Source organism: Chaetodon auriga, chromosome 19 (assembly GCF_051107435.1).
Source record: "Chaetodon auriga isolate fChaAug3 chromosome 19, fChaAug3.hap1, whole genome shotgun sequence".
Taxonomy (NCBI): Eukaryota; Metazoa; Chordata; class Actinopteri; order Chaetodontiformes; family Chaetodontidae; genus Chaetodon; species Chaetodon auriga.
In genome coordinates this window covers 1,781,312-1,848,564 of record NC_135092.1, presented here as the reverse complement: position 1 = coordinate 1,848,564, position 67,253 = coordinate 1,781,312, and the positions used below count along the sequence as shown (strand labels likewise).

General features: G+C 44.5%; 1 protein-coding gene across 1 annotated transcript; it reads right to left on the bottom strand.

Annotated features, from left to right (window-relative positions):
• Positions 1 to 6,712: 6,712 nt before the first annotated feature.
• Positions 6,713 to 20,075, bottom strand: LOC143337726 (lysozyme C-like). Its single transcript, XM_076757477.1, has 4 exons — positions 19,949 to 20,075; positions 7,465 to 7,623; positions 6,896 to 6,974; positions 6,713 to 6,779 (listed from the first exon to the last, which is right to left on the bottom strand). Exons 1-4 carry the CDS (start codon positions 20,073 to 20,075, stop codon positions 6,713 to 6,715), a joined length of 432 nt encoding a protein of 143 aa, XP_076613592.1.
• Between the last annotated feature and the right edge of the window lie 47,178 nt (positions 20,076 to 67,253).

Genomic DNA, 67,253 nt, shown 5'->3' with positions numbered 1-67,253 from the left:
CAAACACACTCATATGCCGATGGCACAGCATCAGGGGCAGTTTTAGGGTTCAGTATCTTGCCCAAGGATACTTCGGCATGTGGACTGCCGAGGCTAGGGATTGAACCATCTTCTGATAGGTGAACGACAGCTCTACCTCCTGAGCCACAACCGCCCCTGTATTTTGGCAAGTACTCTAATTTGCTCTCTTTCTGAGAATTAGATGAGAAGATCAATATTAGTCTCATGTCTGTGTTTTAGGTATGGGTTGGGGGAAATGACTAGCCTTGCTCTGTCCAAAATTCAAAAATACACCTGTCCACATCTCTGAAGTTCACTATCCTAAGTTGTAACTCATATTTACACATTATATTTTAATTTGTTCACAGACAGAAATGTAAAAACAACAGTTTGATAGTTTGTGGTTTTATATCGAGTTACATGCTGAAACTATTTTTTGACAAATAACAACTGGGTGCAGTGAGTGTGCAGAGCTACCTGACCTTTTATTTTGCCACTGAAGCACAAAGTGTTGATAAGTGAATTTTAGAAGTCTGGACAGGCAGGTTTGAAATGAGTTATTACAGTTAAAGAGAGACGTAGCATAACTCAACATGCTCTGCTGAAAAGCTGTTGAGTGTGAAGAGCTGCAGAGCTCAACCTGTCCCAGAATCACCACACCCTGCACTCTTCAAGCAGGAGGATGTAAGGCTAAGGTGCTGCAAACCAGGCAAGTTCCCAGGACCTGGCGAGGGTGCTGAAGGCCTGCACCTTAGACTTTAGACTTTAGATTGCTTCTTTATTGATCCTAATTTGGAAAATTATTTTGTTGCAGTAGCACAATGGAGCTCTCACCTGTTCTCCACTCACTCTTTTGTGAATCCTACATATCTCAACCATGCCACCCTCTGGAAAACATCCAATATCATACAGGTGCTAAAGAAATCCCAGCCTCAGAACTCAACTGAACTTACCTCAATCATAATCATAAATTTCCTTCTTTTTTTCCTTTGCACTGTATTCTTCTCATTGCTTTTATATGTTGTCTTCTCTGTCTTTTCTTCTTCTGAGAAAGAACTTCATAACTTCTGTTTTGAAAAGTGCTTGCTTGCTGATAGCCAATGGTATTGAAATGACAAGTTCGACTAACATTTGGCTGGACTGGTCACCTGTTGTTATGCTTTTGGCCATGTCAGCATCTCCTGTCCAGATTGGAAATTTTTATTTTTTTTTATCTTATTCCTGTTCCCCAGGGGATGAACCCTTTAGATTTTGATGAATCCATGATTGCTCCTTCAGTGCCATGCTCAGACCAAACTTTCTATTTTTAGCTCCACAACTGGTAAGACTGTAAGAATAGCAAAATTTTCAGTATGTTGTTTGCTGAACCAGATACTTGGCACAAACAGCTCTTAGTCCAGATGTTGGATTCTGTATGTATGACTGTATGTGTTTGTGTGCGCTGTGTGTGGTGTTTGTGTGTATGTGTGTGTTAAAGACAGTGAGACAAACCAGCCTGCCAGCTCTGCCCTCATTTGCATCAGCTAATGGCTCTATGATGCCAGTTTCTGATCACTGCAACTACACATTTAAATTCCTGCCCCACTGCCAGATGCTTCTCACTCTCTCTCCTTCTCTCTCATCCATTCCTGTTTCCATCAAATAACAGCAGCTCTGTTTGTGCTCTGCATAAGAAAACACCAGCTGAGGTTAAACTAGAGACATGAAGCTGCTGCTGGTGATGACGCTCTAGAGGAGAGCTCATAGATTTACACTCAAACATTACAGCCATGGACATGTCATTCCAAAACCATGGGCATTGTTTAGCTACAGTAAGAGCCTCCAATCTTCTAGATTCAGGCTTTTTACCAGTTTTTGGAACTGGCTATAAGTATTTGCTCCCACTCAGTCCACAGTCAGAGAAATTTACATCAAGGAATTGATAGTCATACAGTTATAGTAAAAAGTAAAAAGGCTGCACTCTTTCAGGGAACTCTTAGAGTCAGAGCAGCAATGACGATCCTACAAATATCAAGAACATAATGCCATACTTAAAGAAGAGGTCAAAGGAGCTGCTGGGCTGTTATGAGCAAAATAGCAAAGTTCCCAGTAAGTGTCAGGTTATAATCAATTGCTAGTGGGCCTTCCTCAAACACTATACAGTAAATAATGTACTGTACTCTGGTTGTAAGCCCAGATATCAGGACAGCCAAAAAGCCTTGGTCAGAATGCCTCAGTGATCCCACGGTGGACAGGGAACACAGTAAATCAGATATATAGTGGGACCAGCCTGTGAAGTGCTTTATAGGTGATTTAAAAGAATTTAAAAATCTATTCTGCATTTTATGGGTAACCAATGTAGATTGGCCAACGTTGATGTAATGTGTGACCTATGTTGTGTATTAGTTAAAAGTCTGCTGGCTGCATTTTGGACGAACTGGAGCCGAGACAATGAAGAGCAATTAAAGGCGGTAAATAGTGATTTACAATAACAATCAACACGGGAGACAAAAACATGGATGATCTTTTCCAGATCTCGACAGGATATTACAGTTTCAATTATGGCAAGGTTTCTTAGTTGGATGAAACAGGATTTGACATTTGACATTTGCAGACATTTGCTGAGCTTGAAACTCTTGAAAAACTTAAAATCCAGATAGCTCATGATGAAAGCAGTTAAATTAAACAGTTAAACGACAGTTAACTACACTGTTAAAAAAAAAAAAGTAATATAACAGAATTTTACTGTTTATTTTACAGATTTTTTCTGTATTTTTAAAATACCATTTAATTTACAAAAGTAGACTGTGATTTTACATGTCAAATGTAAAATAACATGAAATCACTGTGACTGTGAAAACACAATATTTCTGTTCTTTTACAAAAAAAAATCCATTAGAAATACATATATTTATTTATTTAACCATACAGTCTATGATTACAATGTCTTGAATTATTTCACAGCATGTCTGAACAAACACGCGTAATCAGGAGACATTCTACTGCTGCAACGTCTCCCTGCACAAACACACACATACACACACAAAAAAAAAAGTCTCTCGGCACAGATTCAGACGTGAACTGGAACAACGTGATGGCAACAACGCCACATGCCATTGGAGTACGTGCTGTGAAAAGCGCGGTTCCCGTTTGAGTTGGTCGACAGAAACTGTTCGAAAAGAAGAAGATGACATGCCATTGGCTGTTTTGACGTGACGCTTAACAAGTTCAACAATCACCGCGGGGCGGTTCCAGTTTGGTCGACAGAGACTTGGAGCAGACAGCAGCTAATGTCGAGGCTGGAGGAATGACAAAGGTAGAAGGCAAGTATCAAACTGAAGCTGAGTAGCATTAGCTTTATTTACCACCATGCCTCTGAGTTTACTCAGTCGGCAAAAGGCACCGAATCCGCTGGCATGTTGTCAATTGAAATGTTAGCTAACTATGATGACAAAAGCATGGCCGGCGGCGTTGGCGTCTGTTAGCTGCATTTAGCATTCAGCCAGACCAGCCACTAACGTTAGCTTACCACTTAACAGTGAGTCATTACGTTTTGCTTTTGCATTTGAACTAACTGACACAGGCAGAGAGAAAGACGAACAACATTCGTTTAGAGCTGCAACAATGAACAATAATCGAGTATTAACCCTCTTCTACATTTTCACTAGTTTTTTGTCCATAACTTCTGTATGACTTGAAATGGCATGATTTTTGGCTAGAATAGGAAGCTTAATTTTATGTAACTTGTCAAAATTTGGTTTTGAAATTTTTCTAACGACAAAAATACACTGCGGGAAAAAAAAATGCATAAACTGGAAAATTATGAGAAAAAAACTGTATTTTTCTGAGAAAGTAATTTCCTGTTATTTCATGGTATTTTTTTTGGCGCCCCAGCTGCCGGATAAATTACCGTTTCTTTAAGATTTTTTTTTTTTTTTTTACAGTGTAGACGAAAGTGATTGAGGAACTGAAGAATGGGGGACAGGATAGAAACAGTGCAGGAGACCTCAAGTGGATGGCCTGAGAGCTGAGCTGGTGGGGGAATGGCACAGGAGATCTATCCGGAGGCCGGCAACGAAGGAAAAACCACTTCGGAGGTCTAGCAGGTGGCTGTCCATGAAGGCAAAGTCCCTTTGGAGGTCTAGCAGGCAGCCGACAAAGGCGGAACCTCTCTGGAGATTGCCTGGGAGGTCGACGACAAAGGTGAAACCCCTCCAGGGGTCTAGTAGGTGGCCAAAAGTGAAGGTGAAACCACTCTGGAGGTGACAAGTGGCTGTAGATGAAGGCAAAGTCCCTCTGGAGATCTAGCAGGTAGCCAGTGACAATGTAACATCTGAAGAGGACAGAGAGGAGGCTGGCGAAACCCTTGTGGAGGCTGGAGGCGAAGGCAAAACCCCTCTAGACTGGAGGCAAGCGACAGGACAGCAGGGCTGGAGGCTCTGGCTCAGGAGATGGCTGCAGCTCTGACTCAGTGGATGGCTGCAGCTCTGACTCAGGAAATTGCTGCAGCTATGGCTCAGGAAATCGCTGCAGCTATGACTCAAGTCCTGGTTCAGGAAGTGACTGCAGCACCGGAGTTGGAGACAATTGCTGCAATTCTGGCTCTGTCATGAGTGTTGGCAGACCACTGACGGGGAACCAAGAGTTGATGTCCATTGTGCCGCCGAAGAGGAACCAGGAGCAGGTGCAGGCCGGCCTGTCAACCGGAGACCAGGAGCAGGTGTCGGTCGGGCAGCCAACCGGGAACCAGGTCGTTGGCTGGGACAGGGGTGAGGACGAGGAGCTGGGCAGTGGTGTTGCATGACGTTGTCTGCAACCCCGCTTCCTTCCTGTGGGGGCCATCTTGAAAGCCAGCCGTATCCCCCAGAATGGAGACCCCTGGGAGTAGAGCCGGAAACTTGCCAACTTTGGAACAGAACATGGCTGGGGGCGAGAATGCTGTTGGCTAGCTAACTCACTGACTGGAGTAAGCAAGAAGCTAGCAGGCCTGTGGCTAACCAACTCAGGGACTGGAACTGGCAGGAAGCCAGCAGGCTGGTGGCTAGCCCACTCCGGGGCTGGAGCTGGCAGGGGGCTAGCAGGCCAGTGGCTAGCTGACTCAGGGACTGGTTGGCCTAAATCCCCTCTTCTACCTTCTGGGTTACCGCTGGAAAGTCCACTGACTTGTACCGGGAAATGAACAGAATCTGTTTTTCAACAGATTTGATTCTACGCCTGTTCCTGCCCCAACCCACCTGAGCACAGACCTTACGCTAAGGAAGGAGCTCAGGAGGATCAAGGTGAGGAAGGCTACAGGTCGGATGGCATCAGCTCCAGACTGCTCAAGGACTGCGCCTCAGTGTGGAGAGAGTTCTGACTCTTTGAAAAACTTCCTGTGTGATTCCAGTCCCAAAGACCGTGCATCCCAGGGAACCCAACCACTTCAGACCAGTAGCCTTAACCTCCCACCTGATGAAGACCTTGGAGAGGATTATACTGGGCCTTCATCACCTGGTGGGAAGCGAGCTGGAAGTCCTACAGTTTGCATATTGTCCAAGCATCAGCGTGGAGGACACAGTCATCTACCTGCTCCATTGATCTCTTTCCCATCTGGAGCATACTGGAAGCACGATGAGGGTCATGTTCTTCTACTTCTCCAGTGCCTTCAACACAATCCAACTATCACTGCTCAAGGGTAAGCTGGAAGGAGCTGGAGTAGACTGCCACCTGGCTGCGTCGACCATTGCCTACCTCACCAACAGACCACAGTATGTGAGGCTTTGCAACTGCTTGTCCGATGTGGTAGTTTGCAGCACGTCACGCTTTAGCTGAATTTGGGCTTCTGGAAACACTGAAAAGTGTTTCAGTGTTTCCAGCATAAATTCACCTGTACTGTAAGGACAGATATCTGTGCAATGAGGCAACAAATAGAGTAACTTATTGTGCAGTTAACTGTACTTACATTATTACAACCATGTCCCTTTATTATTTACTTAAGTATTTAGTTTGATTGCATTCAGAGTCATATCTTGAACTTCCATGTGCACAGAAATATTTCTATAACTACTGTGAGTGATCGCAGTTAAGCAGCAAGAATGAAAAGACTGGAGCTTGTAGTGATGGGAATTCCGACTCTTCTAAGAGAGCTGGTTCGGCTCTCTTAAAAGAGCCGGCTGTTTTGGCTCCCAAGTGGCTCCTCAGATTTTTTGTTGCTTAAATTAATTTATGACCAAAAATAATGTTAAATTACGTGTAAAATTAATTAATAATGTACAAAACATGCATTACATCATGTTTATTATTTATATGGTTTATTATACTCAACATGTACTCAACATGAAAACATGATATTTCTTTTCACTGACTAGATCTGACAAATCAAGTTAAGTATGAGCTAACTCTATTGAAAGTAAAGATTTGAATTCACTTAATTTGAATGAAAGGATCCGCACACTCAAATCTTTTCAAAAATCTTTTTAATTGCCAAGCTTTTTGGTTCCTTAAAGGAACTAAGGCTTGCTTATTAAAAAATTAAAAAAAAAAAAAAAAAAAGATTTGAGTGTGCAGATGCTGTTTTCATTCAGTTTGATAGCTTATCAATCCAGCACCTCAGATAGGTCTAATACTAGGTGAGTGATGCATTTGTTTTTCTGTATTTTTGTTTTCCTTGGAAACAATAGAAATGTTTTAATCCATCGCAGCTGAAGATGGGAGAATTTCATAATGATGACGCTGTCCTGCTTCCATGTGTTCATTAAACACCACATCCTGACACGTAGGAGCTCAGGTCACGGTTCTGGCAGTGATGGCGCCAGGCCACCCTGAAATCAGATAGTAGGACCTCTGAGTGCTTTAAAAATAAAATCTTTACCAACAGATAGCATGATGTCACTAATTTCTTCACATGTGAAGGTTTGTGTAGTCAGTACAATCTTACCATGCTCCAATGCCGTTGGGATCCCTAACGACGCGTTTGGCACAATTGATTGCCACTGTGACATCGTCTGTCAGAAGCTCTGTGAAAAAGAAAGAAAATCTGGATTTGAATGGTAATTTACATTAATTGACATTATTGGAATGGCATGTACAACATTATAAGTAAAAAAAAAACAAAAAAAACAAAACAAAAAATAACCCTCTCAAAAGCTCAGTTATGATCATTTCACCTGGTAACTATCTGGCTTTTTAGCTGCTAAACACTCCACCGTGTTCCGAGCTAATCACTAACTTTGTCTGCCTGCTGTTTGGTGCTGAGTAGGGTTTTTTTTTGTTGAAAACAACATTGAGAATGGGGAGATTTAAGCATACTATCAGAGACACATTTACATAATACAGAGTCGTTTGATTCACTGTTAATACTAGAAGCACTGTATTGATTTATCGGTGGTGGAGCAGGACATAATGGGATGTGTGAATAGAACTTGCACAACAACATAGAAAGTAAGGAAATAGGAGGAAAATGCTACTGTGTAGTTAAAGTCTTGTGTGTGGTGGTTCATCACTGACCGCTGCACTTGATGTTGCATGCATTAGATGAAGGAGTGATGCCATCGTCACACCACCAGCGGCTGTTGATCTGGAAGATGCCGTAGTCAGTGGATCCATCATTGTTGTGGTTGATGGCTCTGGTGTTGTAGCTCGACTCCCACTTGGACAGACAAACCCCTGCAGAGGAAACAGAACAGACTAATACATAGACCACCTGAAAGATCAGCTTTGGTTATTAAACCCACATGGTAACAGTAAACCATCTCCATGACAGCCTCATCTATTAATCAAGACTGGCAGATGTGATTGAATGCTCTAGAAAAGGATAGTAGTCTAGGACCTTGAAATGATTAATTATTTAAATGACCTTTTAAGATCAATTAACACACTATTTTTAAAATTAAAAACTATCTTGACTCATTTAATGTATCAGTCTCAGTTTTCTCTTTGTCTTTTGGGTGTAACTCTGCATGCACTATTTCGCCATCAACGTCTACTGTATCATAGTAATGAAATGCAGACATGGAGCCCTATTTTTGTTTCCGCCACCAGTGCGGCAGAAGTGCGGCGCAAAGTCAGGTGCGCTTCACCAATGGGGCGTGGCAGCGCAGACTTTGGTATTTTTGTGCACTGCGCTGCGGGCGCAACTACTCCCCCTTCTCATCTCAGTCCCACCCAGCGGCGCAACTCGGAAGGTGGGAAGGGAGGGGGCGTGGAGTGGGTTTGACACAGCCGAGTCCAATGTTCACCAATCACACCAGCTCCTCGCCTCACCTTTAAAAACACCGCTGGCGAGGTGCATGGTAAGTTTCGAGGATGACTGAGCCCGCAGCCGGGAGAGCGCAGCCGGGGTGCGCATCGGAGGCCACGATGCAAGCTACCACATCGACGACCTCCCTTGGCAGATGTAATTTGTTCCTGTGACGTGCAAAAGAGTAGACGATTAAAGAAAATTGCATAGCCTACAATGTTGAAGGCGTTATTCTCGTGGCCCACCAGCACTCCTGCTCACTCATGTCTAAATATGAGCTCCTTAGATGGTAAATCCTCGGCCTCCTCCTCTTCCTCAAAGCAGTGATGTACTCCATCTTTGTAGATAACGTTAAGCATTACAATGATAACATTTGATAACATGTTTCTACATCAACAGCGGTTGGTGCAACGACGTGAGAGTGGTCCAGCAGCACTGTTCTCCTGACCTGGAATCTTTCACCATTAACTGTAAGCTTTTTTATTCACCCTGTAAGTTTGCTTCATTCATTCTGGTCGGCATTTACATCCCGCCACAGGCCAACGTGCAGGATGCACAGCGTATGCTCGCTGACCAGATACTGCGTGTGGAGCGGACCAACCCGGACTCCTTAGTTATTGTCCTTGGCCACTTTAACAAAGGTAACCTCACGCACGAACTCCCTAAATACAGACAGTTTATCAAATGCACGACCAGAGAGGAGAACATTCTGGATCACTGTTACACCACAGTCAGGGATGCTTATCACGCCGTCCCCCGTGCTGCACTGGGCCACTCTGACCACGTCATGGTACACCTGATTCCTGCATACAGGCAGAAACTAAAGCTCTGCAAACCTGTAGTGAGGACATCAAGGAAGTGGACCAGCGAGGCTGTGGAGGATCTCCAGGCGTGTTTGGACTCTACTGACTGGGATGTGTTCAGGACTGCTACCAACAGTCTGGATGAGTACACGGAGGCTGTGACGTCCTACATCAGCTTCTGTGAGGACTGCTGTGTTCCATCACGCACCAGAGTGAGTTACAACAATGACAAACCCTGGTTCACAGCCCAACTCAGGCAGCTAAGGTTGGCAAAGGAAGAGGCCTTCAGGAGTGGGGACAAAGACAGATACAAAGAGTCGAAGTACAAGTTTGGCAAGACGGTGAAAGAGGCTAAATGACTGTACTCGGAGAAGCTCCAACACCAATTCTCAGCTAACGACTCTGCGTCTGTCTGGAAAGGGCTCGGGCAGATCACTAACTACAAGCCTAAAGCCCCCCACTCCATCTACAATCGACGTCTAGCCAACGACCTGAACCAGTTCTACTGCCGCTTTGAAAGACAAAGGGACAGTCCAGCAACCATCCCCCACGACACCTCCGAACAGCTCCAGCTCCAGTCACCTCCACCAATGCCCACCGCCGATCAGCTGTCTCCAGTGTTCACAGACATTTTTAACACCTCATTGGAGACATGTCACGTGCCAGCCTGCTTCAAGTCTTCAACCATCATCCCTGTTCCCAAGAAGCCAAGGACCACAGGACTTAATGACTTCAGACCAGTCGCCCTGACCTCTGTGGTCATGAAGTCCTTTGAACGCCTTGTCCTCTCACACCTCAGAGACATCACTGACCCTCTCCCGGACCCCCTGCAGTTTGCCTACAGAGCCAACAGGTCTGTAGACGGTGCAGCCAACTTGGCCCGCTACTTCATCCTCCAGCACCTGGACTCCATAGGAACCTACGCTAGGATCCTGTTTGTGGATTTCAGCTCTGCCTTCAACACCATCATCCCAACTCTGCTTCAGGAGAAGCTCTCCCAGCTGAGTGTGCCTGACTCCACTCGCAGGTGGATTGCAGACTTCCTGTCTGACAGGAAACAGTGCGTGAAGCTGGGGAAACATGTCTCTGACGCTAAGACCATCAGCACCGGATCCCCCCAGGGCTGTGTTCTTTCTCCTCTGCTCTTCTCCCTGTACACAAACAGCTGCACCTCCAGTCACCAGTCTGTCAAGCTCCTGAAGTTTGCGGATGACACCACCCTCATCGGACTCATCTCTGATGGCAATGAGTCCGCCTACAGGTGGGAGGTTGACCATCTGGTGACCTGGTGCAACCAGAACAACCTGGAGCTCAATGCTCTAAAGACAGTGGAGATGGTTGTGGACAACAGGAAGAACTCAGCCTTACCTGCCCCCATCACCCTCTGTGACTCCACTATTGACACTGTGGAGTCTTTCCGCTTCCTGGGAACTATCATCTCCCAGGAACTCAAGTGGGAGCCGAACATCAGCTCCCTCATCAGGAAAGCACAGCAGAGGATGTACTTCCTATGGCAGCTGAAGAAATTCAGCCTGCCAAAGACAATGATGGTGCACTTCTACACTGCCATCATTGAGTCCATCCTCACCTCCTCCATCACTGTCTGCTCCTGCCACCGCCAAGGACAAGGGCAGACTGCAGCGTGTCATTCGGTCTGCAGAGAAGGTGATTGGCTGCAATCTCCCATCTCTTCAGGACCTGTATGCCTCCAGGACCCTGAGGCATGCAGAAAAGATTGTGGCTGATCCCTCTCACCCCGGACACAAACTCTTTGAGTCACTCCCCTCTGGCAGGAGGCTGCGGTCCATCAGGACCAAAACCACATGCCACAAGAACAGTTTTTTCCTGTCTGCTGTCAGCCTTATCAACAAGGCCTGGAACCCCCCCCGACACTCTTCACATTCCACCTCGGACTCATTTTGTCACATTGATATAAATACAACTCTATGCGTTACATTAACGCTCAACTTGGACTTCTTTCTGAAAAACAGACTGTGTGTCCGGAAAATAACAAACAACAAAAAACGGACTTGTGTATATATATTTAAATTGTTATATTTTGTGCTTTTATTTTAGTAGATGTGTCATACACCAATTTCACCACAACAAATTCCTCGTATGTGTAAAATCGTACTTGGCAATAAAGCTTTTTCTGATTCTGATTCTGATTCTGATTTGTATTTGGAATGAAATGACGTCTGTCTGTCTGTCTCTGTCTCTCGAGTGCTCTGAGATAGATGCAGTATATATGCTCTGCAGGATGCCACGGCTGTTTCTGGTTGGCACAGCGACGTTAATTGATTAGTTTGCATCCCTTTTTCACCTGTGTACATTCGGTCAGGTTGAGTGACCATTACACATGCCAAACGCGCTTGCGATGTGGTCAGATGAGATACTGATCAAAATATATAAATTAAGGTCTGACTGTATGTGCTGACTCAGTTAGTTAGTTAGTTGCATTGAATCGTGGCTGTTGCTAATTATTGATTGCAGTGAAACACCAGACACTGTGGAAACCTGCCTGTGAGGTATTGGTGACGTGGGCGCACGATTTCACTGGCTTACGAAAATCCACTTGTCCAGCGGCGTGCTGCTGGCGCACAGAGTTAAACCAGGTCTAGGGTGGCGAGGTTTCAGTGCCACCAGCGTGGACCGAAATGGACTGAAAAGCTAAATCCGCTGCGCCGCAACGTCCATCCTGGCGTACCTCTGTGCGCCTCGGTTTACCAAAATAGCAAGTGCGCTCCGCGCCCGACTGCGCTGCGTGAAAATACCACTGCAGTGTGACTTGTAGGGTTGATAAAACATTTTTGACGATAGTGATGTGTTGGTCGCAAACGAAACGGCTCTCAGAGCCGGCTCTTTGAAGTGAACATCGGAGCCGGCTCCTGCCTGGGAACCGGAGTGGGAGCGGCTTTCGGGGTTTTTTTGTTTTTGTTCTCGACTTTTTTTTACGTTCAAGCCGCATGTGATTTGTCAACTACATGATGTGTGGTGGCTGTGTGTACGCACTGAGCGGGGGGGGTGGGGGGTTACAGACAGACATGCGCACACACACACACACACACACACACACACACACACACAGCCGCAGACCAAACGCTGGAAAGGTGAGAAAATGAGTGAATGCAGTAAAATTTGCTAAAAAGTATGTTTTGTACATTAGTAATTAATTTTACACATAATTTCACATTATTTTGGTAATAAATTAATTTAAGCAGCAAAAAATCTGAGGAACCACTGGGGAGCCGAAACAGCCGGCTCTTTTATGAGAGCCGAGTCATGAGAACCAGCTCTCTTAGAAGAGTCGGAATCCCCAACACTATTTGACGAGTACGAGCATGATACGAGTAAAACTCCTCAATATCCGTGCTCGTGCTGAAGGAAAATCCTCATTGGGTAACTGACTGTCTTCACGCTCTGTGATTGGCCAGTCACACACAGTGCCCGCCCCTCCCTACACGTCTCTGCAGCCAGAGCTGTGCCCCACTCTGGCACACACACAGACAGTGGGCTGTGCCCATGTTGCTCTCTTCAGTACTCCTTATGTTTTCTTCAGCTCGCCTCTATTTCGGTTTGTATGATATTTAAAGTTACTTGAAGTGAACTTGTTTCGTAACGTATGCGGTGCATTTGACAAGACAGAGCTGAAAACGGCTTGTGTCGCGTCGGTCACTGCCTCCACTCCACTCCGGTGCTTGCTCTTAGTTTGGCTGGTGATATAAAGTCAGTTGGAAAACTTTGCTCGTACTGAACGCGGTGCTTTTGAGAAGAATACAGTGAACAAGGCTGACATATTATTTCCCTGTTTGCCATCACTGGGTGTTTGCATGAATCACCAATTTCACACAGATCATTAAAAAAATAAACAGTCTTACAGACCACTTCCACACATACACACATATAGCTGAACACACAAAGTAACCTATATTAATATTTTTATTGTATATCAATTTCAGACTTAAAATAATGTATCGATTTAAGCCCCACCCATTTCAGTTAGGCCCCACTCACTCCGAGTACAAATACAGATACAGATAATTTAGATGGTTGAACAGATACAGATAGTGGTGCACTCGCTCATCCCTAAGTGACTTGTGTGAAGTCATAGTTTGTTTTGAAAAGATAAACTCTTGTCTGCTCTTGTCACTCTTGTCACTTTTCTACTATGACTGGTTTGGCAAGGGATTCACTGACTAGTACCAAAGGAAAAACTTGAGTTTTGTATTTTTCATGTCCAACTGATCATTTAAAGACAAACTGTTCAAAGTGAACACACTCTTTGACAGAAGTCTTTGGAGGTGCAGGTGCAACACTATGTGCACAAATTTTGTCATTGTGTATGACGTTTCTGAGCTGGGCCTCCAGGGGCAGTGCAATAAAAAAGTTACCCACTCTGTATTTCTTCACTGTAAACCTGGACTGTATTGCATGTATTTGCTGATGTATGTACAATGTGAAGAGAATGTTCATGAGGCCAAAAGGTCAACAAACTAAAGGAATAAATGAATCATTAAGAGTGTAAGATTGTTATCGACATCTGAATCACCTGTGTGGTGGTAGGTGTGGCCATCACACACCTTGTTTACCTGATTGTTACCAAACTGCTTACGGTTTCCATCCATGCTTTGTGTGTTTAGGGGCGATACATTCATCACTGAGATACTTCTCATGGTTGTTTGCTAGGTTAATTACTTGCAAAGGTCTGGTGAAACACCACTAAAGATGTGGATCATCACCATGTTGTGGTGTGGGGCAAGAAACCCATGAGTGGCTGGCTGGTCTACACTGCCGAAATAATTAAGTTTTTTTTTTTTTTTTTTTTAATGTCTTTAATTCAGCAATAGCTGAAAGCAATTTCTTGTAAAGTATTAATGTAATAAAATGTCAGCTCTAATATTAACAGATACTCTTACCTTACCTTACTTTTACCTTATTGTTGGTTAAGCTAAGCTAACTGTAAATTTATCAGGTGTATTATTACTCCTATGTTCAATATCAATACTCCAGTCAGGAGTACTATCATCCAATTGCAATATCAGTTCCTATTGTTCATATTTTTCAATATTCCTTGTTTATATTGTTTGTATTGCTTGTTTGATATTTAATGTCCTTTTAATTGGTGCCCTCTTTTTTTTGCTATCCACTTTGCTGCTATAATACCTGAAATTTCCCCACTGTGGGACTAATAAAGGTATATCTTATCTTATCTTATCTTATCTTACACTTACTAGTTCCGGTTCAGTCCCAGCCAATGAAACTGAGTCGGAGGAGTCCATCCTCATTTATGGAGAGGGGTGGCACTGGACTGTGCCAGGTGTGGTTGAGAGGAGGGGGGTCCAAATTGATTAGTGTGTATATGTATTCTTTTATGCATGTAACGGTTTGTAGGGCCATTGCAATTTATTATGTTCTGTTACATATTTTGATAAGGTTAGTATGGCTATATTGAATGGGACCTATGATGTATTAAGGTGTTAACTGAAAATTAATTATGTTTTGTCTCTGTAGGAGGGGCTAAGAGAATGTAGGTGGCCAGCACCCATGGGTGAGAGGCTCACTCTGCCGAACTCCAGCCAGTTGCTAGGAGCAGGACTGCTGGCCTAGTACATAGGGCTCCTATGCTTTGGTTTATAGCTTAGTTCTGTTTTTTCATTGTTTATGTAGTTTTCTTGAGCCATTATTTAATCCTTTATTTTTCTTTTTTTTTTTTTTTTTTTTTTGAAGACTTTTTTTTTTTTCCTATTCATATATTTTTCTTTGCCTGTAAATAGTCCTGGTTTCTGCCCTATAAACTACCACGTGGGGGTACTACAGCCTGCATCAGCCTGTGCCTTCCCACTCGCCATCTTAATAGTCCCAATATGACTGTGGTTAATTGAAAAGCAGTATGGATTTCAGCATCCATATTACCTCAAGCCCTTTGTACCCACAGGCTAATGGACAGGCTGACAAAGGGGTCCAAATTGTTAAGAGACTATTAAAAACGGCAAAGGACAGTCAAACAGACCCATACCTGGTTTTGCTGAGCTACAGGGCTGCACCTCTGGAGTGTGGAGCATCCCCTGCTGAGCTACTAATACATCGCAAGCTGTGCACCACACTTCCACACATTCCACAAGAAAATAATGACAAAAACAGCAGCGATGAACTGACTAATAAACGGATGAGACTCAAGAACAGACAGAAAATGATCTATGATAGAGCGACAAGACGTCTGAAACCTCTTCAAGAAAAGGGTACTGTAAGGATTGAGGGCCAAAGTTAAATAGTTAACTAATTTGATCAAAGAAAAAGACAATATATGGAATACTTTCCCAATTCCCTGCTGGATTGGAACAATTAGATGGTGTTGCTCTAGACATGCCCTACACAGAGCTTCCTACGTCTGCAATGGCTGAGACACTCAGAAGGTCTACCAGACCTAGAAAACCACCAGAGAGACTCATAGAGCAAATGTGAACTGGGAACTGCTGAAGTTTAAAAAAAAGAAAAAAAGAAAAAAAAAAGAAGTTTTGTAATGTAACATGATGTTGAATATTGAGACTTATTTGGTTTGGCCAGGGATATTCAAGGTATTTTGGAATATAGACAAATAAAAGCTAAAATACATTTCTTTATACCGTGTTAAAACATTTTGGTGGTGATGTAATGATAGGTCCTAACAAAGATGTAACCAGTAGGTGGCAATTTAAAAACATACACAGACCTCTGCATGTATAAAGGAAGTAAAAACTAGCTGAAGCTAGCACAAAGTATTCATGATAGAATAAGAACATTACAACTTGTGTTTTCGCTATGTTAGAATAGCTTTTTATAGAGCCAGCAGGTCCTCTTCCACAGAGTTCACCACGTTGTACCACCATGTTTGTACAACAAACCCTTTTTTGGGGACCTTTTTAGCAGCCACTGTGGGGGAGGATGAGGTAAGGATTAGTCAGCTGGTTGCAATCCAGAACCTCAGACAACCACAAGATGTCACTAAATCCTAAGGACTGGTCCTTTAAGATATGACCTTGTCATGTTTTAGGTATGTTTTTATTTCTTTTACAAATCTTACTCACACCCTTGATGCTAAGTATCTTGACTTTTAGGAATGACAGACATGTAAGAGTCACTTTGTAGAATTCACCACCATGTTGAAGAGATTAAACAAATAGTGCCTGGGAAATACCCAGTACCATTCAAAGAAAACCCAAACAACACAAGTGTAAGTTTCTGAGACATCAAATACTTATTATGCAACTTTAATTCTTTGTCCTGTGTATTTATGGCCAAAAAGATTTCCTCGTTTTTCATCATTTAAAGCAGGGGTGTCAAACTCCAATACACAGTGGGCCAAAATGAAATAAATTGCAGAGGGTCGGACTGGTTCAATATTTATTGAAAACTATTGCACACATTGACCTGGAACTAACACAGCCTATAACGTATTGCCTATAAAACAACATTAATCATCAAATAAATGAAAAATCAGTTGCAATCATTTCATTTCTTCTTATTATCTGCAGCTTTTTCCCGCAGGCCAACAACAGCCAAAAAATAATTTCTTTTAAAGAAAAACCAAACATGCCCAGTGGTAGCAAGAAAAGAGTGCAAAAAGTCAACATATATTGAACCTGCGTTTTCTGTTTTCTGATGCACACTAGTCTCAGCCAGATACTTGAACCTGAAACTAAAACAGCTTATAAAACATTTTTATCTATAACCAACAACATTAAACATTAAATACAAGAAAAATCAGTTGCATTCATTTCTTCTGGCTCTTTATACAGCTTTTCCAGATTTACCTGTCACGGTTTCTCCGTTTCATTGTGTCCTCTTAGGTTATATTCTTTCATTACAGCCACACTGTCTCTGCACAGAAGACAAACAGCTCTGCCCTTCATATCCGCGAACATATACTTTGCCTCCCATCTGCCTTGAAAACCCCTGTTTTGCCTTGAGTCTGACATATGTGATTTAGAGCATTCTCATACCTTCGCCTTCCCAGCTTGCTAAAAGTAAGTCTAACCCTGATGTGTGTTCTCTAACAGTGCAGATAACAAGAACGACAACAAGCCAATTTTTTTACAAAATGTCTCCAGGTCTTGAATAGTAACAGTGAGATTGGTCCCCTCAAGGTATCTAAAATATGCCATGAATAAAAGTCAGAAATAGATTTTCTTATGTACTGTTCACCATGGTTACCTTCTAGATTAAACAACATCAACAACAACAACAAAAACAACTAGAAACACTCTGACCCAAACAGCCGAAATTTCACAGGAATGGGGCTTAGGCAAGACACATTTATGATTCCCTTTGACCCTTAAGTTAAACCAGTGGACTCCATAAATGAGCAGGCAGGCTTGTCTTTGCAGGTCTCCTTCAGTTATGCTTTATATCAATTCCAGCACTATATTCACAATGTAAACAAACCATATACAGTATATATGGATGCTGTGATCAGGAGAGGTTCTGTTCAGGAGTCTCACAAACATTCTGAGACTCCTGTCAGAAAACTTGATGATTTCTAACAAATAATCTAGAACTGTACATGTTTTTGCATATTTTTGATTGTCTATTTGTTCTGTTTTCTACCTCTTCTTTTTATGCTGCTGCTGTAACAAGTGAATTTCCCCAGTGTGGGATAAAGTCTTATCTTATCTTATCATGAAAACATATGAGATAGCATTAAGAAGGTAACAAAATATGATATGAACTCGATGTTCATTCAGATCAATTAGACAATTTTAGCATGAATTGCTAATTGATTTCAATGAAACCAAATTTCCATTTTTTTAATTTAAAAATGAAAACATTACAGTACATGCTTTAGTATGCATGGCTTGGCTTTGTATGCTTGGTGTTTTGCATTGCTATATTTGTTTTGTCAGTGCTATGCCCAGTATATTTGTAGCTTCCTCTTGGATGTGTGCTGTTTATGGTCTGACGTCCCAACTTCGCATGTTTGCTGTTATTGGTTGGGGGCTACACACGCACTGTCCCAAAGGTCGCGGTCCAGAAACAAATCATAGCAAAATATGAAGAAAAGAAGGAAATACAGGCACAGTGTAGGGTCTCTGCTGGTGGGTCACTGCATTGCTATTGTTACATTGGCAAGGCAAGGCAAGGCAAGGCAAATTTATTTGTATAGCACAATTCATACACCGGGTAATTCAAAGTGCTTTATAGAAGCATAAAAATACATTAAAATCATACATTTCAAAGAAAAAAGAAAGAAAGAAAGAAAGAAAGAGATTAGAAGAGAATAGAAAAATAAAAATAAAATTCAATTAAAGGAAAATTAAAAACAGAAGCCAATAAAAGACAATAATTTAGCATTAAGAATGATTAAATTCATTGAGCAAATATATTTACTTTAAGTAAAAGCTGTAGCTATTAATAATGTTTTCAACCCTGATTTAAATGCGCTGACAGTTGGTGCAGACCTCAGGTGTGCAGGGAGAATGTTCCACAGGTGAGGAGCAATAACTGAAAGCTGCTTCACTTTGTTTGGTTCTCATTCTGGGAACACACAATAGACCAGTCCCTGATGACCTAAGAGGTCTGGATACTTCATATGGAGTTAATAAATCTAGAATATATTTCGGTCCTAGACCATTTAATGCTTTGTAGACCAACAGTAAGATTTTAAAGTCTATTCTTTGACTCACAGGAAGCCAGTGTAGTGATCTGAGGACTGGTGTGATATGGTCCATTTTTCTGGTGTTTGTAAGGACTGGTGCAGCAGCATTTTGAATCAGCTGTAGTTGCCTAATTGATTTTTTGGTTAGGCCAGAAAAGACTCCATTGCAGTAGTCCAACCTACTGAAAATAAATGCATAAACTAGTTTTTCCATGTCTTCTTTGGACAGACATCCCTTAATTCTGGTTATATTTTTCAGGTGGTAGTAGGCTGATTTGGTAATGAGCTTTAAATGATTGTTAAAATTCAGGTCAAAATCAATAATTACACCAAGATTTCTGGCTTTATCTGTTGTTGTCAGTGACATGAAATTAAGGTGAGCATTCTTTGACCTTTCATTTTTGGGGCCAAATACAATCACTTCTGTCTTATCTGCATTAAGCTGAAGAAAATTCTGGCACATCCACTCATTGATTTGATGAATACACTCACTCAGTGAAAGTAAGGGACTGTAGTCATGCGATGACACTGAAATATAAAGTTGTGTATCATCTGCGTAACTATGATAAGAAATATTATGATGCTCCATAATCTGAGCTAGGGGCAACATGTAGATATTGAAAAGAAGTGGTCCGAGAATGGACCCTTGTGGCACCCCACACATCATCTTTTTTCGTTCAGACACATGCTCACCAATTGACACAAAGGAGTCTCTATCTTGTAAATAAGATTTGAACCAGTGTAGCACAGTGCCAGTAAGTCCCACCCACTTTTCCAGTCTGTCAAGAAGTATGTCATGATCAACTGTATCAAAGGCAGCACTGAGATCTAATAATACTAAGACTGAGGTTTTGGAAGCATCATTATTCAGATGTATGTCATTTAAAACTTTGATAAGTACAGTCTCGGTGCTGTGGGTGGACGAAATCCAGACTGAAATGCATTAAAAAGATTGTTCTGCATCATGAAAGCATGCGTTTGTTGAAAAACAACCTTTTCAATAATTTTTCTTAGAAAGGGAAGATTTGATATTGGCCTGTAGTTACTTATTACTGAAGTATCCAGTCTTTTTTAGGAGAGGTTTTATTACTGCAGTTTTCAAGGCCTGGGGAAAGTGACCAGACTCAAGAGAATTATTTATTATCTGCAACACATCTGTAGCTATGTAATTAAAGATATTTTTAAAAGAGTTTGTTGGCAGAGTATCAAGGCAGCATGTTGTGGATTGCATTGCTGTCAAGGAATACAAATGCATGTAAATTAGTAATATTTTCTGCTCCCCATACAGTATCTACAGACTGACAGTCTGATACTCACAGTTGGCCAGGCTGTAGCCATGGTAGCCATCCATCCCATTATTCTTCAGTGTTCGGGCCCATTCACAGCGCTGGAAGACTTTAGCACTGGCCAAAGCCACCAAGAGAAGAAAAACTAGACACCTCATGATAAACTCTCTGCTGGACAGAATGTTTCCACAGCTGCAGCTAAATGTCCTTTTATCGTCAAGAAGCTAATCTGAAACTGCTGCTTTGATCACAGTAACGCCTTGTTTTCTTTGAATTTGTCCCAGTTTCAACAGAGCTGTTGAAAGAGGTGGAGATTTAACTTTTCACTCAGTTTGAGTCAGGGTTTTTGCGTTTGAACTTTGATTTGTTTGTTTTCGGGTGGAATGGGTTATCGTGTGATGGACAGACTGATTTGAAAGACAAGGACAAGGTTATGTACAGGTGGAGCTCTGCTACAGATTAATCTGCATTGGAAAAATGGATATAAAAAGAAATAAAGGCAGAGGAAAATAAAATGACAACAAAGGCCATGACAATTTATTATTGGTCCAAGTGTCCGACCTGACTTTAAAGCGCTAATGCAGACTCAAACATGTTTTATGAGCTGTTTACTAGTTATTTAGAACAGTATAGAATTGTACTGTGATGAAACACATCAGTGCTAGTGTTGATACAAACATTTCTTACCAGATTTTTAAAATCCAATTATATGGGTTGAAAATGGCTGAACATGCCATCCACTCTTAAAATTTCCTGAACTTTGCAAGGCCAGTGATGGCATAGAGTCAACCATTTGGGACTTATTTATGGAAGCCAAGAGGGGACTTTCAACATAGTAATGTTAGAATGAAAATGCAAACTTAACAATGAAACTGTAATTCCATAAAAGCATTATAATTTTCCATTTCCATTCCATTCCATTCACTAACATGTACATTCACCACTCACTGTCACTGTCAACATAAATATCTTCAGCTTGCAAATTTATTTGTATATATTATTTATTGCTTCATTTATTTTATATTTTTGCACTTCTTAACTTATTGTTCAGTCTTATATTTTATGTGTGTCTTTTGTCCTTGTAGAGCTGGATGTCCTTTTTTTCCTATGCAAGTACCTTGAATGTAATGTTGAAAGTGGAGTGAAATTCCTTGTATGTGCCCACATATCAATTCTGATTTTGATTGAAGTGAGCAGCTTTTTGATTTGTTACTGTATTTGTTACAGAAATCATAGAAGAATATATATATTCTATATATCTAATCTCCCATTTCTCTCAAAAATTCTTGAGAAAGCAGTTGCTAATCAGCTGTGTGACTTTCTAACAACAATAGTTTATTTGAGAATTTCCAGTCAGGATTTAGAGTGCATCAAAGCACAGAGACAGCACTGGTTAAAGTTACAAATGATCTTCTCATTGCATCAAACAAAGGACTTGTGTCTGTACTAGTCTTGTTAGATCTGAGTGCAGCATTCGACACCATTGACCATGGTATCCTATTGCAGAGACTGGAACACTTCATTGGCATTAAGGGAACTGCACTAAGCTGGTTTAAATCCTACTTTTCAAATTGCTCTGTTTATACACGTTAATGATGATTCCTCAGTGCGTGCTCAAGCCAGCGATGGAGTTCTGTGGGGTTCTTGGCTTGGACCAATTCTATTCACCTTACATATGTTTCCTTTAGGGAACATTATCAGGAAACACTTGATAAATTTTCATTGCTATGCAGATGATACCCAGCTGTATTTCTAATGAAGCCAGAAGAAATCAATCAGTTAACTAGACTACAAGTGTGTCTTCAGGACATAAGACCTGGATGACCTGCAATTTTCTGATGCTAAACTCGGACAAAACTGAAGTTATAGTACTCAACCCTTAACACCTTAGAAACTCATTTTCTGATGATATAGCAGTTACGGATGGCATTGCGCTGGCTTCTAGCACCACTGTAAAGAACCAGGGAGTTATCTTTGATCAGGATATGATTTAACTCCCATGTAAAACAAATTTCAAGGACTGCCTTTTTGTTTTTTAAACCTACGTAACAGTGGACATTCGGTCTTAAAATGATGCAGAAAATCTAATCTAGGTTGGATTATTGCAATTCCTTACTATCAGGCTGCCCAAATTCATTGCTGAATATTCTCCAGTTGCTCTAGAACACTGCAGCACGTGTTCTGACAAAAACAAGGAAGAGAGATCATATTTTCTCTGATAGTAGCAACTCTGCACAGGCTCCCTGTAAAATTTAAAATATAATTTAAAATTGTTCTCATTACCCCTCTAGAACACCGTGTTCCCAGAATGCAGGCTTACTTATGGTTCCTAAAGTCTCCAAAAGTAGAATGGGATCCAGAACCTTTAGTTCTCAAGCTCCTCTCCTGTGGAACCATCTTTCAGTCATTGTCCGGAAGGCAGACACTTCTCAGACTATGGTTCTTGTCTAACTTCCTCATGAACCTGTATCATATTGTACTCACACACACTACACCACGTCTTGGTCTTTCTTGGATACTGAGGAAAAAATACAACGTTGAGTGATGAAAACTACACGTTATCCGTCATCTCTCTTTCAGCTTTGCCTAACCTGTACTTGATAATGTCTTTCAGTAATACGCTTACATTTTCAGTAACAAGTGGTGTAAGGAATTTTGAACTTCAACAGTTACATTACAGATAAAAATCCCATGAATGCTTCCTTAATTCAACAATTTGGGGTCTGCTTGTTTGTTGTCTTACTGCAAGTGAGGTGGAGGGTTAATGTCAGTTTGGTCTCACCTCAAAGGTAAAACATTTGCATACCTTTCCTTGGTACAGGGACAGGGGGGTGCAAATATTCTTTACCAATAGAGGAGAAATGCAACACCCAGTAATGCCACACCTATGTTATTCACTTGTTGTGTGTTTGTGTCCAGTTTGCTAACATTTGTGGCCAGTAAGCCTATATGAGGGACTCTTTTTGTTCAAAGTTGCAATGTCTTTGAAACAGGACTTCGCAGAGTTGCATTTAGATATTTGGGCTAATGTAAAGATAGATGCTGTTTGTCACTGTAACCATAGTGTCTTGTTTTCCATTTTTACACCTGTAAAATACAAAAGATGTGACGTGTGGGTGTCAAGAACATGGAGTTTAAAGGCACCTTTGCTGGAGCAGCTGAGTATTGAAAGTAAAGTGATGAGTGTAAGATGTAACATGACTTTTGCTGTTGAGTGATTAAGACTGTAATTACTTTTTCAGTGAGTAGCCTAATATGAGTAATTGATTCCATTTTTCAAATATTTTCAAATATCAAATACAAGCAAAACGGGGATCCACTGGTAAAAACATTGCTTGTCTACAACAAGCGGTCAGTAACTCCACAGGGTACCTTGAGTGATCCCTTATCATTCATTGAGTGTAAAGACTAATGACATTCCCATCAGCCTCAGCAAAAGTTAGCATACTAGCACACAGAAATTAAGATGGTGATCATGGCTTATTGCTGCAGTTTCAAGACTGCAGGTTGATTTTCATAGAAAGTCTATGAGTCTTAAAACTTAAGTTTGCAGGTATATGGGTATAAAGTATGCAAAAACCACCAATATGGTCCTTTAAACTGCAAAAGCAATTTGATGAAGCAGCACTTTGTTGTATCAGGTTGCTATGGTAAAACTTATCTTAAATCAAAGCTGCTGTTGAAAGTTGAATGACCATGACTCAGCAGCAACAAGATGGCGCCGATGTGCAAGGCACGCCGTCTGTCAGCTCTGCCTAGTTTGTTGTTTGCTGTCATTTTACTTCTTTGTATATGCTGCCAAGATGTCTCTGCCATACTCATTTATGATCATCAAACACTTTTTAATATCCAAGATCGAATGTTAAAATTTCCTTTCCTGCGGCGGTTCCCCACAACAAATGCCCCAGGCGACGGGGCAAACGCGGAGGTATGTGGGTGAAAGTGAAGGCTTACCTGGCCTCCACCTGTGTGACGTATCCTGGTAGGAAATGTCCCGTTCCTGTCTCATGGTGGTCGCTGCAGATGAGATGCCGATGGCTCCATCCAGTTGTCCCAGGCGCGCTGGATGCCTCCGTTCCTGACCTGTCAGCGGTGCCTTCTCCACCCATGTGGATTCGGGTTCACAGACGCGGCATGGACTCCTCAAACCTTCGTCCGCTGGTTCAGCTCCCTTCGGACTACAGGTAAACGTGGGGGGCTAGCTTCTGATTTTAAATCCTCTTTCCACTGTCGGGAGCTCCCATCCGATAGCTATTTGAGCTTTGAGCTGCGGCTGTTCAAGACTAACTTTCCTCAAACTGTCCTGTGTGCGGTGGTGTACCGTCCTCCTAAATTTAACAAGGATTTTATCCAGGACTTTGCAGACTTTGTGGCAGGGACTGTTCTGAAATATGATCGCCTTTTAATTGTTGGAGATTTTAATATACATGTGTACTTTCTTAAACTTTTGGACTCTTTTAACCTCACTCAGTCTGTCACTGGCCCGACGCACGACAAAGGACACACACTGGATCTTGTGCTGTCCTCTGGTTTATGTGTCGGCATCAGTGAAGTTTGTGACACATGTATTTCATATCATCTGCCTGTTGTGTTCACTGTTACTGTCCCTAGTTCAGAGGCGTCTACCTGTGCTCCCGCTCGCTGGGTGCGGACTTTTAACCCTTTAACTGCCTTCCAGTTTAGTGCTGCTTTTAAGGATTCTCTCCTGTACACCATGGATGACGGTGATCTCAGTGCTGAGGAGCTCCTAACTCTGTTTGACTGTACCTTTACTGAGATTTTGGACTCTGTTGCTTCTCTGAGGTCCAACCACACAAAGCCACTTTCTGAGCCCTGGTTGAACGACTTTACTCGCTCTCTCAGACGCGCCTGCAGACAAGCAGAGAGGAGGTGGAAAAAGGACAAGCTCCAAGTCTCCTTTGGAATTCTACAGGACACTTTAGGGAATTATCAGAGAGCTGTGAATGCTGCGAAAACTGAATATTTCTCCCATCTTGTGGCCAGTAACAGCCAGAGCCCTCAGGTTCTTTTTAATGTTATTGACTCTCTTATTAATCCTCGTGACATAGCTCACATTTTACCATCAGCTTCATTGTGTGAGAATTTTCAAAAATGTTTTATTAACAAAATTTCTGGTTTTAGTTTTTCTCACACGATGGGTTCTCTCGATCCCTCTGTTCCTCCTTTGTGCCCAGCTGTCTTCCAGCAGTTTGAGCCATTCTCCTTCCACTGTCTTTACGAGGTGGTCAAACAGCTACGCCCTGCAAACGCTGTTTTTAACACTGTGGGTTTGACCATTTTATCTCTAGTTAATACATCTCTCAGATTGGGGGGGGTTGTTTATGTGTTTAAAAGACTTAAAATCATGGTTGGACTTAAACTTCCTCTGTCTTAATGAAGGCAAGACCGAGGTTGTTGTATTTGGTTCTTCCGACAAGCTGGAGTCTTGTACTAGCACTCTTGGCCCTGTAGGGTTGGTCACTCATCCCTTTGTTAAAAACCTGGGTTTGTTCTTTGACGGTGCCTTTAATTTCAACAAGCAGATTAGCACTGTTGTTAAAAACAGTTTCTTCCAGTTAAGGATGCTCGCCAAAGTCAAGCCATAACTTCCTCGTGGTGACTTTGAGAGAGGCATTCATGCTCTGATCACAATCAGGCTGGACTACTGTAATTCTTTGTATGTTGGCCTCGATCAGTCGTCTCTCCGCCGGCTGCAGTTGGTCCAAAATGGTGCCACTCTGCTTTTAACTGGGACTAGAAAGCGGGAGCATATACCCCCAGGGTATAATAATGGGTTGGCCCCCCATTATTTAGCAGACCTTATTCAGGTCCACAAACCTATTAAAGAACTGAGGTCGTCCAGTCAAGTGGTCCTGGAGGTCCCCAGATCCAGACTCAGGACTAAAGGTGACCGAGCCTTTTCAGTGGCAGCCCCTAAACTCTGGAACAGCCTGCTGCTGGACATTAGGGCTGCTCCGACTACGGAATCTTTTAAGTCCCGGCGCTGACATCCTGGCTGCATATATATTGTTTTTTCATTGTATGTTCATGTATGTTCTTCTTGCAGTGCTTAGAAGGCTGTAAAGCACTTTGGTCAACTTTGGTTGTTTTTAAATGTGCTATTTAATAAAATGAAGCTTGACCTTGACCATTGACCTTGATACTGAGAGAACTGAGTCTTACGTAATGCTTGTTCAAGCTGGCTAAGTAAAAACAAACAAAAAACAGCACAGTGAGTAAACATTAATTTATATTGAAGTCTGGAGATAAGGAACCTGAATCTGATTTTTCATTAACTGTGTACTGTTATCATTAAGACAGTTTATGTTTTTATCTCGTCCTCCATGTGTGCTAGGCACAGCTTATTACAATGTAAGGTTCTTTTCAATGCGCACTACACAAATACTTGGCTGGCAAAGATTTACCCAGACACCAGTGACAGTTGTAATAAGTGTAAGCAGTCACCTACTAATCATACACACGTCTTGGTCCTGTACAAACCTCAGTGGTTTTTGGCGCCAAATTTTTGACACATTTGCAATAGTGCTTGATATGGATCTTTGTCCTGAGCCTTGCACGGCCCTGTTTGGTTCCCCCCACTTACAACAACTAATCACCCTATGGCAAAGCACCGGGTATTGGCCTATTGGCCAGACGCCTTATTTTGTTGAAGTGGAAACATGTTCTCCCCCTTCACAGAATAGCTGGCTTAGGGAGGTCCTAATTCACATCAAACTTGAGAAGGTTAGATTCCCCCCCCCTTCTAGTTTGTTCTATTTACTTATTTCTCCTTCTTATTGGTAACTTCAGTAGCAGTCAATTTTTTATTAATTTCTCTTTATTTATTTATTTTTTCCTTTCTCTCTGTCTCTTTGTGTTTTCTTTTCTTTTCCTAATAATGGGTGGGAAGGGATCTTTGCTGTTGATCACTTTGGAGGAATTTGTTGTACAACATTGTAATAATTAAACCCTAAAATAATCTAACCATATCCTTTAATGTCTCCTTAAAGGAACATTGATACTGAAAGTTTCCCCTCAGACTCATATTAGAAGAATATACTGTAGCTGATCTCCAGAGAGCTCAGCTGGTTGTGTAAAACTGAATTACATTTGTATTTGTAGTAAGAGTCTGAGATTTTTCTCATTTCAACAGTCAGTTTTCCTGGATCAGTACCTAGTAGATGATAAAGAACTATCGGCCATTGAACTATTGTTAATAGATGACAGAATGGCAGTTTTGCAAGGACCAGATATATTTGAAAGTGAGACAGTTTCAATAGTGAAGACATCTGGTGGATGTAAAGACATTTTTTAGGAGTACAGAGGCTGAGAAATTAGAAATTTGTACCTTGATGTACAAAAGTTTGTGTGTGTGTGTGTGTGTGTGTGTGTTTGTGTGTGTGTACAAACACTGACTGACAAACACTGTACAAACTGATGTCAGTGTTTACTGAATGAAACATGATTTAAATTCTACTTTCATCTGCTTGTTTTTATCAGATATAATTGTGAGTCTGCTCGTTCTCCTGAGTGCCTATGGGCATCAACAATTAAAAGAACAGGAGCTGCCTGTCACTGCTGGTTCCATTCTGAGACATTTTATCATACGGGGCTGTAATCACACTCATAATGGAGTTCCTGAACCCCATTTGCTGCACTAACTTTCTCCATTCTACTGCTGCACTGTGTTTTACAGACTTTCCTTCGTCAAAATGCCCTTGCTTGCTCCCCTCTCTCTCCATCTCATCTCAAACCTGAAACACAGGCAGAGAATGTAATTAATTAACCAGCCAAGCAAAGGCAGACTGATCAATTAAACTACGAAAAGTGGGGAGAGATGAGAATGGATCCATGAGTCGGAGAGAGAGCCGAAGGAGATGCTAGAAACAATGTAAACAATGATGGAGAGGGGATGCAGGTCATAGATATAGTTGTGAATTTCTAAAACGTTTCATGCTTCTGCAACAAAGAAAATATTTTTTCGATTTAGCTGCTGTTGAATTACCCACCTTATTTATCTGTACAACTATAACAAGTCAAGTCATTTATATTGCAAGAGCCCAGAATCACAAGTTTCTCTCTCTTTATAGTATGCACATTGTGAGACACTCTCCATCCTTATACCCTCAATTCAGATAAGCAAAAACCATTTAATTAGACAAAAAATGGAGAAACTTCATGAAGACCAACACAAGAGGAATCCCTTCTCCAGGCTGGATAGACATGCAGCAGGTAATAACACATGCAGCTATTAGAATTCTGCAAGCCTTTCATTTGAACCACTTGGCTCTTTGGCTTCAAGTGCATCATTATGTAATTACGTGGCCAGATGTATAAATTATCTAGATTCACAAAATCCATGGATGTGCAATATATAGAGAGTCCTCCCAAATGCCCAAAAAGAGTGAAGAGGTTTGGGTGGTTGGATGGGCCAACAAAATGTGAAACTTTACTCCACTGTTTGTTTCATGTTTCCAGTTTTGTTTTCTTTTAATCATGACAACAATCTGTCTTTAAACTTAAGCAAGTAGTTATTTTAACCACAATGGCTACATTTACATGCACAAAATGTTCTGTTTTTTGCCTTTTTCTGAAAAAGACAATATTCTTACTACTGTTTACTGTTACTACTGTTCTTACTGTTTGTTGCCATTTGGTTAACAGTGTTCCTGTGGATTTGGCCAATTTCACATGTTACTGACAGTGTTATTGATCACTGAGTTAACATTGAGTTGGAAGTAAGTTGGTTTAATGTAAAAAAAAAAAAAAAAAAAAAAAAAAAAAAAAAAAAAATCGCTTCAATGTAATAAACTACTTTTGCCATGTTGCATGTAATTTCTCTGGCAGTAGCTTTGGTGTAGTGAAGCTTCATTTAATCTAGAGTATTTTAGCTCACCAGGTTGACCAACACTGGTAACCCTTTCTGTTTGTTTTTTAACACTCCAGGAGTATTTCTGTCACACTTAGTGAAGCCTAATCTGCACTGATAGCTGATAGCTATCAGATTACTTGATAGCTAAAATCAATGTATCAGTGAATACACTGCTGATTTCTGTCCATGAAGCTGACACGTGCGGTTGAGTGAATTCATGTTTACATTCTGAGCACTATCCTAATAATACTTAATTGGTTTTATTAAATATTACAATGTATTCTCCTTTTTGTGGATTCAGCCTGCATTCTGAAACAGCATTCTGCAGTTTGTGTGTCAAGAACATCATTGTTATTATGTTATTATTGGATAATGCAGATATGCCTGCACGACTGAAGGTAATGTGTCAAAAATTACTTATTTTTTAAATTAGTGGCAGTAGTAATGAGGCTATCCACATTCTATAATGTATGAGTATAGATCACAAAACTGTGTGAGTGGACAATGGGATTATCAGTCATAATGATATTTGATGGGACGCTGAAGCAGGAAATGGGAAAACTAGAAAAAGTGGGAGAGACAATCATGTTTTAAAAAGAAGAGCCACTGAAAGAAAACCATGTGAAGGTAACTTCTCTTTGCTGATAACGGGCAATCATTTTGCTGGAAGTGTATTCTGTCATGTGTTTGTTGTGTATCAATGAACTTGTTTAGAGAAGCCTACTTCAATTCACTCTGTACATTTCAGTAGGCATTATAAGGATGAAGAAAGGTGCTATCAGAGGAATGGTACTATCCCTTGTAGTGCAACCAATGTCAGACACCACACAGAGCTGCTGAACAAAAAATGGAGGACTTACACAAAAATTTTTAAGGTGCTCTACCCTAATGGTAAGAAAATAATTAATATATCAGGGACAGGAACAACCTTCTCTATGAGACTCTACAAGAAAGCATTAGGGAAGGCATACCAACGCATCACAGTGTACCTTTGTATGGGTGAAGATTTTCTTGACAATTGTAAGTGATTCTGAAACTGATAACCAAACAAGAAACGCTCTCATAAATTGATTAGTATCAAAGTTATTGTTCAGATTCATTCAAAATCTTCTCATATCTGATCTTGTATTTCACAGCCCAGCAATTCAAATCAGACTCATCTGATTCAGAGATGATCAAGCAGCACAACCAGTTTGGATCAGGATGAAAGATAATGACATTGCTTATATTGTAGGTTCTGACAATCAAATCTTAGGTGTAACTGTAATATTTTTTTCTACTTCCAGCTATTTGAACCTATCTGGACCAGTGATGATGTTGATGATGCGTTTATCCAGCAGCTTCAGTAACATGTGGCTCCCTAAACTTAATGTGTGTTGTTCATATGTAGTTTTGTCATAAAATATTGTTACAGTACATAAAGTAATGAGTGACACTGACATAAAAACCCACATGATGTTTGTTTTCATCTAAGTGGAACCCCTAACTTTACATTGTGAAGTACTTCCACTCATCAGTCCAATCCCTCTTATGGTTTGTTGTACAAATCTCACTCTCTTATGCAGAAGATGTTACGCTGTAACTGAATTTACAGGACCGAAAGTGCCAGGCAAATGAGGCAGAAGATTAGTTTCAGTAGTTTAATGAAAGAAAGGTAATGATGGAGTTCAAGCAAAACTAAGTCCTGATAGTCCCTTGGCGAGAGTAGGTAGACAGGTCCAAGTCCATGGTGAGAACAGACTGACTGATCCAAGCTCTTGTGTGTGAGCAGACCAGCAGGACACAGGCAAAACAGGTGTGGGCTAGGCACCACGCAGCTAAGGGGAGACTGCAGATCTCCACAGAAGAGGGCCCACCAATGTCAAAAGGTGCAACAGAAACTACATTCTCTAGGTACTATGCTTACCCTCCAAATAATTAATGATTGATTTGGAAACATCAATGATGTAAATGTGTGTGTTAATCTCTAATACACACAACTGTATGTGCCCGTTACAGCAAAGAATGAGGAGGACTCAAGCTGTGATGCAGAGGATGAGGAGGACTCAGGCAGTGATGCAGGCGGTCATGATATTCCAAAGGATACAGAGTAAGAAATTAATAATTGCCCTTACTACAACTTTAGTTTTTTCTGGTTCAATTCAATTCAATTTTATTTATATAGCACCAAATCACAAAACACAAGTTGTCTCAGGACATTTTCCATAAAGAGTTGGTATAGACCAAACTCTTTATCTACAGAGACCCAACAGTTCCCTCAGGGCAACAGTATTGAGGAAAAATGTCATTTTACCAGGCAGAAACCTTAGACAGAACCAGGATCTCGATGGGTATAAAGGCATTATAAGTAACTTGTAAGAGCTGAAATCTACCAACAGTCTGGACTTCACTGTTTTCACAAACACAGGAACCATATCAACATTCAAAGCTACCTCCACCTTCCTCCTCTGGCTCACATACACTGTTACATCTTTCTGTCCTAAAACAATGTTCAGTAGCTGCTGACATTTGTTCCTCTGTTGGCGAGTGTACTTAAAACCAAAGATAAAAACCTGCTGCATAAGAACTTCTCCCCATCTATTAAAAATGGTTTCCAGCCGCACAAACAGAACTGTGACATGAGTGCACTCTGAGAAACAGTGAAACACTGTCTCTCTGTGGCTGCAGAAGCAATATTTGTCCTCTACAGCGGTGTTAACCACAGAGATGAAGGAGTTCACTGCCATGATGCCATGGAGGATCCTCCACTGCCAGTCTGTATGTTTCCTTGTTAAAGGAGGTTTGTACAAAGACCTCCATGCAGGTTTAAAGTCAGGAGTTAAGTTTGCTTGGAAAAAGACTAAAGACCAAGCTCTTTACCGAACACCTTCTTTTGTAAAACCCCCCCACAAACTCTCTGTTCTCTCTATGCACTCTATGCATTACTTCATAGCACTGTCTTGTAGCACCTATGTCCAGTTGGACCAGAAAGTGGCATTAGGGCACTTACTCGTGTTGTTCTCTCCCGTCTAGAACCTTGCTAGTGATGTATGAAAATCTCATATGTACATCACTTTAGATAAAAGCGTCTGCCATATGACAAATTGTAATTGTTATTGTAATCTTACTCCCAGTCGAGCAGCCAGTCCAGCAGGGTCATCCAACCCAGGTCCAGTCAGATCCACCAACTGGCCAAGAGTGGAAACTCCTGCAGTGTGAGGTGTTCTGGACAGAGTGGGTCCGCCCCGGCTGGGACTGTCCAAATGTCCTCCAAACAGCACAGGTTCCTAGGAGCCAGTAGGCCTGCTCCTGCCTCTGTTTCCTCAGCAAAGTCCACACTGAAAAAACACTCTTGTTGAAGGCTGGCAGAGATGAGATGTTCAGCTTGCTGGAGTCAGCATTTAGAAACAGAGGAAGGCCCAGTCAAAGACCACCACTTCAGGATGCAACTGGAGGCGGAAGGCAGCTTCCCTACTGGCCAGACGACCCAGACTCTGTCCACCCTCCTCCTTAGGAAGGAACAAGACACTCTGTGACCCAGTGGAACCTATCCCAAAAGAAATCAACTAAAACTCTTTGGATGTGTGACAAAAAAGAAGCTGGGGGATTAACAAAGGCCAACCAGTGCCAAAGAGTAGAAGAAGCCAGATTATGATTATTATTATCACCAGAACACAACCTCTGTAAGACATTTTAGGGAAAATCCATTCCCATTTCATGAGCTGACCTTTGACCTTTTCTAAAACATCCTCCCAGTTTTTCTGTAAAAAAGTGTCATTATCTCTCCTTTCTTCCAGACTAAGCCTGCAGGTAGCATCAGCCAGTCCCCTACCATGACCACCTCACTCTTCCCTGAGTTTACTTTAGCCAAACTGAACAGGTCGACAGTATTTACAAGCAGATCTATATCTTTCTATGTGTTGACCAGGACAATTACATTGTCTGTGTACGCTCATAGTTTAAAAGAGACATCACACTTAGGAAATGAACACCACTCAGATCATGTCTCAGTTGCTGAAGCAGAGGCTCGGACAGAGAGAAGTCCTGTCTGACCCCCCCCTCTGAACACTAAAAGGAGCTCTCAGACCTCCATTTTCAGAACACTTGCAATGTAACTGCATAGAACCTGGATCTTGGCCATGAAACCTGGGCTGAACCAAAAAGCAGCTAGAGTTTGCCATAGATACTGGTGCTCAACCTGATCAAAAGCCTTTTCCTGGTGAATTGAAGACCAGTGTCTATCTAATGAGCCAGGGATCTCCAAAACATCCCAAATTAAAGTGACATCATCACTTATGAGCCTGCCAGGCACACAGTAGGTCTGGTCAGTGTGGATGACAGAAGCCATTACTTCTCAGAGTCTGGTGGCTAGGACCTTGGACACTATCTTACAGTCCGTGCAGAGCAGAGAAACTGGTCTCCAGTTCTTGATCTCCTGTGGGTCTCCCTTCTTGGGCAGTAATGTGATGATGGCCCTCCTGCAGCTCAGAGGCAGAGGAAGCTTCTTGAAGCCTTGCAGCCTTCCAGCCAAATGGTTCACCAAAAGGTTTGATTTCTCGAGGCTTCATGTGCACACAAACCCCCCTGCTGGTCAAAAACTGTAAAACAGCCAGATATAGATAAATTATAGGTGATTTTATCTATTTGTAATAAAGTCAAGACTGTCCTGCAACAGTGCAGCCATGGGAATGACTGTCAAGTAAAATAAATCAATTCATCTTAATGCATTTCATGTGCCATTTATGTATTCATTCATATAAATAAAAGTTAGATTTTTGTTTACTGTATTATTATTATTATTTTTTAGTTGAAACTTTATTTATTTATATGGCACTTTTCACACTTAAAAAGTAACACAAAGTGCCTCACAGAGGCTAAAAACAACAAAGAAGAAAACCCAGCCCTCCCACCCCCATAAATACATACAGACACACATGCACAGACACGCACGCACGCACGCGCGCACACACCCATACAGACAAAATAAGGAATAAGCTACCTGGGCCAGAGCCGTCCCCTCAGCAGCATCCCCATCAGTAGACCAGGAGCAGCTCCCAGTGTGGGGGGCCCCCATGAGGAAACACTTGACCTAAAAACCAAGGACCCCCATGATTATGGGGGATACCATGATTATGGTATGTAACATGACAGTACAATGGAATTGAATATTACTTGCCAAATGTTTATCAGTAAATCATTTTATAAACGTTTGAATAACGTGATGGCAGGGGAACAATTGTTTTAAAACTTTAGCAGTGTTTTAACAAGGTAAGGGGCAGTGAATGTGCTTGTGGACATGAGGAGGGCAATGAATGTGCTTGTGAGCACGAGGGCAGTGAATGGGCTTGCGCAACTTAGACTTTATTCATATTTACTTAGAAACAAAATCGGTTCCACTGTGCTGGGATTCAGACGATTCCTCCTTTTACAAACAACTTCTCCTGCTTTGGAGAAAACTTTCACAGGGCACAGATGAGGGGTGCACAAGAACTCCACAGCAAGTTTGTACAAATTTGGATAAATGGGTCATTGCCTCTCCCAATACTGAAGGGGGTCCTCCGTCCTGGGAATGTTTGGTTCGGCCAAAAATCTCTGGACTTCTACAGTGGCATCAGCAGTCATGTTGTGGTTTCTCTGGGTCTCCTTCACTGTGTCATCTAAATGACGCCACAGTTTGTTTCCTGAGAAGCATAAAGAGATTGTGTAAGTGAGAGTCATAATTAATCCATTTTTGACCTTAAACCAAAGCAAAAATAATTTCCAGGTCTTTCAATTACAGCATCCTGTGATGACGTTGATGTTGATGCTGTAGCTGTAGCTGGAGAGGACTGTGACCTTATCATGATGGTACATTCCGATGTTAGTCTTTTGACAGCGTCATTGGCCTTTGTTGGGCTAAAGAACCTATTTGTTTAAAACGAGGATCCAGCAAGGTGGCCAGCGACATGATGCTCATGCTTTGAAGATTTTGTAGCTTTCCCTCAGGAGGCTGATGAGATGCTGGCCCAGTTCCCTTGCCAGTGGAATTGTAGCGTTTCTTGTCTCCTCCTGGAGCATCTGCTCTAACATTTTTAATAGTGGTATAACTTTTGAGCCAGACACCCTTTCTTCCTCAGACAACTCTACAGTGGCTTCATTGAAGGTTGACAGAATGGAAGAATGGACAGGCACGCAGTAACATTAGTGTATTCATCGGATGTTAGCCCAGGGATGTCATTTTGTAAATTTGCCAGTGCTGCTGCCACAGGCTCCCTGAGCTCCACCAGTCGCTGGAGCATGTGAAATGTGCTGTTCCACCTTATTTCAACCTCCTGACACAGTTTCAATTTGGGTCTCCCCATCTGTTCCTGAACAACAGCCAGTTTCTCCTAAAGACAAAAAAGTAAATCGTGTTATTATGACATGCACAAATATGAAACAAATATATTAACATATGTGAAAAGAACATTGGTGAACTAACTTTTGCAGTTGTGCTGCTTTGGAAATATCCCACCAGCCTTCTTGCCTTCGAGCGAATTCAGGACAGGACTGGGGTCAGCTCAAGAGCCTTTTTTTACACGTAGTTTAATAACTAGGTTCAGGAACAAGACCACGCCTCAAAACACACCCTAATCACGCACCAGGTTATTTCAGCGCTCCTGACGCATCCAATCTCGTCTTTGACTCGCATGACCCGCATGTCTCGTACGACACGCAAGTCATTGATTGAAAAAAAAATAATAATAAAAAAAATTACCTTAACGCATGGAGCAGGAACTTTTCCTTAACCCTTCGGACAGCGACCTGTTCGACCAGGAGCCAACTCCAGAAGTCCCCGAATCACATCCATCTCTGCAAATCCAGTGCCGCCAGCAAACCAGGATGTGCTCAGAAGTTCACTTCACCTGACGATCTCAGCCCTCATCATCCGACAATTCCCACACAGTCAGCCCATCGCCTGCCACCAGCCACAGGGGAAGATACCGTCTCCGCCGCCCAAAAAACGCCGTCCAGGACAGAGGCCTCTCTCCCACATGCCCGAGGTCCAGGCGCGCAAGCGATAGGCAAAGCCTCCGCCATACACACATGCCACGGCATCACTCCGATTGCTCCTCAGCGTTTAACTCACCCAAATGGACAGTCGCCCGCCTGAGACACGCTCCCAAGCAGCGAAACATCCGCTTCCATAGCTCCGACAGAAAAACAAAGCTCCTCAAACTGCTCAACGACTATTCGCAATCAACAACTCTTCCTTCCCAGGCGTCCCAAGTGCTTCCGGATTCCCCGCGCGCGCCGTATCCGGTGCCGATCACGTCACAATGCATCGCCCGCATGACGAAGCAACTCAACAGTCTTCATCAGCCCTGATTCAGGTTCAGGTCGTATCAAACAACACTCATGCTCACCTCCTTCCTGAGCCCTCTAATTCCCCCCCCCCCAAACTTCACAATCAACCCGAGCACATGCATCCCTCCATCCCAGCATCCTTTCTTCTTCCCTTCCTCCAATCCTTCCTACTTCATCCGCATCAGCCACAACTGCTGCTCACACCGCATTACCCACCAGCTCCATCGCTCCACCCATCCTCACAGCAGCGACCTACAACGCAGTCAACCAAAACCTCTCATTTCCTCCTGTCTCTCCTTTTCCCCCACTGATCCATCCTTCCACATGCAACCCGCATATCCCAAGAGAAATACAAACCATTCTAGGCCCCCTCCACCTCAAACAGCCAACACCCACTCGTTCCAAGGAACTCACACCAACCGAATTTGCATTCTCTTTTTCCTTGTACCGCTACACGATATGTTCTGTTTTCCCCAACCGCAGATCAGAGCTAGATGACTACCTGTCCATTATCCTGGACTTAGCCTTGCGATTCGGCGGTAACAGCTTTTACACATATCACACACTTTTTGCTTCCCAAGCCGCCGGTCGCTTGCACCAATTCAACCAGGGAACTTATTGGGGGGCACTAGACCCAGAGCTATATTGCTGCGTTTTCGCCGCTCGCCCCTCCCTCAACTGCCAATCATGCGGGGCACCTTCCCACCCAGCCACAGAATGCACCCTCATGAACCCCCACCTTGCTCCGCACCCCCAAATAAACGTACACTGACGGTCTTCCCCAGTCTGCCATCCACGGCCCCCCCACCCACCATCACCTCCAAGCCAGCTCCCACCCAGCCCACCACCATCGGCCCCCTCCCCAGAGGCGTTGACAGGAGAGGAAGGCCAGTACTCTTCCAAAGTGGGAGAATGGTATGCAACAATTTCAGTGACCTAGGTTGCAATACCTCAAGCTGCCGATTCCTCCACACCTGCTCCTTCTGCAGTGGAGCCCATTCCAGACCCACCTGTCCCCACAACCCAACCATGCTTAACCTGTGTAAGTACCTCAACACTCCCATTAACATTTGCACTTTAGCTGCTGCCCTAAAGAACCACCCCGACCGCCAGTTCGTCAGTTACCTCATCCAGGGATTGACCCGCGGTTTCCACCCGGGTTTGCAGACCATGCCTGATTCTTCTTATATATGCAACAACCTGCAGTCAGCCAGATCAGAACCAGACATCGTAGACAAACTCCTCACCGCAGAAGTGAAAGAAGCCTTCATGATAGGCCCCTTTCCCAGTCCACGCTTCCCCACATTCAGAATTAGTCCGATTGGCATAGCCACCAGGAAATATTCAGGTAAAAAGAGACTCATTATTGACCTCTCATCCCCCCACGGCTCATCCGTTCCAAGCATCAACAGCCTAATCCCTAGTCCAGACTTCTCCATGCAGTATTCCACAATTGACCACGCCATCTCCCTCATCCATCTAGCAGGCCAAGGAGCCTGGTTGTCCAAAGCAGACATTACCAGCGCTTTCAAAGTCCTCCCTATCCACCCCGACTTCTGGCACCTTTTTGGCGTTCACTGGAAGGGTGCATACTATTTCGCAGTGTGCCTCACCTTCGGATGCAAAAGCAGCCCCCAAAAATTTGATTCCCTCGCAGAATCACTCTGCTGGATCCTCACAAATAACCACAAAGTTGTCATCCACCTCTTAGACGACTTCCTTACCATCTCACCAACACCCCCCCCCCCCCCCCCCCCCCCGCCTAACCCTAGCCTTTACAGCCTAAAGGAAAGGGAGAAAATATAGGTTAATAGAAGAAAATAATATTCAGCTTGTTAAATTCAATAGTACTGCCATGCTTCATCCATGTCACCACACACCTTTCTTGTTGGGAGGACATAGGTTGGATCCAGTTTTGCCACAAACTCCCTAAATCCTGCGTCCACTATGCTGAAAGGCTGGGTGTCTTTCACAATCATCGATACCAAGGCCTCATCCAGCTCCTTTCTGGTCACTGGGAGAAAAAGACAAGATTTTTAAATATAGAATTACTTCTGTCAATTTCCTTATTATAGCTGATTAGGAAATATGTGAAGAATGGAAAAACATGTTCCCACAGTGGATATTTTTGAACTACTCACTTGGGCTGGGTCCAGCCACATTCCCGTCATCATTTTCATGCAAAGCACGAAAATGCCTCACCATGGATGAGGTGTTGTTGTTGTACCCCAGTTCTTTGGCACAAAACAAACCCTTCACCTTGGATTAAAAGAAAGGGCAGTGAAAAACAGAGTACACTGCATAACAAACATAAAACACATGTAATAATGTTACTGAAAGTGTACTTACCTTATTGGGAGAGATCAGATCAAAGTGTTCCCACATGGGGGAAAACTCTCTTTCTCACAGGCTCCATCAAAATAAGCACCAGTCACCTCTGCATCCCTCACAATCCAATGAATCACCAACACAAACCCGTAAAGTGTGAGCAGATCCATTGTGCTATATATATGTTCACAAACCGCGCCTATACTCGAACCACTTCCTGAACCAGCGAGGCTTCAAACGTCAGTGACGTCACTCGCCATAAACGACACACGCATTGATACGCGCTTCACTAAACGCATCTTGGATTTCTCGACACACGCTCCGAAGTGTCGACACGGTAGGACCCATCACTAGAAACAGCTAAACTCTGCAGTTCTACGACTTGAGTCTTCAGGTCCCTCATAGATCTTGCTATGTCTGCAGTGACATTATGAGTGAACTGCTGACACAGCCACTTGATCTGTACTATCACTACTTGTGATGGCTGCAACTGCTGCCACACAGCTGGCATGATTGTCCTACACCTTCCCACACTCATCTTACTTTTCTTTACATTTAATTATTCATTTAGTTGATCCCACAACCTTCACATTGCACGTACAGACAACAAACACATAAAGGATGACACATAGCTTCTGTTTTCATACAACATATACATATTAATTTTGTTTAAGTTGACAATACATTAGTTTCTATTTGTAGCGTGCACATTTAGTTATCTGTTATATAGTCAAACTACCAATTTTCTTAAGTTTTAATAGTTATTTTTTTTGAGTTACCAGTGTGGAGGGTTCAGCTGCTGAGGGACATTGTGCCAGGCCTGCGCAAAGGACGCAGCTGAGGAAGCGCAGCTGTTAAATACAGGAAGTGGCTAATTGGGCCTATACCAAGTGCCTGCAGCATTGAGGGGGGCAGGAAAGTTTAGGACAGGATTTTCTTTATTTCTTTAATTTATAGAAGGGTTTGTGGTGTTTTGGTTTAGTCTTTATTATTGAAATATTCCTTCTGACCAACTAGTTGTCTTGTTTTGGGTTATTTGTCATCCACTTAGTATGTTTGTTTTGTTATCCCCTTTGTTTTCCAAATGGTCTGATCAGCCATTATATATGTTCCCCTTTGTGTGTGGTTGGTTGGGTAAGTTTTTGTCTTTGTTGAGTTTGTTTTGTTTGTCTTGGTTCGGTTAATTCATTTCAGTCTGCTTAAGTTAAAATAGCCTGAGTTAAGTTCTGTTTAGTTGACCTCTTTTATGAGCCCAGAACTTTTTTGTAGTGATGGCGAGATGAAGCTTCTTGACGCCTTGAAGCCTTCCAGCCAAATGGTGCAGTGCAGCCATGGGAATGAGTGCCAAGTAAATAAATCATTTCATCGTAATAAATGCATTTCATGTATTGTTCATGCATTCATTCATATAAATACAATTAACATTTTTGTTTAGCATATTATGGGTATGTAACATGACAATACAATGGAATGTAATATTACTTGTCAAATGTTTATCAGTAAATAATTTTGTCAATGTTTGAATAACTCATAACGACAGGGGAACAATTGTTTTCAAACTCTTGCAGTTTTAACAAGGTGAGGGGCAGTGGACGTGCTTGTGAACATGAAGAGGGCAGTGAATTTGATAGTGCAACTTTAGGACTTCATTCATTCAATTCAGACACAAAATATGGGCTGGGTCCAGCCACATTCCCCTCATTATTTTCATGCAAAGCACAAAAATGCCTCAGCATGGATGGACTTCACCTTGGATTAAAAGAAAAGACAGTGAAAAATAATAGTCCATTGCATAACAAACATAAAACACTTGCAATAATGTTACTGAAAGTATACTTATTTTATTGGGAGAGATCAGATCAAAATGTTTCCTCGAGGGGGAAAACATTGTCTTTCTCACAGGCTCCTTCAAAATAAGCAGCAGTATAACAAAATGCACCTCTATGTCACACACAAACCAACAAATCGCCAACACTGACCCACGAAGTGTGAGCAGATCCATTGCAGCACATATATGTTCATAAATCACACCGATAGACAACCAATTCCTGAACCAGCGAGGCTTCGAACGTCATCAGTGACGTCATTCGCCCTAAACAACACAAGCATCGATACGCGCTTCACTAAACAATTCCGGGATTTCTCGACACATGCTCCGAAGCGTCGGGACGGTACGACTCATCACTTCTTTTATGTGTTGATTACTTTTTTTTTGTTCAAATAAATCTCTTTTTGTTAAAATCCACCTGGACTCCTCGTGTCTGTGTGCTTGGAAAGTCAGATTTACATGATCTGTGGGTGAATCAAAAACATTCAAAAGCTGCTCTAAAAGCCTTGTCATGAAGCAGGGTGGTGTTAAAATGCCAGTATGCACTCTGTAAACAAACATTTTGTATAAAAACAGAAAAAGAAATGAGTACATAACCTGAGAGCAGGACTGTGTTAATGTGACAGCTTTTAAAAATGTTCACATGGTGTTCAAAAGAGTACAGGCGGTCCAACTTGGCCAGAGATAACACACTATCTTCACAGTGACTCCAGGTGTACTGTCTATGGTTCTGATGGAAAACCCTCCAGACGTCTGACAGCTCATGAGCTGCAGTCAACTGTCTGAACCTGTGTGGTGAAGCAGGATGAGGTTCCTGGTGGTTCTCTCCAGCTCTGGATTCTCAGTACAGTTAAAAATCACCTCCTAAAACCTCTAGTCTGTTTATGCACCAATCAACAGGCTGGACATTCAGAAAAAACAGAGTAACATTTTCAAAATAAGCTTTGACCTTCAGTAAATAGCCTTGAATGATTTCCTCCACTTCACCGGAGGAAGGCAGAAAATGATGCCCACTCCTCTACTACAACTGGACTTATGGCTCAGAAACAACCCCCCCCATTCACATCCCCTCCTCCGCTCACTGTGTTTCCTGAATCAACATGACATCCACCTTCTTCAGCTCCATCAGTTTCAAGAAGGCAGCTGTTTTAACATCATCTCTGCCCCCATTTATGTTCAAAGTACCTAATTTAAACTCACACATAGAGAGAGAGGTTACAGAAACACAGAACAATTAGAGGAAAAAAAAACAAGATCTTTCTTTCGGACACCACCATCATCAGCAGCTGTTTGTGTCTTTACTTTTAGAATCATTTTTTTCGGGCACTAAAACTCCTGCTCTGTCAGAATGTCCTCTCCGATATTTCTTGATCTTTTTGTCAGAGGTCTGGCTGACACAACAAATGGTTTCAGGTCTGAAAAATGATCTTCTACTTTCACCAGCCTGAGCCCCTTCGTTCTCTGCAGGAACATTTTGATGTCAGCAGGAGGGTACCAGCTCTGCCCGTGAACTCCTCACACACTGACAGATTCTCATGGACTTCTTCATGTCCAGGATTATCAGTTTCATCAGTACACTCACATTTATTCTGTTCATCTTGCTCGTGTTCGGGCTCTTTCACTGTCTCTGCCTGTTTGCTGTCTTGTCCCTGTCCTCCCTGTCCATCATTGTAATTCCCGCCTCTGGGTGTGGTGGTCGGCACTGGGGGTGGTGTTGTGGTAGGCTGCCCTTCGACCCTCCTCAGACAGGAGTGGATCAAATGTCCCTCCACACCACAATCAAAACACTTCATGGTTTCCGAATCAGCAAAAACCATGTAACTGAAACCATCTATTCTAAAGTTCAAGGACAGGTTTATATCTTCAGTGCTGTCTTTGAGGACAATAAACACCTGCCGATAGTGACAAACCACCTACAGCCCAGAGACACAATTTTTATCAGGGAGACTAACTGTCCGTACTGGGTCAGCTCTTTAGCCAGCACTTCATTTTTAATGAATGGGGGAGCGTTAGAGATGGTGATCTTTTCAGCCGGATTAACCAGCGGGAGAACAGGAGTGAAAGTCGCCTGGATGACTACACCTGTCTCCACTACCTGGCTAACTTTGGCTGTATTATCTAGGAAAATTACAATGGTGTTGTTCATGTGGGACACAGATTCATGCTACTGCAGCCCACCACCTGTCCAACCGCTAAACTGGCCTCCTCCACCAAACAGTTCACTTACGGCACAGGTTTGATAGCATGACTGCGTGTCAGCTTCTCAAACTCCATACCACCCTCCACAATGGGCATACTGCCCAAAAGAGCAGGTAGCCACGCTACCAACAAAACACACCTGAGCTGCAGGTAGATACACCTGAGAGGAACAGTGTGAAAGCCTGCAAAAAAGCAAAGTACAGATATTCTAGGGTAGAAGATAAGTTAGTAACATGCCTTGATAGGACCAGAATGCTCACAGATGAAGAGAATAGAGGAGCTTGGTGTATAATTAGATGTCCCCCAACAGTCTAATCCTATAGCAGCATAACTAGGGGCTGTTCCAAGGCAAGTCTGATCCTGCCAAAACTTTAAGCTTCATCAAAAAGGAAAGTTTTAAGCCTACTCTTAAATGTAGAGACGCTGTCTGCTTCCAGGACAAAGACTGGAAGATGGTTCCACAGGAGTGTTAGGTAGTGCTTGTTTTCCTCTTCGCCCTGTTTCTGTAGGTGTGTCCCAATTCAGGGGCTGCATCCTTCGGAGGACCCAGCCTACGCGGTCTCTGGAGGCTGGGTCCTGCGGAGGATCCTCCGTCGGCCGCATCAACTATCGGTAAATGGGACGGTCTAGCCTTCGGAGCGTGTCCTGATTGCGTCACGACGTCATAACTTCTTCCCTCCTAACCCGGGAAAAACACAAGTAAGGGGTGCAGAGATGCGCCTGTACAGCTCCTATCGCTTGTAAGAGGCGCGAAATGTAGCCTATTATACAACTTACAAATTCACCTGATGTGAATATCTTCACAGCTTCGCGTCGGACGGCGCAACTGTTATATTAGACCTAATCAGTGGAGGGAAGTGACATGATTGCTTAACGTTATGTTACGTGATACAAAGTATCGTTTCAGAGGGCAAGTGCACCTCTTACCGCTTGTGTGTGTCCAGAGGATGATGCCAAATTTTGTTTCAAAGACTCAAAGTCCACAGATAGTTTCCTAAATCATTTTTATTGCAAGAAATATTATCCACGATTCACTCTGATCATTAAATGTGGTTAAAGGAAACTATAAAATCACTCATGTTGTCTCCTGTCTTGCCGTTGTGTTAAATAAACTGTGAAATAACGTATGTTCTGAGTTTCTGTTGCCACGGTTACCAACTAGCGTTTGAGCCAGCGCAATAATTTAGAACAATCAGGCTATTTGACCGGAACTTTTTTATAGTTGTCCTACAACTCTTTTTAACGGAGACCCTGCAGCCAATCACAATCGAGTATTCACCCAAAATAAGATATCAGTTGACATGCGAGCTTGTAACATTTGTAAGTGAAGAGTTTTAATAAGGCTAACTGTTAACTGAGCTCCTCATATCAACAGTTCGCCATTATTAAAAAAAAAACAATCGGTGCGCAAAGCATCTTGGGATATGGGAGGCCGTGAAGGATAGTAGCGACGCATCCTCCAAATACAGGGAAAAGGAGGACGCATTTGTCGGCTGCATTTGGAGGATCCTTCGAATTTGGACGAATTGGGACAGCCTTCGCGCAGCGTTATGACGTAAGCGGCCTTCAAATCCATCCTCTGAAGGATGCAGCCCCTGAATTGGGACACAGCTTGTGTGTTCCCTGCCCTCTTGTGGCCTTGTCCTGTCTCCCCTGTTCGTCTAGATTGGTGTATGGGTTGCACCTGCCGGCGACCTGTGCCAGCCCTGCCTCCCGCCACACCTGCAAGTCATCAGTCATCACTCAACTACTTCACCTGCCTGTATATAAGTCCGGCACAGTTCTCCAGTATTCGTGGAATCGTCTGCTTGTCTAAGTGGTATTCTACCAGTTACTCTTTTGGGATCTTCACTCAGTTTGTGCATATGCTGATTTGGACTCCCTGCTCTTCTTGTCAGAATTCTGTCCTGTTTGTGAGCCCTCAGCCCAGCCTCGTCTTGCCTGTGAGAGAAAAGGAGTTTTTTTTGTTCCTGACCAGCTCAGAGCACTGTTTGCTCTCGCCCTTTGTTACATTTTTCTGGACCACTTGTTAAATAAATAAGTGTTTTTTCAGTTATCCACCATCCTCCTGAGTCTCTCCCTGAGTCCATCACTGTGGGTTACTCGTTCTGCTTGAGTGTGCTTCCAGCACACAACAAGGAGAGGAGCTTGATAGCTAAAGGATTTTAAATTCCATTCTGCATTTTACAGGGAACCAGTGCAGAGTGGTTAATATCAGAGAAATATAATCTAATATGATCTGAATAAGAATAATACAATTCCCAGACTGAATACTCTTCTGTATACATTGTATTTAAAGTGTAAAAGTGTTGCTGCTGTTCTGGCAATTTTGTACGAAGAAGCCATTCATTGTCTTTCTGAGAGTTTATTCTGATGCCTGCAGACAGACTCCCTCCTTGCTGTCTTGAGTGTGAGACATGATTTGACTAGTGACGTGATTAAAGCTTTAATGCAAGGCATACCACAACAGATTACAACCATAAATACTGTCAGGAAAAGGAGCAACGCTGTTAGTATTTTCAGCAATGTCACTTTCCATCCTCCATCACTCCAATTCTCAGAGTCTTTGGTCCTCTCTTCATGCTGCAGGTCATTTAGGTGTGATACAACATCAGTCATGTTGTCTGTGATGTGTGGAATGTAAAGCTTGGTTTACGCTTCTGCGTCGCGGCGACGCCGTACCTACGCCGTCGACGCAGACCCCTACACGGACCCTACCATGTAGCCTGACGCGCACCTCCAAAAAATCCTGACTACGCGTCGCGTCGACGCGTAGTGACGTGAACGTCGAGGACTCTGATTGGTCCGTTCAGAACGTAATTTTCGATTCAGTCGCAGCCCTATGGTCGCAGCACAACAACACCGCCATTTTCAAAGTTTCTGTGGTGAGAGCTACAAGAAAAACTGGACCAAGCCGAAGAAAGAATTATCAAGGAGGTACGCAAGTACGACCACCTCTACAACTCCTCTTCGCGGCAGCAAGAGCCCCCGAAACCATACAAAGACACAGCCACACCCCCCTAGCGGCTTGGCGGTGAATTGCGGAACAACGCGTTCCCTCGACGCAGAACTACGAATGCTCAGTGACGGCGTAGGGTGTACGCCGTAGGTACGGCGTCGCCGCGACGCAGAAGCGTAAACCAAGCTTAAGTCCAAGAGTCCATAGAATGTGGCAGACTCCTCCTTGGCTGGCAAACATCATATCCATTGCCATCCTATTCTGCAGTGCCACATTTCGGATGCCTTGAGTGAGGGCAGAAAGCCGAGATGATACTAAGGCCGTCAGGTTTTCTAATCCCACTGTCAGGTTGTCGATCTTAAAGGCGTTGTTTACAGTTCCCAACCAGGGGAGGAACCCTCCAACTCCTTTCTGCCACTGAGGAACTCTCTCTGTCATGTCTCGCTCTATGTGGTATGCAGTAGTGTGTGTAGTGAGTGTGGAAGTGGCTTAGTGTGGGGAGAATAGTAACAGAGGACATCAGCTTTGCAAGAAAGCAGGTACCACACCACCCTGGACGAATAGACTAGTACACATGTTGTCCACGCACCAAAACATGCTCTCTCAGTGATCCATAGCCCTACCCATTTGGCAGCAGTAGCACAGGATTGTGGCCGGTTAAAGCTAACAGTGTCTGTCAGATTCAAAGAAGTGATGTGTGGTGTTCTGTGTTTGCGTGAGGTTGTGTTATCATTTCCCCATGATACCCTGCAGTTGGCCATGACTGTCTGCTTGCATGGTGATATCCCCAGGAAATGCTCTCGCTCAGTGAAGCATTTCCTATTGAAACAGACAGTTCCTTGTTGTTGGGTGGGGTTTGTTGTCATGATAGATTGGTGAACTCCTTGTTGTGTCACCTGTGTCATGTCCCAGAATCTAGCCGCTAAACCCCCATAATTGGTGATGCTGATGTTGCACGTCATGTCTGTTCTGCAGGGAAAACCCCCAGGGTGAAGGCTATCATGACGCCTAAGGTCTCAGAAATGTTCAGTGGTTATGGCGTCACAGGCATTGCGGCCCCCACTCTGTGAGGAAGTTGTGCGCAGACATAGCAGCTGTTGTTTGTAATTCTTCTGGTTGTTGGTAGTATTACAGCATACCAGGAATTTTCCTCAGGTTTCAGGGGAGAGCAAGTAAACTCAGATGGCAATTCTCTCCTCTTTCTGCAGTTGGATGCTCTGCAGCTGCTGTTTGAGTTTTTGCACCCCTGTTGTTGACTAAGCTGAGATGTGCCTTGTTGCAGGAGCTGTGGCAGGATGATGGTGGCAGTGAGCAGGACTAAAGTCAGTCACTGTCCCGGCATAGACAAGACAACAGTAAGTGCAAAAGCACGACAGGACAACAAGACAACAGGACAAATAAAAAAATAAATAAATAAATAAAAAACAAAAAAAACAGACAAATCTAAACCCTAGGGTACTATTAAATAAATAAGTTGTATAGCTTAGGGCTTATCCCATAGCTAGTGCTAACAACATGAGGACGTAACAGGACAAGACAAGACTCTGAGTACAGTAGGTGTTCCACATTGTGCATGAGAAGTATTGTACTGTATTGTATTGTATTGTACTGTGAGGTAGCTTCTCAGGTTGTGGTTCTGTGGTTCTCCGGCCCGCTTGGTGATATCCCCAGGAAATGCTCATCACCAGCCGCTTCGGCTGGTGATGATGTCACCGTAGCGCTTCCCCCACCACGCTACGGTGACGTCATCACCAGCCGGCTTCGCCAGCTGCACCTGTGGCTGAAGGGATACTGCCTGAGTAAAAGTATCCCGTATGTGGACAATTTTATAGCGTTTTTAAACAGACCTTGCCTTTTTAAACGGGACAGTCTCCACCCCAACCAGGAGGGTTCACGGCTTTTATCAGTCAACATCGATCTCACCGTCCGGTCCTGCACTTCAGCCACCTCCTGACTAAATGGTACGACTCACGCACACGGGCCCTCGCCCACCACATGTTTCACCCACACCACACACACCTTTACACCAGTAACCACCTCTCAACCACCAAAAACCCAGGACATTCACTCAATTAGAACCATCACTTCTCACAAACAGTTAAAACCCAGGAATGTTTTTAGATCCAGCACTGTTTTTAATATTCCTTTAAAACACCATGATAAGCGCACGTCCAGCTCAGATATTAAATTAGCTGTGCTGAATGTGCGCTCTCTTTTAAACAAATCTTTTATCATAAATGATTTGATTTTAGACAAAAAGCTAGATGGCATTCTCCTTACAGAGACATGGCTTGGCACCGATGCACCTGTTGTTCTCACTGAGGCTTCCCCACCAAATTTTAACTTTTTATTCTCTACTAGGGGGGGCAAAAAAGGAGGCGGAATGGCATCCATCATAACAACTACAATGTGTGCAAATGCAGTCTCTTTTAACAGTTTTACATCATTTGAGCACCATGCCTTTGTTTTTAGCAGCCCTCCAATTCTCTGCATAACGGTCTACAGACCACCCAAGTATTCATCCTGTTTTATCAGTGAATTCTCCGAATTCTTATCTATCATTCACACCACCTACAACAGGATTCTAATAGCTGGTGATTTTAATCTACACATAGACAACAGCTCGGACCCAGTATCCAGAGAATTTTTAAACCTCTTAAACTGTCTGGATTTTAAACAGCATGTTACGCAGCCGACCCATGACAGGGGACACACCCTGGACCTTGTCATAACTTATGGCCTGTCCGTGGGTGTGTCCTCTGTTGTGGATCTGGCTGTGTCTGACCACTATTGTGTGTTTTTTAACATCACCAGTTTTAATCAGCGGGAGGCTCCAGTGAGAACAGTGAGGAAACGCTACCGAACTCCTGAAGTGGCTGCAAATTTTATCCAGATTTTACAGAGCACTCCTGCAGAGATTTTACCAGCATCCTGTGATTTTATTGTTGACAGTTTTAACAGCAATTTGAAGTCAACACTGGACTCAGTGGCTCCCCTTTTAACAAAAACAATTAAGAAAAAACCTATACCTCCGTGGAGAAACGAGGAAATTAAGCAACTGAAAAGAAACTGCAGGAGTGCTGAAAGGAAATGGAGAAAATCAAAACTGACAGTCCACTATGAAGTTTTACGTCAACACCTCAAAACTTACAATAGCACTATTAAACAGGCAAGAATCTCTCACTTCGCAAAACTAATCTCCAACCACAAAAATAATCCCAAATTTCTCTTCTCCACCATTGATCTTTTAACAAACACTAATTGTAACAGATCTTATATGACAATAACAAATACCCTGTGCGAAGACTTTGCAGACCACTTCAGGTACAAAATTGATAACATCAGATCCAGTCTTTTATCTCAACAGGTTTTAACTACCAACATGTCTGGATCACAGGCTCTACCTGAGGAAACACTGGAGAGTTTTGCCCTGGTTGATGCGAGGACACTTGGTCGAGTTTTCTCCCAGGTAAACCCTACAACCTGCCTTTTAGATCCAATTCCCACACCGTTTTTTAAAACACTCTATGGATTCTTTGAGGAACAGCTGTTATACATGGTGAATTGCTCTCTTCAGACGGGTGTCTTCCCCACCTCCTTTAAAACAGCGGTGGTGAGGCCCCTTCTGAAGAAGAGCAATTCAGACCCCAACATTTTAAATAACTACCGACCTGTATCCAACTTACCTTTTTTAAGTAAAATTTTAGAAAAACTTGTTTTTAACCAAGTAAATGACTTTTTAAACAAAAATAACATTTTAGAAAGGCATCAGTCTGGTTTTAGGATGAACCACAGTACCGAGACAGCCCTCTTAAAGATTTTAAACGATATCAGGTCCAACTTGGATAACCACAAGCTCACAGTCTTGGTACTACTGGATCTAACCGCTGCCTTCGATACAGTAGACCATCGCATTTTATTAGACAGGCTGAGGCACCTGGTCGGCCTCTCAGGTACTGCTTTTAACTGGTTCGTCTCATACCTCACTGACCGACACTTCTTTGTAAGTTGGGATACATGTTCCTCAAGAACCCATGAGATCAAGTGTGGGGTTCCCCAGGGGTCAATTTTAGGTCCAACTCTTTTTAATCTGTACATGCTACCCCTAGGGGACGTCATCAGGAGGCACGGCATCAGCTTCCATAGTTATGCTGATGATACGCAACTGTACATTGCCGTGTCTCCTGATGACACAGGGCCAATTGATGCCCTTTTTAACTGCATTTTAGACATAAAGTCATGGATGGCAGAAAATTTCCTTCAGCTAAACCAGGACAAAACAGAGGTCTTAGTCATTGGTCCTGAAGGCCAGAGAGAGAAACTTTTACCTAAACTACAAGATCTTAAACCAACACATTGTGTAAAAAATCTGGGCGTGATTTTTGACTCTGAGCTTACTTTTATTCCACACATCAAAAACATAACAAAGATAGGTTTTTACCATCTCAAGAATATAGCCAGAGTTCGCCCGTTTCTCTCTCAGGCCAGCACGGAGGTGCTGATGCATGCTTTTATCTCCTGTCGCTTAGATTACTGTAATGCCCTGCTTTCTGGTCTTCCTAAAAAGAGTATCTCCAACCTTCAATTGCTACAGAATTCAGCCGCACGAGTGCTGACGAGGACCAGAGGGCGGGAGCACATTACGCCAGTTTTAAAATCGCTGCATTGGCTCCCCGTGCATTTCAGGATAGATTTTAAGGTTCTTTTATTAGTTTTTAAATGTCTTAATGGTCTTGTGCCTTCTTATTTATCTGACCTACTGTTACCCTACCAACCCTCGCGGACCCTGAGGTCCTCCGGTACTGGCCTCTTAACCATACCAAAAGTAAGAACTAAAACACACGGGGAGGCGGCCTTTAGTTATTATGGACCCCGATTGTGGAACAGCCTGCCGGAGAGCCTCAGTGTCGCAGAGACTGTTGATGTTTTTAAAAAGAGGCTCAAGACCCACCTTTTTAATCAGGCTTTCAATTGATTTGTTTGATTTATCTTATTCCTTTAATCACGTTTCTTAGCATGTCTATCTTTGTTATTTTAGTTGCATGTTTTAACAACATGTTTAATTTGCTATTTATTTCATTTACTCATTTTATTTAATTTTATGTTTATGTCTTAGTCCCTTGGTTTTTAGCTCCAGTGTTTCCTCATGGGGGTCCTTGGTTTTTAGGTCAAGCGTTTCCTCATGGGGGCCCCCCTCACTGGGAAATGCTTCTGGCCCACTGATGGGGGCGCTGCTGAGGGGACGGCTCTGGCCTGGATGGCTGGAGACCTCCGCACCCTGGTGTGGGGCCTTCTGTCTGCCTGGGTCGGGGTGGTCTCGGGCGGCGCCCCCCGGTCATGAGCCGGGGGCCCTCTCAGTGTGGATGGCCCCCACAGGTGGCTTACTACTTATCTTATCCGTATGGGTGCGTGTGTGTCTGTGTGTGTGTTTCTGTATGTGGTTATGGGGGCGGGAGGGCTGGGTCTTCTTCTCTGTCATTTTTAGCCTCTGTGAGGCACTTTGTGTTGCTTTTTAAGTATGAAAAGTGCCATATAAATAAATAAAGTTTGAAGTTTGAAGTTTGGTGCAAGTCCGTTGCAAAAGTAGTGCATGTGCAAGGTAGTCAACAGTGGTAATAAGTGGAGGTTTGGTTTTAGTGCAAAGATGATCATAGCAAAAGTAGCAGCATTAGTATAATAGTGTTGCAAAGGTAGGGAATAGCAGCAAATGTGTGCAATTTGCATGTGCAAGAGGTGCAAAGGCTTTACACATTCAGTCGGGGGGGGGGGGGGGGGGTTGTCCAGTGTGATCCCCTAAACTCCTGTCAGTCTGGTGATCCTGCTGGCTGTGGGTGGGAGGGGAGAGAGTTCAGCAGTCTCACTGCCTGGTGGATGAAGCTGTTTGAGAGTCTGTTGGTGCGGGAACGGAGGCTTCTGTACCTCTTGCCAGAGGGCAGGAGGCTGAACATGTTGTGTGCAGGGTGGCTTGCATCGCTGATGATTGTGATGGCTTTGCAGGTGAGGCGGGTGGTGTATATGTCTTGCAGCGGGGGGAGTGACACACCAATTATCCTTTCTGCTGCTCTCACGATGCGTTGGAGAGCTTTCCTGTTGTAGTCAGTGCAGCTCCCGCCCCACACAGTGATGCAGCTGGAAAGGATGCTCTCGATGGTTCCTCTGTAGAATATGGTCATGATGGGTGGTGGAGCGCTCGCCCGCTTGAGTTTTCGCAGGAAGTAGAGGCGTTGCTGTGCTTTCTTGGCCAGTGATGCGGTGTTGGTGGTCCAGGAGAGGTCCTCACTGATGTGCACCCCCAGGAACTTGGTGCTGCTCACCCTCTCCACTGCAGCGCCCTCGATGGTCAGTGGGGGGTGTTGTGTGAGGCCTCTCTGGAAGTTGACAACAATCTCTTTGGTCTTGCTGACATTCAGCAGGAGATTGTTGTCTTTACACCACTTGGTCAGGAGCTCGACCTCTTTCCTGTAGTGGGTCTTGTCGCCCTTGGTGATGAGCCCCACCAAGGTGGTGTCGTCCGCAAACTTCACTAGGTGGTTGGAGCTGTAGGTTGGTGTGCAGTCGTGGGTCAGCAGGGTGAACAACAGCGGACTGAGCACACAGCCTTGTGGGGCCCATGTGCTCAGGGTTATACTGTTGGAGACGTTGTTGCCAACACGCACCACTTGAGGCCTCTGGCTGAGGAAGTCCAGCAGCCAGTTGCAGAGGGAGGTGCTGAGGCCTAGTTTGTCCAGTTTGCAGATGAGCTGTTGAGGTATTATGGTGTTGAATGCTGAACTGAAGTCTATGAACAGCATTCTCACATATGAGTCTTTCTTGTCAAGGTGAGTGAGGGCTGGATGGAGGGCAGAGCAAATTGCGTCCTCTGTGGATTGTTTTGTTCTGTATGCGAACTGGTATGGGTCCAGGGTGGAGGGCAGGGTGGATTTGACGTGTGACATGACTAGTCGTTCGAAGCACTTTGGCTTTTGGCTCTCCTGATGCCACGGGACAGGTTGGCCCTCGCTGTTCTCAGGCCTGCTTTGTCCCCAGCTCTGAAAGCCTTGTCTCTGGCCTTCAGCAGTCTGTGAACATCTCCTCTCAGCCATGGCTTCTGGTTTGCCCGGTTGGTAATGGTTTTCATATGGGTCACGTCATTAATGCACTTGGTGATGTAGGAGGTCACAGTGTCTGTGTATTCCTCAATGTCTGTGATGTTGTTGTATGTGGCAGCTTCTCTGAACATTTCCCAATCGGTCGTCTCAAAGCAGTCCTGGAGAGCGGAGGTGGCCTCCTGTGGCCATACTCTCACCTCTCTTGTGGCTGGTCTGATGGCTTTCACTCTCTGTCTGTATGCTGGCATTAGCATAACAGTGAGGTGATCCGAGGCGCCGATGTGGGGGAGGGGGGTGGCTTTGTATGCCTCTTTGTGCTCAGTGTAGACGAGGTCCAAGGTGTTGTCTCCTCTTGTGGGAAAATTTACATGTTGATGAAACTTGGGTAGGACGGTTTTGAGATCAGCATGGTTTAAATCTCCAGCAAGGATAATGAAACCATCCGGGTGTGCAGTTTGTTGCTCACTGATGGCCTTTTACAGTTCGTTCAGCGCCGCATTTCTGTCGCCATTGTTGTTAGTTTGGGGAATGTAAGTCGCGACCAGCAGGATCGAACTTATCTCCCTTGGCAGGTAGAAGGGGCGACACTTCACGATCATAAACTCTGCTAGTGGTGAGCAGTGTTTGCATACTATAGTAGCGTCGTGGATGTAAACACAGACTCCGCCGCCGCGGGTCTTACCTCCATCTGCGAGGGTTCTGTCCGCTCTATAGCATGCTAACTGTTCCAGTTGTATAACAGAGTCCGGGATGTTGTCATTCAGCCACGTCTCAGTGAAAACTAGCACACAACAGTCACTCACTTTGCGGTTCGCTGATCTCAGAAGTCGAATCTCGTCCATTTTGTTGTCCAGTGATCGAACGTTTGCCAGAAGAATAGATGGAATGGCCGGGCGAGCTGGCTTAGCCTCTAGCCTAGCTCGGACACCTCCGTGCTTGCCCCGTTTCCTCGTCCTTGCACACCGCTTCCGACGCCTCCTCTCCGGGGGAGGGGTAGCAGGCGAGTCCGGTGAGACGGCAGGCCAGCGTAGTATTCCGAGCTCCCTTAGTGTCTCTATTTCCATGTTTGAAAGTTGGCAGATCTTGTTTCTTCGAATGTGCAGGAGAGCCAGTCAGCTGTATATATATTCCGACGAGGACTGACATGGAAAACTTGCAGACAGACACTTACTAGACAAACAAACAAACAAACCAACAAAAAACTATGCTGCCAATTCCTCTACATCTGTCACCCCTCCAGCACCACTGTATATTCACTGGCGTCATCGCATCCACCGTGACACCTCAGCCCATCCCCGCATTCAGTGCGCCTGCCTCTCTATGAGTTTGAGAAACGTGTGGGCCTATTGTTACTCACACTCCTCTCCCTCGCAGACACAAGGCGGGGGAAAGTGTTGGTTCACTTACTGATCCTCCGCACACTTGATGTTGTCTTGTGTGTGGGCTCAGGAACACGTTTGCAGTGGCTGGCGTGTATCCAGGTGGCCCGTTCTGCAACTTTCACAGCTGTTTCCATGGTGAGGAGGATTTGGAATGGTCCGTTCCATCTGCATGCTTTCCAGTTTTTTCTCCTGAGATCCTTCACTACAACCCAATCTCCTGGTTCTAGGTTGTGTAGTTTTTACTCCATGGCTTTCGGTAGGGCGTCCTAAGCCTGTTTGTGGATATTGAAAAGGACAGAGGACAGGTTTGCACAGTAACGTAACATTTCATCTTCACACTAGCTGGTAAGGGGGAGCTACCTTTTAACTGGTCCAATCCCTGTATTAATCAGCCGTGCGAAGACGATTTCAAATGGGCTGAGGCCGTTTCTGCTTCTGACCCTAGCTCTCGTGCATCAAAACAATTGGTAGTGCTTTTATCCAAGTTAAACCAGTTTCTTCACAGCATTTAGCCAACTTGCCTTTCAATGTACCATCCTCTCTTTCAACAGCCTCCCACTCGCTGGGTGATAAGCACAATGTTGCCTCATTTCAATGCCAAAATACTCATTCAGCGCTGTTCAGGGCCGTGCTCATGAAACATTTACAATTGTCAGATGAGATCTTACCTGGAATTCCCCATCTGGGAATTTTTTCTCTAATTAAAGCTTTTGCTAGTGCTACTGAATCCTGTTTAGAAGTGAGAAAAACCTCCACCCACTTGGAAAACATGTCAACAAAAACCAAACAGTATTTCTTTCCCTCGCTAGGTATTAGCTCAGTAAAGTGCATTTGTAAGTGATCAAAAGTTTTTTGAGGTGGTGGATGCGCACTCTGCCTGCATTGTTAGTAGCACAGATCACACAACTCTGACAAAATTTTTGGGAGAAATTAGAGAAACCCTCTGTAATTCACTCATCATACCCCTTTCTGACACATGGGGCTCTATTTTCGTTTCCGCCGCGGCGGAGGTGCAGCACAAAGTCAGGTCCACTGGGGCATGGTGGCGCAGACTTTGGTATTTTTGTGCACTGTGCTGCGGGCGGAACTACTCCCCTTCTCATCTCAGTCCCACCCAGCGGCGCAACTGGGAAGGAGGAAGGGGAGAAGGCGTGGAGTGGGTTTGACACAGCCAAGTCCAATCTTCACCAATCACACCAGCTCCTTGCCTCACCTTTAAAAATGCCACAGGTGAGATGCATGGCAAGTTTCGAGGATGACTGAGCCCGCGCAGGAAACTGTCCGGCGCCCAAAATTCTCCCAGGAAGAGACTGACGTTCTGGTTCAGGAGGTCTAGGCTTGCAGTGGCTGTATCTACGGCCTTGTGAACAGACCTCCATTGATGCAAAAGCAGCCTGGGAGGAGGTAAGTACCGCTGTCAATCTGGTTTGCCTGAACATACTGAGAACCGCTGCACAATGCAAAAAGCGGTTCAATGATGTCAGAAGAAGGGCAAAGCAAAAACTGGCGGAACGCCGTCAGCAAACGGAGGCCACTGGAGGCGGCCCCTCCACAAGCTCAGCCCTGAGCGCTGCAGAGGACATTGCGTTCACAACGTTGTGCTCCACGAGCGTTGAGGGGTGTGGTGTGGCAGAGGTTGGGCTCGCGGGTAAGACAAATATTATTTTTACCTGTTACCTGACAAAAACCCATTTTACCTGTTTATAACAACCTGACTGTTTTTCTAACGTGTTTTTTTTCCCGAAGATTTTTGTCTTAATTGTATAATGGCTAAGTGTGTTTAAGTGTTTACGAAAAGCTCTATGAAAATAAAATTCATTATTAAGATTATTATTATTATATAATTCATTCATTCATCTTCTATACCCGCGTATCCCTTTTGGGATGCGGAGGGCTGGAGCATATCCCAGCTGGCAATGGGCAAGAGGCGGGGTACACCCTGAACCGGTTGCCAGCCGATCGCAGGGCAACATAGACAGACAAACAACCATTCACACTCACACCTATGGACAATTTAGTCACCAATGAACCTAATGAGCATGTTTTTGGTCTGTGGGAGGAAGCCGGAGTGCCCGGAGAGAACCCACGCATGCACGGGAAGAACATGCAAACTTCACACAGATAAGAACACATAAATAAACTCACATGATGGTGGATAGGCTTATATTTAAATGCCATATGGGGGTTGTGTGCACACACTTCAGCAAAAAAAAAAAAAAATGCGTGCGTAACGGGATTAAAATATAAGCCACCTGTGCGTCGTGCTCAGTGGGCTGGTTTCTTCTTCCCCAAATGTTGGTATGTGAAATTAACTTGCCTCAACCCAACTGAATATTAAACAGGAGGAGGTCAACGACAAGGTGGAGGAGGGAGCACCGGTGCCGGTTCCGGTGCGACAGGAGGAGAGGACGCCGGTGCCGGATCCAGCGCGGCAACAGCGTCGTGGGCAGGTGTGGCAGGACGAACAGGCCTTTGTGAGGACCCAACAGGCGGGGTTCTCCATGCTGGAGAGGAAGCTGGGGGCGCTCGGTGTCCAGGTGGAAGAGTGGGTCCAGTCAGTGGAGGCTCGACTGACTGCCCTTCAGGAGGTGTTTGAGGCCCGCCTGCTCCCCTTGGCTTCAGTTGCAGCCAGTCTGCGAAGGCTGGCGGATGCCACGGAGAGACTGCTGCCGACAGAGTCATCCACTGCCGCCGCCACCACCATGCCCAGGTGGCTGCTGAGGCCACGCACGAGAGGGGGACAGTCCGGCTCCCCTGATGCCGCACCATCGCGTGTGAGAAGGGGAAGGGGAAGGGGAAGCAGAGGGGGAAATTAATAAATTCATTTCAATACTGTCTATCTGTTTAGTGTGGAAAGTTATTGATCATCAGATGTTTTTTGAACTGATGTACCCGCAAATACTCACTTAATGACAAAGCTGGGCGGCGAGGCGCTTCCTCCTCTCCTGTGAGCTCTGCACTGACACATGCAGTTCGGCCTCTCTCCGTTTTAAGTCCCTTAATGTGTCCTCCGTGAGTTCATAGTGACATCCACATCGTACAACCATGTTGCGTAAAACACAACATGCCAAAAAGAATGCACCGACAATCTGAGCCGTTATCACCTAGCAGCCACCCATCCAGAGGGGACTGAGAGACTGTAGGTATGCTAGAATTCACCAGGATGAATGAGTCATGTGTGACCCGGGGAAATTGGCATACACGTTTGTCACCAGGCAATTTGAGTCACAGATTACCTGGATATTGATGGAATGGACCCCCCTTCGGTTCACATAAATGTGGGCTTGGGTCTCTGGGGCGCGCAACTGCACGAGTGGAGTCGATTGCTCCCAGGACCCCAGGGGATCCAAATTTCAACAAAAACCCTCGCTTAGTTTCCAGCTGGCTCTCAGGTGTTGCAGGGAATATGATGTGCTCATTTGCATGTCGGACTAGACTGGAGGAAACTGCATGTATAGCTGAACAGACAGTGGACTGACTGATCCCCACCACCGAGGCCACGGTATGTTGAAAAGACCCGGTGGTGAAGAAGGTCAGAACCGCTGTCACCCTTACCACAATCAGGAGAGCACAGCCAGGGTGCGCATCGGAGGCTACGATGCGCACTACCACGTCGACGACCTCCCTTGGCAGATGTAATTTGTTCCTGTGACATGCAAAAGAGTAGATGATTAAAGAAAATTCCTAGCCTACAGTGTTGAAGGCGTTACTCTCATGGCCCACCTGCACTCCTGCTCACTCACGTCTAAATATGAGGTCCTTCTATGGTAAATCCTCAGCCGCCTCCTCCTCCTCCTCCTCCTCCTCCTCAAAGCAGTGATGTACTCCATCTTTATAGATAACGTTAAGCATTACAATGATAACATTTGTATTTGGAATGAAATGATGTGGGTAATAGCGGACAACGATCATCACTTTTGTTTTTTCAGTGTGTCTGTCTCTCTCTGTCTCTCGAGTACTCTGAGATAGATGCAGTATATATGCTCTGTAGGATGCCATGGCTGTTTCTGGTTGGCACAGCGACATTAATTGATTAGTTTGCATCCCTGTTTCACCTGTGTACATTCGGTCAGGTTGAGTGACCATTATGTGTGCCGAATGTGCTTGTGATGTGGTCAGATGAGATACTGATCAAAATATCTAAATTTAGGTCTGACTGTATGTGCTGACTCAGATAGCTGCATTGAATCGTGGCAGTTGCTAATGATTGATCGCAGTGAAATGCCAGACACTGTGGAAACCTGCCTGTGAGGTATTGGTGATGTGGGCGCACGACTCTGCCGGTTTACCAAAATCCATTTGCCCACCGGCATGCCGCTGGCGCACAGAGTTGACCAGGTCTGGGGTGGCAAGCTTTCAGCGCACTTTTATACTGCCGGCATGGACCGAAATGGACCGAAAATCCAAATCTGCCGGCTGATCCTAGCGACACCTCCCCTTACTGTGCCGCAACGCCCATCCTGGCGTACCTCTGTGTGCCTCGGTTTACCAAAATACCAAGTGTGCTGCACACCTGCCTGCGCTGCACGAAAATACCACTGCATGGGGTGCACACCCTGCGCCCCATCAGTGGCGGGGACAAAAATAGGGCCCATGATCTCTTCCATGTGACAACTTAGCATAACGAAGAAACAAGTATTTGGGCAAACATGGTTTATCATTTGGCCCATACCACACTTTGTTAGAAGAAGAGCAGCCTGCTTTTTTCTCTCTCTCTTCATGGCTGGCTCTGGCCTGTGGGTCCTGCAAATCAGCTGTGAGTGTCAATGGTGAGTCAACAATGGCAAGACATTGCATGCTGTTTTTAGTGTTGTGTAGCTCTGCTGCTGCCTTAGCTGCAGCATCCGCTCTGGCATTCCCCTGTGAAACAAAACCATCATTGTTTGTGTGTGCTTGACATGTGCAGATAGCGACCTGTTTTGGAAGTAGGACAGCATCGAGAAGTGCAGCAACCATGGTATGATGGGCAATGGGTTTGCCTGTAGAAGTTAAAAAATCAATATCGGCCCAAAGATGGCCAAACTCATGTACCACACCCCATGCACATTTGCTGTCATATATGTTGACAGTTTTATCAGAAGCAAGTTTGCATGCTTCAGTCAGTGCAACCAATTCTTCCGCTTGTGCTGTGCTACAGTTGTGTCATGTAGTGTTGTAGTAGCAAGCCTGTTTGGTTTATACCGGTTGTTGAGTTTCTTAAGGCTGAACTGTCCACAAACAGTTCTAGGTCAGCGTTCCGTAAAGGTGTGTCCTGCAGATCAGGCCAGGTGGAGCAAGCATCCATTATGACTGCCACGCAGTCATGTGGTTGTCCATCATCTGGTGTAGGGAGAAAAGTTGCAGGGTTAAGAACATTGCATCTTTTAACAGTGATGTTAGGCATGTCAAGCAGAATCATGTTATATCTGCACCACCTTGCTGTTCACAAGCCCTCATGGATATTGATAAATCAAGGATGTTCACGTCGCCCGGATCGGCGTCACCGGGGCCCCACCCTGGAGCCAGGCCTGGGGTTGGGGCTCGCAGGCGAGCGCCTGGTGGCCGGGTCTTTGACCACGGGACCCGGCCGGGCTCAGCCCGAAGGAGCGACGTGGGCCCGCCTTCCCGTAGGCCCACCACCTGCAGGAAGGACCAGAAGGGGCCGGTGCTTTGCGTTTTGGGCGGCAGTCATGGGCGGGGGCCCCGACGACCCAAACCCTGGACAATGACTCTGGCTATGGGGACATGGAATGTCACCTCGCTGGGGGGGAAGGAGCCGGAGCCAGTGCGGGAGGTTGAGCGGTACCGACTAGAGATAGTCGGACTCACCTCCACGCACAGTTCGGGCTCTGGAACCCAACTCCTTGAGAGAGGCTGGACTCTCTTCTACTCTGGAGTTGCCCGCGGTGAGAGGCGGCGAGCTGGTGTGGGCTTGCTTATAGCCCCCCAGCTCAGCCGTCATGTGTTGGAGTTCTCCCCGCTGAGCGAGAGGGTTGCTTCCCTGCGCCTTCGGGTCGGGGACAGGTCTCTCACTGTTGTTTCGGCCTATGGGCCAAACGGCAGTGCAGAGTACCCGGCCTTCTTGGAGTCCCTGGGAGGGGTACTGGAAAGTGCTCCAACCGGGGACTCCATCGTTCTGCTGGGGGACTTCAATGCCCACGTGGGTAGCGACAGTGATACCTGGAGGGGCGTGATTGGGAGGAACGGCCTCCCCGATCTGAACCCGAGTGGTGTTCTGTTGTTGGACTTCTGTGCTAGTCATAGTTTGTCAATAACGAACACCATGTTCAAGCATAAGGGTGTCCATCAGTGCACGTGGCACCAGGACACCCTAGGTCGGAGGTCAATGATCGACTTTGTAGTCGTATCATCTGACCTTCGGCGGTATGTCTTGGACACTCGGGTGAAGAGAGGGGCTGAGCTGTCAACCGATCACCACCTGGTGGTGAGTTGGATCCGCTGACAGGGGAGGAAGCGGGACAGACTTGGCAGACCCAAACGTATTGTGAGGGTCTGTTGGGAACGTCTGGCGGAACCCGCTGTCAGGGAGGTCTTCAACTCCCACCTCCGGGAGAGCTTCGACCAGATTCCGAGGGAGGTTGGAGACATTGAGTCCGAATGGACCATGTTCTCCACTTCCATTGTTGATGCAGCCGTCCATAGCTGTGGCCGTAAAGTCGCCGGTGCCTGTCGTGGTGGCAATCCCCGAACCCGGTGGTGGACACCGGAAGTAAGGGATGCCGTCAAGCTGAAGAAGGAGTCCTATCGGGCTTGGTTGGCTCATGGGACTCCTGAGGCAGCTGACGGGTACCGGCAGGCTAAGCGGGCAGCAGCTCGGGCGGTTGTAGAAGCAAAAACTCGGGTCTGGGAGGAGTTCGGGGAGGCCATGGAGGAGGACTACCGGTCGGCCTCGAAGAAATTCTGGCAAACCGTTCGACGCCTCAGGAGGGGGAAGCAGCTCTCCATAAATACTGTTTACAGTGGAGGTGGGGAGCTGCTGACCTCGACTGGGGATATTGTCAGGCGGTGGAAGGAATACTTCGAGGATCTCCTCAATCCCACTGTCATGTCTTCTGCAGAGGAAGCAGAGACTGGGGACTCGGAGGTCGATTCGTCCATCACACGGGCCGAAGTCACTGAGTTAGTCTGCAAGCTCCTCGGTGGCAAAGCTCCGGGGGTGGACGAGATCCGCCCTGAGTACCTCAAGTCACTGGATGTTGCAGGGCTGTCCTGGTTGACACGCCTCTGCAACATCGCATGGCAGTCGGGGGCGGTGCCTTTGGACTGGCAGACCGGGGTGGTGGTCCCTCTGTTTAAAAAGGGGGACCGGAGGGTGTGTTCCAACTATCGGGGGATCACACTCCTCAGCCTCCCTGGGAAAGTCTATTCCAGGGTACTGGAGAGGAGAATCCGGCCGATAGTCGAACCTCGGATTCAGGAGGAACAATGCGGTTTTCGTCCCGGCCGTGGAACACTGGACCAGCTCTATACCCTCCACAGGGTGCTTGAGGGTTCATGGGAGTTTGCCCAACCAGTCCACATGTGTTTTGTGGACTTGGAGAAGGCATTCGACCGTGTCCCTCGCGTCATTCTGTGGGAGGTGCTCCGGGAGTATGGGGTTGCAGGCCCTCTGTTGAGGGCTGTGCAGTCCCTGTACAACCGGAGCAGGAGCTTGGTCCGCATTGCCGGCAGTAAGTCGGACCTGTTCCCGGTGCATGTTGGACTCCGCCAGGGCTGCCCTTTGTCACCGGTTCTGTTCATTATTTTTATGGACAGAATTTCTAGGCGCAGCCAGGGACCGGAGGGGGTTCGGTTCGGGAGCCGGCAGATTTCGTCTCTGCTTTTTGCGGATGATGTTGTCTTGTTGGCTCCATCGAGCCAGGACCTTCAGCGTGCACTGGGACGGTTCGCAGCCGAGTGTGAAGCAGCTGGGATGAGAGTCAGCACCTCCAAGTCCGAGGCCATGGTTCTCGACCGGAAAAAGGTGGCTTGCTCCCTCCGGGTTGGGGGAGAGATCCTGCCTCAAGTGGAGGAGTTTAAGTATCTTGGGATCTTGTTCACGAGTGAGGGAAGAATGGAGCGTGAGATTGACAGGTAGATCGGTGCAGCGGCAGCAGTAATGCGGTCGCTGTATCGGTCCGTCGTGGTGAAGAAGGAGCTGAGCCGAAAGGCGAAGCTCTCGATTTACCGGTCAATCTACGTTCCTACCCTCACCTATGGTCATGAACTTTGGGTCATGACCGAAAGAACGAGGTCCCGGATACAAGCGGCTGGAATGAGTTTCCTCCGCAGGGTGGCGGGGCACTCCCTTAGAGATAGGGTGAGGAGCTCTGTCACCCGGGAGGAGCTCAGAGTAGAGTCGCTGCTCCTCCACATCGAGAGGAGTCAGCTGAGGTGGCTCGGGCATCTCTACCGGATGCCCCCTGGACGCCTCCCTAGGGAGGTGTTCCAGGCATGCCCCACCGGGAGGAGGCCCCGGGGAAGACCCAGGACACGCTGGAGTGACTATGTCGCTCGGCTGGCCTGGGAACGCCTCGGGGTCCCCCCGGATGAGCTGGAGGAAGTCTCCGGGGAGAGGGAAGTTTGGGCATCCCTGCTTAGACTGCTGCCCCCGCGACCCGGCCCCGGATAAGCGGGTGGAAATGGATGGATGGATGGATGGACCTTGCTGTTGACAGGTGAGAAGTTTTCTTTTCGAGCAAAATCATTGAAACAGCATGTGTACCAGTAGAGTGAGATCAGCATAGCCTACAATTTCATGTGACAGCTTTTTCAGCAGCTGCCATAGTTCTAAGGCATGTAGGAAGTCCTGCAGCAGAGTCAAGTTTTGATGAGAAACAGACGTGATCCGTGTCCGTATCGACAAGTCTCAACAGTCTGTGAATGGTTTGGTGCAATCTGGAAGGCCTAATGTTGGAGGAGATTGCAATGCCAATTTCAACGTCCATAAAGGCCTTTACTGCCTCAGGTGTCGATGTGACTTTGTATTTTGCTGTGAGGCCTTTCCCATGAGTGAGAGCGCTTCAATTTCTGCATAGTTTGGGATCCACTTTCTGCAATATGACGTCATTCCTAAAAAACTCATAACTTGTTTCTTTGTTTCAGTGTGTGGGATGTTTTGGATTGCTTCAATTTGTCTGGGTGAGAGGGTTTTGCCCTCTGCTGTGATCACAGAAAAATTATACCTGATTTACCTGATGATGATACCTGATTTAATTCAGGAATTTCAGAGACGTCTTTTATGAAAGTGTGATTGCCGAAGATTGAATAAAAAAAAAAAAATCTTTTAGCTCTGTGGCTGTTTGGAAATCTGTTTCTGGAATGAGCTCGACAGTCCGTACCGTGGTCACTGCAGTAGAAAACCTTTTCGGTGCACCTTTAGATACGGGTGGAAATCCACTTCAGGATCTGATGTTTCTCCCCACCCAGAGGCCTCATTGCATGCTTTTATCCAATGTCCCAAGTCCTTCCACCTTTTATTTTTGGGTCTGACCAGTGAAATGTGGGGGTAGGAGTGTGGTACCCTGAACAGAGTTTGAAGAGATGGATCAGACAGGGTTTTTGACACAGCACATTGATTATGAGTCCTGTACAACCAGTTTGGCCCAAGTATCTCCCTGTTGTGATCTGTCTGATGCCAAGTTTCCTCAAACTCACTGTCTGCTCCCTGAGAGCTGTGAGAAGTGCAGTGCAGGTTTTGTGATGTCATGATGTCAGTCTGTGTGTGTCTGTAGTGAGTGTCTTGGCCTCCTGTATCAGTGTGTTGTTGACAGAGTTGAGTGTAGTGTCTGCAATCTTCCATTGAGGAGCATACACTAGGTCTTCCCCACCTTATTCAACAAAGGAATTTGTTTGGGGAATTTTCGTCACAACAATACCTTGGGGAGTGGAAACCAAACCTACGCCGAGCTGACACATTAAATCTCTCTCTAACAGATTCACAGGACAGCGTTTTGACAGCAAAAAAAGAATGTTTAAGCTTTCCCTCCTGGGGCTGTATACTTGTCTATGACATGAGTGCCTGATGTGCCCACTGTCTTTGCATACCTGCCACTTAGTTTTGGGGTTCTGCAACTGATTTTGTGGCACCTGAGACTAACAAAAAAGTGATGTCTTATCCTTCAACTGTGAGTGTGTATTTCGGCATTTTCATGTATGCCTCGTGTGTGAATTTTGTGTAGATTTCAGAAAATCTTTCTTCACCAGTTTTTTGTGTAGACTTCAGGTGTTGAATGGCTTGTGAAATAAGGTGTTGCTTGCTGTGTGTCTGTTTCTGCCATGTTTTGCATGTCAGTGGATGCATTTTTACTTATCTGCTGTATGGAGTGGTCCAAAGATGATAACCAGATGAGTCCGTCACTGTCCTCTGCTCCACACCCTAGTCAATCGGCCTTGGTCTTGTTCTCTTTTTCTTTGTTTTTCGGACACTCACTAGCCCAGTGTCCCATCATTCCACACGTAAAACAAGCGCCAGATGCCCCATGGCCTGCCCCCTTCCCTTTGTTGTGATGCCTCAGCCTCGGCCTTGCCCGCGTCCGCGCTCCCTCCCTCTGGCTTGGTGTTCCAACACTGTGAGCTGCACCATTTGCAATCTGTCTGCCAGCTGTGCACTTTTTTTTTGTCTTTTCTTTCAGGAATTTTTCTGCATGTATGGCATGTCTTTCAACTGTCTCAAGATTGCCATAGTGCCATGCCAGACAGTTACATTTAACCATCTCACTGATTTCTGATTTGATGCCATTAATGAAGCAGTCTTGCAGGTGAGCCTCCCATGGGGTAATTGGGTTCGCCCCACCCATGGCAGCTGGCCTTTGGAGGCCACTGTGTGTGTTGTGGACCTCCATGAGTCGGGTGAGATAATCAGACACAGTCTCATTCTCCTCCTGTCTGCAAACTGATATCTTCACCGTATCCAGTCTTCGAAGGAAAGCAGTTCTGATTCTAACACAGAGCTCAGTCACTGTTTGTCTGTGTTGAATGTTGGCTTCATTTCCAGCTACTTTTGTCCATTTGTTCCCCATTTGGATCATGAACAGTCGCTTCACTTCGTTGGTAGAGGGTCTGAATTGTTGACAGATGTCCAATTGTATTGCAGACTCGTCTCCCCCATTTTGGGCAGAGGGGAGGTGTGTGGCAGCTTCTTTCATTTCGCTGTATGTCCATGGTCTGAAGAATTAATTAATTTAATTTGGTCAGTACTTTGTTCAACATATTTTGCGATCATAAACTCAATATTGGGAGAACACATCAGAGGTGCATATTTAGATGCTTTATCTTTACTGCTGTTTGAACCTATTGTTGAAAAGGAAAAGGAGAAGAAGACAGAAAAAAAATTGTTTTAGATTTTTTAGTTTGTTCTTCTCTTTAGGTGGACCTTGGATTTTATTTTTATTTATTACCACTTCAACTAATCAAGTGTAGATATTTACTGTTAGTTTTCTAGTTTGTTTTTTTCTTCTTTTAACCTTAATTTCTTTGTTTTAACTAAACTAAACTTTTTTTTTGTTTGTTTTGCTAGTGAGAGTGTAATGTAAAATTATTCTAAACCTCTGTGTTCTTAGAACTGCAAACCTAAAACTAAACGATCATTGATGGTAACATTCAAAGCTTTATTAATGTGCACAGGGGCTGTATTTATGAGTCCCAGATCCTACAATGGTTTTCAAAACCTGCCCCTTATGGGTCCCAGACCCGAAGCTTCCTTGATACTACAGCAGTTTCCAAAACCTGCCCTGTTAATACGTACATTACAACACACCCCAGGTGGTGAGGACCTTTTACTGTTTCCAAATTTACTCACCAGAAAGACGAGGTTGTGTGCCAGAAAGAGCTCTCTGGATCACACCAGTGAGTGGGCGTTGCTCTTCAAGTGTCAGGTCCCCCGCTTCTCTATTTGTCCCCAGCTGATCAGACTTAAAACCCGAATGTCACCTCACGGGTGATCCTGCTGACCAAGTTTGTTCTGGCAATTTTATACTAAAAAGCACAGAGTTGTTCGTTGTCTTTCTGAGAGGCTGACGGCTGCAGATGGACTCCCTCCTTGCTGTCTTGACTGTGAGATGACAAGAAAGAGCCTGGAGCAGGGGAAGTTGTTAGATTACAATACATTATCTTTGTAGACAGGATGACTTTGTTCTATCATCAGAACAATGTCGACACAATAGGCATGTCATAATGTACTATCAGGACAAAAGGTTCACTTAATATTAACATACTGTAAGTGGTGTCATGGTCAGCAGATTATGGCGTACACACACACCTAATCATATGACATGGTTAATCTTTTGGCTTTAAGACAGTGAATGCTTATCATTGAGAAGATGAATAAGAATTCCCAATAGAGTGAGTATATGATCAGCAATGTGTTATGAGTTGATTTTCTATGTGTTTTATTTTTTATGCTTGTGCTTACGTTTCCTTGTTTTTCTCCTCCTGTGTCGGCAGTGGAGGTGTGGCCTGGCGGTGCTACAGGCAGACAGCGCACCTGAGACTCGTCTCCCTAATTTCACCTGTTCTTAAGCAGCGTGGCGGCTTCACCTTGCTGCCAGATTGTCATGGTCCTTGCCTGACTTTCCAGCCTTCTCTCTAGTCTATTGATCTCTTGTTGTGCTCTTGTCACCTTGTGCAGCTTTTCTTTGTTAGTGGTTATCTCAGTGATTATTGATTTGGTTTGTTAGTGTATTGTTCCCTTGCGGTTCCTACCTTAGTTAGTTGTTCCCAGTGTTATCTGTTTTCCTACCCGCTCACCACGGTGTAGTTGATTGTTTAGTTTAGGGCTGACTGTGTGTTCGCTAGTTTCAGGATTGTTTGGTTGTGTTTGTTATCTTTATTTTTGTGATTATAATAAACCTTTGTTCAGTGTTTTGTTCTGCCAATTTTTGGGTCCTACAAAATATCTAGATTACTAGACATAACACAATGTTCTTCAGGGTGATGTAGTTCTCTACAACAGATTCCCATTGTAGAGGAGGTGTCAAACCACTTTGTCTCTGCAGCTTGTTAAAGCAAGTTTGCTGTTTATCATCTCCACCAGGAGTTACTGGTGCTGGCATGAGGCTATCGAACTGGCTTAGGGCTTGTGCAGATGCTGGGAATCTACAAAACTTTTGTTAAATCCAGAAGGAAGTACAGAAAGATTTCTACACTCACTGATCATCACATGAACAAATCTTAGTTTTTCTTTCAGGTCAAGTATATTTTAGTCATAAGTCACTGTCATTCCAATTCCCTGATGGCAGGGAAGACAGAGAGACTCCAGAAGGGGTGGAAAGAGTCCTTGACAAGGCAGATTCAATTATAGTTTTGTTGCTTTACTTGAACTACAGTACATCTTCATAAAGAATTTATGGTGCATTCATAGATGGTGAAGTAACATGTTCACATTACAGCAGGTGTG

Coding starts and splice junctions, on each gene's coding strand:
- LOC143337726 (XM_076757477.1), bottom strand. CDS start 20,075: ATGAGGTGTCTAGTTTTTCTTCTCTTGGTGGCTTTGGCCAGTGCTAAA. Junction 7,624..19,948: donor TGGCTACAGCCTGGCCAACT/GTGAGTATCAGA, acceptor TTTCCTCTGCAG/GGGTTTGTCTGTCCAAGTGG. Junction 6,975..7,464: donor ATGCAACATCAAGTGCAGCG/GTCAGTGATGAA, acceptor TCTTTTTCACAG/AGCTTCTGACAGACGATGTC.